Raw genomic sequence first — 72,089 nt, 5'->3', positions numbered from 1 at the left:
ATAATAGTATTAAAAAGGTAGAATAATACTATACGCCATTACGCCACGTATATAAGATTATTTCTTTAGAACTAAAGGGTGCTAGCGAAGAGCTTATCCTATAGATGGCTGTTAAGGCTATTAATAATACCACTAGCCCAGATAGGCTTATACCTATATTACTAGTCTTTAGCGCCTACCCTTAAATAACTAATAATTCTCTACTATCTCCCTCTATTATATAATAAGCTAAGGCGATTTATAAGGCAATAAAGAAGGTATAATGTCTCTACGCTACGCGCTAGGTCAATAATGTACTAGGAATAAGAAATGGCCCAAATACCTTAACTACGCTTAATCTGCCACTCTAATCTAAGGTATACGTATAGCGTAAAAAGGGAGGATAGTTAGGCCCACATAAACTTATTACAATTAATAGTTAGACTTATACTCTTTAGATGCCCTATAAACCTACTTAATTCTATTTAACTATTATTAAGCCTTACTATAAAGATAACAGTTCCGAGCCTTTATAGGATACCCTAAAAGATACCCTAAGAGATGCCCTAGAGGAGAACCACGATTAATATGCCCTAGAAGGCAACTACGACCCTAATATAACTATAGTAGATACGCCATAACTATGACGCGGTAAAGGTCGCCTAAAGGGATTACGAAACCGCTAATACCTTATTAATTTTAAAGAGTAACTTATTACCGCTATTAAGAATAGAGTTGAGCTGTTAATGGCCTTTATAACAGCTAAAGAGAAGGCTAACTTTAAGCTCGCAAAATAGCTCTAAAAGGAAGGCTATATTATAACTCTAGGAGCTCCTTTTTAAGCATCTAATAAGCAGGAGATTAACGGTCTTATTATAAGAGAAGTCTTTAAGTTTAAGAAGTATAACCCTACTAAGTTTAATAAGGTTCGTATATTTAGGTTAAGAATAGTTAATAAAATTAAAGGTAAAGCTACTAATACCCTATTTGAGAAGTCAAGGCTAGTTATTTAAGGTTATAACAACGACAGTAAGGAAGTAATTCTTACGCAATCCCCTATAATTTAACGAGCTAGTTAGTAAGTTATTATTACGCTAGCTCCCTCCTTAATAAAGAATAAAATAGTAGTTTATTTATAAGATATTACCTAAGCCTATACCCAATCAGAAACACGCCTTTAGCGCTTAATACTAGCATACCTTTTAAAGCAAATTCGCTACTAATATCCCAAAGATACGATTATAGTTATACTTAAGCCACTATATAGAATCGTAAAGGCAGAAACTTATTGGTGGGCTATTTATAGTAAGCACTATAAAGAGAAGCTTTTAATAACTACTTCTATATTTAATCCCTACTTCCTTATNANANCNANNGGAACTNNATTTAGAATTATTNGNATATAAANNGATAATATAATTATCTTAGGAGATAACCAATTCTTAGCTCTTAAAGAAGATAAGCTAGTAAAGGTAAACCTTATAGCAAAGCTAAAGAAAAGACTTAATTTAATAACACTATTACTCTTTAATAGATGTATTATTTCCCTAAATAAGGATTCCATTACCCTACGCCAGAAAGGTTAAGGTAAGAAGATTAACATTATTAATGTTAATTCTTTAAAGTAAGGATATGTAGAGCAACGCGCTTATAAAGCTTATATAGCTTCTATCTATTAACCTAAAGCTTCCTTTAATCTCTCTATTACCGCCTAATACTAGGAACCAACTAAGGATAATATTTTTAACCTAAATAAGCGTCTTTCCTGGCAAATAAACTATCTTAATTGGGGATTACTCTATATGCCTATTAATCTTCCTACCGCTAAGCTATTTATATTTATTAATAGATCATTTGTAAACAATAAAGATTTTAGCTCCTAGCTAGGATATAAGATTATTATAGCAAACGAATCTACCGGAGAGAATAACTTTACAATTTACGGCAATCTTATTTATTAGAGCTTAACTAAGAGTAAACGCGTTACTTAAAGCGTTCTAGCGTTAGAGATATATAGAATAGTTAGTAGAGTTAATATAGCAATTGCAATTAGAACTACCCTTAAGATAATTATAAATCGACTTAAACTTCCTATTATCCCTATAATCGTATACACCGACTTATATTCCCTCTTTAAGTATTTAATTAAGCTTAGTACCATAAAGGAGAAGCGCCTTATAATTAATATTATAGCACTTTAGTAGTCCTACGAGCGTTAAAAACTCTTTAAGATTTAATAGATTAATAGCTAAGATAACCTAGTAGATATAATAATAAAGGCAAACCTAAATAAGGCACTAGAGACGTTCGTTAATATAAATACTCTATATGTGCGAGTTAAAGGTTAGGTTAAGAGGGAAATTTAAAGAAGTTAAGATCTTATAGAACTTCGACCGCCGGTTAAAGTTATTTAATTAGTTAGATTCTTGCTAAAAGCGCCGCGCCTAATTAATTTAGGTAGTAGTATGGAGTTCTGCTAACGCTATTCGTTGAGCTAGCCAATTAGGATTTTCTATCCCTGGGATAGAAAATCGCCATTAGCTCGGCTAAGAGCGGTAAACGGAACTAACATCTTCGCACGAACCCGTACATCTACCTACGCTACCTCTTCCCCTTTATTTCTTCTTCTTCTTCTTCTTAGCTTTATATCTTTATATAGTAGCAATCTATAAGTGTATATAAATGGCAACTATAAAAGAAGAGTTGCCAGTATTGGGAATAAGGCAAGCGGTCGTTACGTGTCATTACGTATCGCCGCGGCACTAGCGTAGTGAGGAACCTTAGGTTCCTCACCTACCCCCTAATTCTAAACAATAAGCTTTATAACTAACATTCACTATATTTACTTAAGTAGCATTGGTGAGTTACCCTATAATACCAACAATAACTATTATATGCCACGATCTCTGGAAATAAGTTAATATATACTTAGTAGAAAGGCCTTATTACCTTATTAGTAGGCGCTCTTCTTACCACAATTTTATAAGCCTTACTAATAGTATAGGTCTTATAGTCGATTGTTATTAGTCCTTAAAGCTTTGCGCTATCTACCTTCTAGGGTAAATACTTAATCGCTTTAGGTACTATATAACCTAGTCTTTTATACTAAAGCCTTTCTACTACTTCCTAATTAGGAAGGGGGTCTTATAATTATATTGCGAATAAGGCCTTTAGCTTATTGTATTTAAGCGTGTTTTAGTTATAATATCGCCTATAATAGGTAAACGTTTTATAATCGTCTTTATAATATAATAGGTTCTTTTTATTATCCCACTATATATTCTTATTATTAAACCTATTTAGATACGCCAAATTTATATAGAACGCTAGTATATATACTACGTTAGCCAGTAGGATCCTTTTAGGTCCTATTAGTATCTAAATTATATCTATTACCGTCCCTATACCCTCTATAGGATTTAGGCCCGTTCTGGCGTATATAAAGTTATTACTTAGTTAAAGCTCGTTAACGAATCTCAATTAATTGTTAATAACGTATATCGTGGTTCTATTATTAAGAATAACGCTATTATATAGCTTATAGTTAAAACCTGCGTTATAAGCGCCTACTTAGTATACAGTAAAGATACCGTAGTTATCTTCCTTTTAACTTCCATCTAGGCTCTATATAGCTTTCTTTTATAGAGCCTCCTTACCTAAAGCCTCTTTCCTTATCTTCTTAATTTTTGACTTAGTCTAATTTAATGCGCTTATAATCCTTTTCTTAACTTTTATAGCTATGGCTCTATCCAATTTCTAGTCCTTTAATTAAACTAATATATTAATATAAGGACACTCTAGAAACTAGTAAATATCTCCGCAGTAGTATAATAGGGTATCTTTCTTCTATAACGTCCTAGATAGTATAATTCTAGGAGCCTTATCCTTAGGTACTTTAAAAGCTTTATTCTTATAAGCTCCGTTAATTAACTTGCCCTAAAAGCCTACTATATTAGCACTAAGCTAATCTCTTCTTTTTTAGGCAGTCTCTACCCGTTAATAGTTCCGATATATTTTAACTAGTTAATATACAGATATTATATAGTCACTAGCCTAGTCGTGTTTATTAAATTTAGCCCTCTACGTTAAGGGCTAGTTTGGTACTACTAGCTCTACCACTATTAAAAAATCTTTAATTACTTGGTCGCCGTATATATCTAGCAATTTAATCTTTTTATAGTCGTTCTATGTTTTCTCCTACTACTATAACTAGGCCTCGAAGTTCTAGTTCTTTATACCCTTTTTAACCTTTGTATATTAAGGAGATAGGTATAGCTTACGTGCTATATTAGTAGGGGTAACCCTCTTTTTAAGAGCTACTAGGGTGTTATATACCGAATTAATACCTAGTATATAGGTATTAAGGTTCCTAGCTACTACATCAGTAATATAGCTTTATAGAGAGGTTAAAGCTACCTTTTACTTCTTATATTCCTTCTTTACTATCTTATACCTCTTATAGAGAATTTAAAGCTCGTCCTTTTTATCCTTAGAGAGAGCTGCATATAAGGTTATTCTTAGCTTTATATCTTAAGGCCTGGAAAAGACTAGTTTAAGCAATTAGGGCAACTAATCCCGTTTAGTTAAGGGGTTAACGTATTCCTATATATTACCTATTCAAGCTTAAAGCCTAATAAGGTTAGTTTGGTAATATTACCGTTATAGTAATAGCTTAAGTAGGTTAAGAAGTTATATTAAGAGGTGCTTATAAAGACAAATAAAGTTTTTAATAAGGAGTACGATTAATTAAATTAATTAGTTAAATAGGTGTAATATAGCAAGTCACCTAGGCTTATAACTATCGATTAGTAGTCCGTAGATTAATAAGTAAGTAAAGAATAAGGACTCTATTTATTCAAACTATAAAGAAAAGAAGCTATTTATATATAAGGTAGGTGTCTAAAATAGGAAAGGGAGGGGGGGTATATAACTAAAATAGGAGTAGTGGTATAACCGGAATAGGAACAAGGATAGGATAATAGGCTAAATTTAACCTAAATTAAAAGATATAGTAACTGATCTAAGTGTTACGGCACTGGCAGAACTTAGCAGAACTTTGCGGTCACGTAACTAAAGGACTGCATAAAAGAACCCTTCTTCAACTAATGCTGCTCTCCTTCCCCTTTCCTTTCTCTAGCTTTAGATTCTCGTTTATAGACAATCCAATTATACAGGCTTGCGCGTCCCTCTTACCGTGCTTATGCCTCAATTAACTAAGTCGCTAATATTATCTAAAGCTCACTCTACTATTTCTTCCTAAGAAGGAACTTAAATATATCTACAAGAACACAAAATAGGACCCTAAGGACATTATCAGGACCATAAGGACAGGACCTAAAAGAAAAGAACAGAACCCTAAAAAAAGGATATATAAGACACGCACAAACCAGAACCCCTAAAGAAATTACCTAGAATTACCTAACACCCCTACCACCATGCCACAAACCATAGCAGCAGGTAAAGCAGCTGTAGGGCCCTTAAACACTTCAGACGAAGAAACAATTAACGTTTTAACACCCCAGGCGGAGCTTACGGCTGCTAATACCGAAATTAAACGACTACGAGAGCTACTTAAAGCTAGAGATACCCCTATATCTAATAATAAGTCATTATTAGATAACTAAAGACTTGCTATAGTCCTTTAGGCCCTATTCTAGCGCCTTAGTAGATCTACTAAAGCCCATATAGCACTAAGGCGGTTAGTAAAGGTCGTGGATTCCCTACTACTTACAAACGGAACTAACCCTATATTTAATAATTAGAAGCTTTAATTACGGGACAAGCTTAAAGTTAATATAGACTACTTCCCTAGCGCCCGAGCCAGAATAGCCTACGTCTTCGGCCGTACTAGCGGAGACGCCCAGACGCATTTACGCCCGCGATATACTAAAGACTTAGCAGACCCCTTTATCTCTAAAGAAGAAATAATTAAACACTTATCTTCTATTTATAAAGACCCTTTTAAAGTATAAAACGCCCGCCTTAGCTATAAAAGCCTAAATATAAAAATAATGGAGACCTTTTTAGCTTTCTAAACCCGCTTTCTATACCTAGCCAGACAGGCCTAGATCCCCTAAAAAGACCTACTACTAGACCTCTTTAACAAGCTTACCCTAGACCTATAGCGGGCCGTATTACTAGCTTATACTATAGTATAGACGTTAAAGGAACTTATAGACTATTACCTAGCTATTAATTAAGGCCTCCGTTAAATTAAGGCACGTGCTAATTGGCTAAAAACTAGAAACCTTATAAACCAGGCTATAAGTACTGCAAGTACGGCCTATAGTGCCCTAGCACAATCGGCAACTCCTATAGTTAACCCGGCAGTTAGCTGCGCAGCTACCCCTACTATAGGCCTAGTATATACCCGGCCTATATATAGCGACCCCTATATATAGGCCCTTAGTAATTAAGGAGCTTGCTTCTTATACGGTTAAATAGGCTACCCTATAAGGAACTGCCTAATAAAGGTAAAGACAAACGAGGTTCTATTAATTTAGAAGGATAGTGCGGAGCTAGAAAAAGAAAAACCCTAGAGAAAGACTCCTCTTTAGGGTTAAAAGGGATTAATATATTACATATCGATTTAGGTTAGCTAGTTAGTAAAAGAAGCTGCACTATCCCTTATACTTTATTTCGCAATAGATATTAAGTTTTAACCTCTACTTTAGCTAACTTAGGAGCAAATGCCTTTACCTTAATAGACACCCAATATGCCGTAAAGCTGGCTAACTTTTTTAATGCACCCCTTAAAGAACTGCTTAAGCTAATTCCTATTCGTGGGTATAACGGACAGATAGGGCCACCTATTAAGACTATCTTGCGGATTTACCTCCGCGTTAACGGACGAAGGTAATATAATGTCCCCTTTCTTATTACAGACTTAGGAAGCTACAATATAATCTTAAAAAGAAAATAGCTAGCCTATTAGGCTTACAGCTCGAAGTATAAAGTAGACGGCTTATCTAGCCCAAAACTCTACCCCCAACCCCTTCCTTTATAAAAGAAATCAGTATTATAATAGAAAACCTTATACGGCCCTAGATCAATACTATTTATTAGGCCAATACTATACGCAGAGACTAGGCCTTTAAGAAGGATATACAGCTTAACCCGCAACAAATCCGTATACTACACCGCCCTCAGACTACCTATATTACGCCACCCGCACTAAAGACCTAGAAAGTTAGTAGTAACCTAACTAAGTCCCCTATAGAGAACCCTATAAAGCCATAAAGGAAAGCTAAGGATATTAGACGCCACACTAAACTAATAGATAAAAAGGATAACTTATAGAAAATAGAATATAAGCTAAGGAAGACTATAAACCCTATACCGCAAACCACGGCCTAACGGACGCCAAAGAAACCTACAGACCTCCCACCAGTTAATATCTGCTATATTAGCGCTATAGGATTCTACTAGAACCTACTTTAGCCTAATACCGTTACCTTTATAACTAGCCTATATAAAATTAACCAAATAATTAAGGAAAAGGAAAGTAAGCTTAGTAAACAGGAAAGTAGGCTTATAAATAAAGAACTAGTAAAACAAAAACTGCCTAATTAACACTGGAAATTTAAGAACGTATTCTCTAAGGCAGCGTCTAATATGCTTCTACCCCACTAACTATACAACTATAAGATTAAGATCGAGCAAGATAAGGGAAGCACCCTTAGCTTTAGCCCTCTCTACCTATAGTTTATTGCCGAATTACAGGCTATAAAGCAGTACCTTATTAATAACCTAAATAAGGGCTTTATTAAGCCTAGCTAAGCCCCTTTTAACTTACCTATTCTCTTTATTAAAAAGCCAAATAGAGGACTACGCTTCTACATTAACTATTATAAGCTAAATAATATAACCCATAAGGACCGCTACCCGCTGCCCTTACTTAATAAGACTCTTACCCAAATAAGTAGAGCTAAGGTTTTTATAAAGCTCGATATCCGCCAGGCCTTTTACTGAATTAGGATAAACCCCAGGTCTAAGGATCTTACTATATTTTAGACCCGTTACGGAATATATAAATATAAGGTACTTCCTTTTAGACTAATTAACGGACTAGCTACATACTAGCGGTATATAAACGATGTACTCTTTAACTACCTTAATAACTTCTATACAGCCTATCTAGACGATATTATAATTTACTTAAAAAAACAAACTAGAACACGAAGAGCATGTCTATAAAGTCCTATAACGGCTCCGTAAAGCTAGCCTCTAGGCCAATATTAAGAAGTTAGAATTTAGTATTAAGCGTATAAAGTACCTAGGTTTTATTATTAGCACGGACGGAATTAAGGCCGACCTAGAGAAAACGGCCGTAATTAACTAGTAGACGTCCCCATGGACTGTAAAGGGGGTACAATTATTTTTAGGTTTCTATAACTTCTACTAACACTTTATTAAGAACTATAACAGAATTACCCGGCCTTTTAACCGCCTTACTAGGAAAAACCAGCCCTTTTACTTTAACGCTATATATATACAGGCCTTTAATAAGCTTAAAAAACGACTAGTATCAGCCCCCCTACTTGCCCACTTTAACCCAGAACGGCCCTTAATGCTAGAAACTAATACCTTAGATAGTATAATAGCTGGTGTTTTTTCCTAAAAGCAACCAGACAGAGAATAGCACCCTATTATATACTATTTAAAGACTATAATAGATGCTAAACTAAACTACTATATCCATAATAAAGAAATACTAGCTATTATCTTTAGCTTTTAGCACTAGCGTATACAGCTAGAGGGGACCCCTAAACCCATTAAGGTAGTATTAGATTATAAGGTCCTAGAATACTTTATAACAACTAAGGCCCTTACGGCCTAGTAGGCACGCTAGGCGGATATCCTATTTTAGTTTAACTTCTTAATTATATATAAACTAGGCGCTACGAACCGTGCGGATACTCTTACTAGGCGTAAATAAGACCTAGGTAACCATACGGCTATAAAGATCTTATTACGGACCTAGACGCTACTATAACTAAAGTACCTTAACCCCTAAATATAGGCAGAACTAAGTATAGACTCCTTAGGCGCTAAGATATATCCTATTAACCCTTTAGGACTTAACTTAATTAACAAATTGCTGCAGATAAACCGTACGGCCCCTTCTCTATAGAAGTACTATAAAAAGGCAAAGAACGTTTCTAGCCTATAGTCCCTTAAAAGTGGACTACTTAAGCACTATAAATAACTAGTAGTAGTAGGGAAACAGAACTTATAAACTCGGCTTATTACTAAAGCATATGCCTAGGTCTCTACGGCCTACTATAACGTGGCCCGCCTCCACGTCGCCATACGGCCAAAAAGACTGAGAGTGCTTGCGAACTTGTCGCAAGCGCGGCGGGACCTAATATATATACTCTTACAATTGCCCTCTCCTCTACGCGCTCGTCCCCAAGCGCTCATAGGGATTCCTCTATGCGCCCGTTTAGGCCTCTACAGGAATTAAACGCTAAGAGTATCACTATATTAGTTAGTCCCTAGTAACATAAGCGATCGGAATCTCCACTAACGCCTTATCGCACGGATGCGCGTTAGACTATACTAGTGAAGTAACCGATAGGGATCGCATCCACAACACCTGACCCTAGTAAGTTCGCAAGCACAATTGTAACGTGGCCCGCCTCCACGTCGCCATACGGCTAAAAAGACTGAGAGTGCTTGCGAACTTGTTGTAAGCGCGGCGGGACCTAATATATATACTCTTACACCTACCCTAGAAAAAATAAGACCCGTAGGATTATTAGCGACCGCTACTACTGGCCTAGAATAATTATAGATATTAACCGCTATATACGGAACTGCAATAACTACCATAGGTCTATAATTCCACGAGATAAAACCCTAGGACTATTAAAACCCCTCCTAATACCCGACCGCCCCTAGTAATATATCTCTATAGACTTTTATAAGCTACCTCTAGACCATAACGGATATAATATAGTTATAATTATAGTTAACCGCTTTAGTAAGCGCCCGTTCTTAATTCCCTATCACAAAAATATTAATGCTAAAGAGGCGGCCTAACTATATATCTACTATGTCTACCGAATTTACGGACTATTAAATACTATTATATCCGATTACGGGCCGTAGTTTATATTAGCCTTTTAGAATAAGTTTACCTAGATCCTAGGCATTAAGCTAAAGCTTTCTACGGTATATTACCCCCAGATAGACGGTTAAATAGAGATTGTAAATTAATACTTAGACTAAAGACTCCGGCCTTTTATTAACTACTTCTAAGATAACTAGGCCGAACTATTGCCCTTAATAGACTACGCCCAAGCGACCTTACCCTATAACTCTACCGGATTTGCCCCTATTTAACTAGAAATGGGTTACCTACCCCGTATAAGCTTTAACTGGGAAAGACTAAAAGGGCCCTAAACTATACGCGAAAAACTATCTTATAAGGAAGCCCGGCAGTACGCTAAGCGCTTAAAAGAAGCTTAGAAAGTAGCCTATATAAACCTAAAAAAGGCCTAGAAATTAATAGAATAGCAGGCGAATAATTATAGGCGCGAGCCTAACTTTACGGTAGGCGATATAGTCTAGGTTATAATAAAGAACTAAAAGACGGAACGGCCTAGCCGTAAGCTAAACTATAAAATAACAGGACCGTATAAGATTCTTAATAAAGTAGGCAACTCGTATAAGGTTAAACTCCCAGACTTAATTAAAGTTTACCCTATCTTCTTACCGGATAAGCTACGGAAAGCTATAAATAACCTACTACCTAGACAAAAGAATAAACCTCCCCTACTAATTTAAGTTAATGGCGATAATAAATAGGAAATTAAAGAAATACTAGCCTATAAACTTATAAAGGGAACGTTAAAGTATTATATTAGTTAGAAAGGATATAACCTAGACCTAACTTAGTACCCTATATAGAACTTTATAGGTAGTCCCTATAAGCTTTAGGAGTTTTATAGCCGTTACCCCAACGAACCTAAACCGCTAAAGTACCTAGGCGAGTAGATAGAATGCTAGCATAATAAAGACAATAAGCTACTAGAAGAATATAAGGACAAAAACGCCCTAGAAATTTCTTAGTCACGTAAGGTCTTAAGATATCCAGGAACTTCGACCGGCGGTCGAAGTTATCTAATTAGTTAGATTATCTTGCTAAGACTTTTAGCGATAAAGCCTAAGGGCAGGCTTTTTTGGAGGGGGGGTAATATTACGGCACTAGCAGAACTTGGTAGAACTTTGCGGTCACGTGACTAGAGGACTGCATAAAAGAACCCTTCTTCGACTGACGCTGCTCTTTTTCCCCTTTCCTTTCTCTAGCTTTAGATTCTCGTTTATAGACAATCCAATTGTACAGGCTTGCGCGTCCCTCTTACCGTGCTCATGCCTCGATTGACTAAGTCGCTAACACTAAGTGGGTGTAAAGTCATAATGGAGTCGAGGTAAGGTAAGGAGAGAAAGTAAAGGCTTTACGAGCGTTAGTAAGCTTAGGTTGCTTAAATAGCCTAGTTTAATCTAATATAATAGAAATCATTACTTCCTAATATAGCTACTTATAGGGCAGGACCGTAATAAAAGCATAATGAAAATATAATAGTATTAGTAGTAGAGAGGGTAAGGAAAAGAAAGTAAAAAGGGAGGGTAAGCTTTTATATAGAGCCTAGTAAGGCTAGGGTAAAGCAAATAGACTAAAAGGTAACGTAAGCACTAGCTATAGGGGTAGTAGAACTAGTAATAAGTACTTTAGGCCTAGTAATTATTTACGGCATTCTAAAAAAGTCGAGGCGATATAAAAGCTAGAAGGAGCTTTAGAAGACTTAATATAATAATGCGGGGCGATAGTAAGATACTCTAGCTTTATATATAGAGGAATAGCAAATATAGAAGGCTTAAAGCGTAATGCAAAACAACAAGACAGAAACGGTAGGGTAAACTGCATGATTCACCCTATTAAAGCTAGCCCTTACGCCTATACTTAAGAAAGTAATAAATGCATTTAACCTATCCAAAATCTAGATAACAAACCTCATTATCCTCACCTCTACCCTAATAGAAACTGCTTAGTTCTTCTACTATTCGCAAGCGAATCTCTCTAGTGCGTAGAAGTGAAGACGGTAGTTGCCTAGCTCTAACACCCTCGTAGGCCCACCTTTGACGAGTGCCTATTGACATCGACTTCTGCCAAACCATCAGATCTGTACGTAGGCAGTGTTTTTATCCATATTCAATATTGATTAGAAAATATTAAATATTAAATATTAATATAAAATGTGTTAATATTTAGTATATTAAATATTAAAGATTTTTAAAGGTAAAATGGTAACTAAAGCTTCGATTCCTTGGTAGATATAACTCTAGCCTTTAAGCAATATATACGCCTTCTTAATTTAGTAGATAGCCCTATATAAATTTAAAATATCTAACTATTAAATTAAGGCTTACCTATTATCGCGTACGGTATCTTTAAAATTTAAACTCCTGTATATACTTAAGATTTAAACAACGCCATGCCTCCCTTATCTCCTATTAATATTGATAATAATACTAAGGCCTTCTCTACCCTTTCTAAGCTTAATTCTAATTAGTTTACTTACTCTGCCGATAATAAAGCCTCTAGTAACTTTACTATAAGCTCCTTAAATATATCTACCTCCTAATTACCTTATAAAAAGCGAAAGCTTACTGCTACTTCTATATGGTCTCTCTCTCGCGATCCACTCCCTTATAAGCCTTCCCGCGATAGCAGGAATAAGATCTAGTATTGTTTAATCTACGAATAGGACTCTGCCTCTTTAACATCTGCTTACGCCTACTTTGGTAAAAGCATAGTATCTAAGTAGAAGCTGGAGAGGTTAGGGCCAAGCAACTTTAATAGGAGCGCCTTGTTACGGGAGTTACCCGCATACGTTCGTCCCGTGACACCTACGCACATACCACTACTACCCCTATATCTTCGACTACGTTTCCTAACCTATTCCTATTCTGCATCAAACGTCTTAAACCATCACGCGTCAATGTACTTAGCACGGTCAATAGCTAGCAATCAAGCTTATTCGTAACTGCTTTGTCGATTCCGTGACACGCCTTATAAATATAATTAATAAGTTAGAAGACTTAAAGTAGGTAGAGCATAAGGGGCAGGAAGAGAAGATCCTTTAAGAAGTTATTAATCGCGATACCTTTAATAAGGCTCTTATATAGCTTATTACTATTTAAAATCTACTATATAATACAGCTACCTAGCTAGAGCTTTATACGTTACTTATAATAGTTAATTATACTATAGAGGAAGTAGCAATTAATGCGGTTAGAACTATACTAAAGTTAATTAAGCAATCCTTCGTAATGCATCGCGAAATACTAAAATTAAAGCTTTAAACCTATCTCTTAAAAATCCACTTCTTAATTAATATATAGACGTTACTAAATTACCGAGCTTTTTAAGTAATAATTGCTTATTTTATAGACGCAGATACGCGGGAATTATAGAAGGCTCTACTTACTTTACTAAAGTTCCCCTTATATAGTAGTAAAGACTAAGCTACTGCCTTTCTTTAAATTGCTAAGTAATATAACATTTTGGGTAGGATTGGCTATATATGCGGTGATAATTACGGCTTAGATAATAAGATATATTGCCTTATATCTAAAGGCCTTAAGGCTAAAGAACTGCTATATTAGAATCCTACTTACTACTAAATTTAATATAGCGGCTATATTATTAATTTTGCCCTCTAGGCCTTTTTCTACCTTAAAGACAAAGACGCGATTAACAAAGCTATACGGTAGCTGGAAGTTAATAAGAACTTAATAATTAATAAGAAGCTTGCGTAATAAATAAAGGAGGTATAGGCTATAGGATAGAGAAAGATTGGTATACTAGGTAAAGTTTATAACCTTATTATATATATTTAAGCCCTAGAGGCTTGCTAGAATAGCTTTAAAGCTCTCTATAAAAGGTCTATTCTTTTAAATAATAATACTTAGTAGAACTTATAGTATATAATACTTAAAGCAATCCAAAATAATAAGGTTTAATTAGCAATTAACGCATATGCGATAAAGTGGTATAAGAAAGTTAAAGACGACTTCCTTACGCCTAAGGACTGGCTAATTATTAAGGACATGTACTCTTTTTTAAAGCCGTTTTATAAGATTACATTAATAAATTAAGGCGACTTCTTATTAATTAACTAAACTCTCTATACTATGGATATACTTATTAAGTACTATAAGCGATTAAAGGTAAGATTTCTAATTAAAATTAAGGCTTTACTAATTAGTAATGTTATAGGATTAATATTACCTAAATTAACGACTCCTTTTTAGCTATTATTACTAGCTAGTATGCCTTTAATAAATACTATAAGCTTACCGACGAGACTCCCGCGTACGCCGCGTCAATCCTCCTATATCCTTTACGTCGCAAAACCTATATTATAAGGCACTGGAACAAGAAGTGGCATAAGGCGTTATTTAATGCAGTGAGGAAGTTATCCCTTAACCCGTTAGAGTCCTACGCTAAGGTCGCTTAAGTCTACCACTAGATTTCATTGGGTGTCTTTCGCTAATATAAATGCTTTAATTGGCTGATAACCGTTGGACGAATTTTAACGGGTTAAGGGATAGCAGGGTGGGCGAAATCTAATCTTATCGCGATACGGATCGACGATCCACTATCGATACGATATCTCGTATCGTATCAAAGTATCGTGATATTCCTTGGCATTCCCCATTAAATTTTCCCTATTAAATTTACTACTTTTCTACTGTAATATCGTATGAAACATGGCTTTAGAAGCGGATTCATCTCTTCTTAAAAATACTCCTAGCTTAATTAAGAGCTCTAGCATATAATAGGCTTAGCTTTAATCTCTAGTCTATAAATTTACTCGCCTACTATATAAAAACGAGCTAATATATAATAAAAAGAACCGAAGGCTTATATACTATAACTAGTGCGAAAGCTACTTAGCACTATTAACTATAAATATAAAAAAAATACCTTGCGAAAGACTACGCAATCTCTATTAACCTAAAATAGCCTTATACTTATATAAAGGAGTAAGCGCTTAAAAAGCTTTAGGAACTTTAAGTATAAATAGTATTAGAATTTAGAATAGATAAAGTTAATTCTATAATCTTTATAAAGGTTTTAAATAAGGAAGTCATCTAGTAAGCTCTTATTAACTTAGTTATTATATAAAACCTTCTATTCCGGATTATAGAGTATAAAGAGTTTTTTATTTTTTATTAGGCTCTTAACCTAAAGTTATCTAATTTAATAATAATAACATATATAGAAATTTCTTAAATAATTACCTATTTCTTTTAGCTATAGAAAGATATTATATAAAGAATAGTTTAATTGGCGTTAATAAGTATTTATCTTTTTATTAATATTTAGACGTTTTTAAATAACTACCTTCTTCTTGTAGTCTGCGCCTACTTTATTAATAGCCAGGAAAACTAGATAAAAGCTCTTTTTACCCTTTATATGGTACCTAGTTATAATAAAGCCAAATAATAAAATACTCTTTTCTTAGTTCTAAAGGAGTATAGGATTATATAAAAGCTTAGAGCTATTATTATAGATAATTCTATAATAAATGATACTCTTTATTATATAATCTATAAGTATCTTACCAATAATAAGGATATTACTTAGGATCCTATCTAATAATATATTCGCTACTAGGGGTATACTATTAATCTCGCCGTTTAGGCCTTCCTCTTAAAGATACTCTTAAACTTAAGGCTATAGAGTTATATAAAAGAAATAATATAAGCGGAAAGGAGTAAAGTTATAAGGAAGAGATTAAGTAGAAATAGGCCTTCTAAGTAATGGGCCCACTTAGTAAGCTTTATAATGTTATAATACACTTTTATACCTTAGTAAGTCGTATAAAGGAGTTTAAAACTTTAGTTAGAAAACGAGTTCTACTTAATAATTGTATAAGATAAAATAGCTAGTATTAAATACTAAGCGTTTTACTTAAGCACAAGTTAGGAATTAATAACTATATTAAAAGCAACTTTAATACGCTTAAGGAGGATTATATCTTGCCGTAAGACTAGTAGCTTCTTTATATAATTTATACCTTTCTAAAGCTATTCTACTGTGTAATATTAGAGATATAAGGAGATTATATAATACTTAATTAAGTACTCTTTATAATAGATGTACTTATTAAATATATAGAGAACTCTCTTATATATCTCTTCTTTTAGTTACTTTATTTAAGCTAAAGCTAATATTATATAATAGGCACTCTTTAAACTAAATAAAGCTCTTTTACTTTAAGTAAAGAATGTATAGGTAAAGTTTAATAAGTACTACCAGAGAATAGATAACTCCCCTCTTTATGCCGCTATATTTATTCTTTACCCAAATTGTTATATAAAGTATTTTAAAACATTTTAAAAAAAGGAGTAGTAGAAAATAATACTTTTAAAGGTCTAACGGCTCTAGGAAATATACTAAGAATTAGAGAAGCCTATTACTTTTCCTTAAACGGTATTATATAACAAGCTATTATAAGATAAGTTTAAGGAACTTAATAAGTACGATTAAATTATAAATAAATTAAATAAAAAGGTTACTTGACTAGTAAGCTAGGATAAGTACAATAACTACTGCTCTAAAGTACCGTACGAAATTAAAGTTTCTCTACTTTAATAGTGGTTTTAAAAACAACAAATAAAGCGCTAGCTGCGACTTTTACTCTTTATAAGAGAGGTACTTTTAATTTTAGCTATAAGTAATAAACCAGAGAGAGTATTTTTAAAAGGGCGTTATATAGTATTATAGGAGAGAATACAGCTTAGATTATAGAACCTTAAGAAGACGGAGTATATAAAGAGCTAGCACCGGAATAGAATTTTAAAAGGAATATAGTAGTTATATAAAGAAAGGTATATAAGAGATATATTATATAACACTAAGGGTAGGGGTATAAGATATATAAATAAAATAATTTTAGGTAAAAGGTAACCACTAAAGGTATATAGGTGGCATAGGTAAATATATACTAACTTTAAACTTAATAGATTATAAGTTTAAATCCCACTAACGTCGTCCTTTATTAAGAATTAGGAAATATAATTATCTAGTATACTTCCCGTCCTACTGTATAAGAGATTTTTTAGTAATATTGCTATACTATAAGTAAACTCTCCTCTCTGTACGATATACCTATATAACTAACTACTCTTAGGATAAGTAGAAGAGGGTAGAAGCTTTACTAGCGATTAATATAGAGGCTTAGGTAGGAGGGGTATTAAAGAAGTAGGTATAGATAGTGTAAGCTTTGCAGTATGTGGGATTGAACGAGCAACTTAATTATAAAGCTATGGAAATCAAGTGGTATAAATACATGAAAGTAGGCCCCAAACTCCGAAGCCTATAACTCATTTCCAACGTATCTAAGACATACGAGGGTAGTGCTGACGCAGGTGAAACAGGGTAATATGCAAGGTCCGGTAGTCGGTTACAGATAGGGAGGCCTTTATATATAAATGCAATTCTAATTTAGAGCCGTAGATCTCTAAATATGATTATAAGTAACCTATATTACTTATACGAGGTAGAGAGCTAATTAACGCTAGCCCTATAAGGCCTATACGGCGACTCCGCGTCGTCTAGTAAGCCCTTGCCCCTTTACTAAGTGTTAGAGTCTCCTAGGGTTCTATAGTGGGTGCTATAGAAATTGCAAGTGGCGGGATTATAAAGCTCGATGTTCGTCGTATAATAAAAATTCTTAGCCTATAGTGGCGGCAGCGGGAGTACTAGAGGGTGAGGATTAGATTATAGAACTGGAGGATACTAAGGAATAGATAAAAGTTACTAATTTTAATCTTCTCTCTTTTTTACTAATTTTATTTTATTTTATAGTATCTCGTATAAAGAAAAGTATAAATAGAGGGTAGAAAGGAGATACCTAATTAGTAGGGAAGGTAGATTACTCGCTTATTTAGTAGCGGATCAAAAAAATCAATCGATATGATATGATATGATATGATCTCGCGTATCGTATCGATCTTATCGATACGGGATTTCGCCCACCCTGTGAATCGCGATACATATATTTATTCTCCTATAACAGTTATAGGAGGATAAATATATGTATCGCGAAATTAAACCAAGGCTTACCTCTACTAATTGCTTTACAGAGCCTTCTGAAACGGAGCTCTATATGCGCATGCTTAACATCACTAGTAGCAATAGTATATCCACAGGTACATTTGTATAGCTGAATCAGCGGCTGAGTCACGATTACGCGGGCGAGGAGGTCCGTGCGTTCAGCGACTGTGGATGTTACCCCATATCCATAGTCGATTTTTGATCGCCAGCAACGCCATACTCTTAACACCCGTCAAGCGCTATGCGTAGAGCCTGCTGAGCGCTTTCTACTTGCACTAGAATGGTAAGAATCGGCTGTGGGTTAATAAAGATATTCGTGTTTTAAGTTGCGCGCCACTACCCTAAAGCACCCTATTAAACTTATACGGCACTAAAATGAGCCCCTAGGGGGCTATAGACGAAGGTTTTAATAGAGGACCTCTTAGTATTTTATTAGAAGTTATATATATAACTATTTTAAAGCCTTTTTACCCGCTTAAAGCCGTTTATAAAGCTAATCTAGTAAGTACTGTATCTGCTCCTGCCGTAGATTAACCTGCTATATAGCCGCTTCCTTACTAACCTTCTAGACCTACGCGACCCGCTTAATCTCCTTAATAACCTTAAGCCGTAGGGAGTACTATTAAACCTCCTTTTGCTGGCCGGCCCGCTATTTACTGCCCTATTTAGAATTTAGCGCTACTATAAAAGGATTACCTTCTAGCCCTTTAGTCCACTTACGCTAAAGGGCCTATACGGAGTTTACCGCGCGGCTTATATAGTATATAGGTAGAGACCTAGACCCGGGCTCTAGCTGCAGCTACGGCTATAGCTGTTATAGTAGCGGCGGTGGCGAAGCTATATAGGAAGGAGAGCCTATAGCGCTTGCCTAGGCAGACGTATATCTGCTAGATCCCGTAATAGATAAAGCTAAAGGGGCTGCTTCTATAGGCGGATACGGGGGGTTAGTAGACTGGCCCTAAGGCTATGCCGCAGCTACTACCGCAGCTATAGCTAAAGGGGCTTCTAGTTAAAATATAAGGCCTTCGGACGTTAGTAATTAAAGCTATAAAGACTAAGCTTACTAGGACTTATCTAGATAGTCTAATAAGCCCTTAACCTCGCTAGCTGTCTACTTATATTCGGCGCGTAGAGCCTTTAGTTAGTTAGTAAGAAGTGGCATAGCCTAGTAGAGAATTAATAGCTGATTTAGGCTCCCCTCTTCCTATAGGTAGGGCTCTAGATCCTATATAAAGGCCTTATACGCCTTATACTGGAAGATAGGGTGGCTCTATACTAAATAGCTTAGGAACATCTTGTGGAGGGCTACTAAGTCTTATAAAATAACCTCGCGGAGGTAAAAGAGAAGGTTCGTAACCCCCGTAGCGGCAAGGTTATTAATCTAGTATAGCTACGGGCTAAAACGGCCCTTCTATTTATCCAGTTTGGGCTATATTATTAATAGCAGTATATTAGGCGGTATAATACCTATACGGCGGATTTCGAAGCAGCCTATCTATAAGGGGTGCCCTACTATTAACCTTATAAACTCTTATGGGAGAGAGTTTAAGTAATAGCCTACTATCTACTCTTAGTTCTACCTCCTAGCGCGCCAAATCTGGTCCTCGCTAACCCCCTTTAGCTCCGCCGTCTTGGCGCTAGCGCTCCGCCCAATATGCGTCTTCTTTTCTAAGAAGACGCTAATATACTAAAAGGCCTTTACGACCTAATCTCGCTGCGAGTTATATAAGAGGGCTGCCTTACGGTCCCTACCGCCCTTAATTAGGCGTATATTATACCATACTAAGTACCTACTAAAGTCCGGAAACGGCTCCGTACTAAGATCCTAGCGGTATAAAAGATAGAAAGCTAGCCCGCTAAGTATATAAATAAGCAGCTTCCTATTCCGTAGGGCCCTAATAGTCTTAAGGCGGCCGTACTAGTTCTACTTACCTACGCGTATAGTAAATATTAAGGGTATATAGCGCGTAGGGCCTTTACCCTTAAACTTAAAGGTAAATAGATCTAAGATCTCGGCGGAGCATTTATTGCTACTACGGGTAAGTATATAGTGGCCTAGTAGGATATTAATAAGCGTATAGAAGTAGCACTCTAGGGATAAGGCGGCGCCCCTAGCCTAGAGCTTACGGCAGACGCTCTGGAACTCGTCCTCGGTATAGCCGTTAAGGAGGGTATCTCTACCCTTATCGGCAAACTNCTCTTTCTTACGCTACGCGTCCCTCCGCTATAACGTCTTTAGGTACTCCCTAACGCTGTCCTCCCGCGGAAACGGGTGGCTATTTATTTCTATAGCTTTCTACATCTAATAGAGGTCCATTAGAGTAGTAATATAGCCGTAAACTAACCGCCACGAGAGCCGCGTTTCCTCTTAGGGTACGTTAATATTGGCTTTATAGCTCTTCCCTTTTAAGGGCCAGCTTGCAACCTCCTTAATAAGGAAGAGAAGTAGCTTATCCTCCGTAACGGTATTGCTGTTATAGTACTGCTTCCGTTTATAAAAGGCCTAGAGCCGGATAACGCGTTAGCTACGGGCCGCGATACTTTTAGAAGGGGGGGGGATATTACCTTAAACTCCTTCTGCTTTGGATTGTACGTTAAAGACGTATTCTTAGGCCTTGCGGCATACGTAAGGGCGAGAACATACTGCGCGTTAGCGCGTAATTCGGCATTATTGGCGATATTAATCTCTACGCGGTTAGTCAGCGCCATCTTATATAGTAGGTATAATAGCAGATATGCTGCCGCGATTAAGGATAGGCAGGGAGGACTTTTTTATATACACTTAGGGCCTCAATGGCCCTAATTACCCTACGGTCGGCGTTGATCAGCGGCTCAATCAGCAGGTGGCCCTGGATACGCGAATCTCCTCAGCTTAGCGCTGGTGGCGCTAAGGAGATCCTCGAATCTGACCCAGGTGGCTGGCTGAACACGTAATTTTTCGGCTGACCGAGGATCAGCCGGGCAGTCAATACCAGTGAGATATCGGTCGAATTTTAAAGCTCCGCAGAGCCCGATTATCATAAGAACACCATGCGAAGGCTCTATATATAGAAATTAATATTTAATATTTAATAATCTATTAATATGAGTGAGTGATTCAATATTAATATCAATACGGCCTTATATTGATATTGAATATGGATAAAAACACTGCACGTAGGCACTTCTAGGACGTTGGGCCTACGACATCTCCAGCTCTGCACTATCATTGAGAGTACACAAGGCTTTAGTCTGCCCTTTTGCCCCCTGTCGTCCCTGCGTTGTGCCCCAGACTCTTGCAGACTTAAAAACCACGAGGACCACAGCTTTCAAAAGTTATATAGAAATGGATTTCTTCAGTAAGAGGGTTTGGATGTTCTCATCGAGGAAGACGGGGAAGCTGAACCCTTACAGGTAAGACTCGTCCAGCCTCTTGCCAGTCTCATCACCCCCCCCTTCCATCATAGATTGCGGCTTGAATCTATATGATAGAATACATTACATTACGGCTAGTTATGGACGCAGTTCCAGAAAATGTCGTGCGATGTCAGGTTTACCGCCGTAACTCTATTTTCAATACATTCGCCTCCACCTTTGGAAGGTTACTGTCGTATTAAACTGATCCTGCACCCTCAGGATGGGGAGAGAATTGTGAAAGGCGGGTAGATATCCATTCTGTACGAGGCTCTACCGATAAAATATTTGCCCTCGCTTGCGGCGTTCTAACAGGTTAGCTTTGTTCAGGTAATAAGGGCTCGTACTCAGTTACCTTCGTGCTGGTGTCCACGGGATTCCTCAGCCCGCGTGTCTCCACTCAATATCGGATAAAGTGCTTGCTGTGGGTCTTCGGCCGGTTACTCTCCATCTGTGCCGCATTAATTTTACTTGTGGGGCTGCAACGTACATTTCAATTATCTGTCCTTCTTTCGATTACCTCGCAGGACCCTTTCACAACCCAACTCAGATTCTTCATTATTCATTATGATCGGTTCAATCCCAGAGAGAAAGCGAAAAGAGTTGGGGCCAACGGATGACCAGTATGAAGGCGAGAACCGGTCCAAAACTTCGCCATCACCCAAACGACTAAGACATCCTCGACGGCAAGGCAATGAGCTCTGTGAGAGATGCGCGAAGATTGACCTCGACGAGGCTCTATCGAGGGAGCATCTTACCGTTCGTGGTCAATTAGTAAAGAGTCTGGGTCCAGTAAAGAAGTGGGCGATCGATTCCTGCTCTTTGTGCGGCTTGCTGGCTACTTCACTACCTCCGGAGTGTAGGAGCTCTGACTCTACCTACTATCTGCGATCCTTTTCCAGTAAAAGGGATCCTCGGTTGGGCTGGAAATCAATTGACACGAATATGATAGGTTTTGATGGATGCGCATTCTTTGTTCCTCAACATCACGACGCAACGCCCGTTCGCTCCTTAAAGCCCGACTCAATAGACTTCGAAATTCTAAAGAGCTGGCTCCATCAGTGTCAAGAGATGCACACCAAAACTTGTACAGCTAGAACATCTTCCACCTCTGTGCCTTTCATGAAATTAATTGACTGTGAGACTCGGAAAATTGTTCCGGCATCGAACCACGTATATGTGTCCCTGAGCTACATGTGGGGAGCAAATTCAGGAATCGTCGAATACTCCGAGTCACTACCGGAAGGATTGCCTCCCACAATTGAGGATGCTATCACAGCAACACGTAAACTCGGTTTTCGGTTCCTTTGGGTCGACCGGTACTGTATTAATCAGCAATCCGCCGAAGAAAAGTCCGCGCAGGTCCACAAAATGGATCTGATCTACCGGAATTCTGAGATCACTATCATCGCGGTTGCAGGGCAAGATCCAACGTACGGTCTGCCAGGCGTGGGACAGCGAAATCGGAGCGAGCAAGGTTGCGCACGTATCGGGAAACACTTTCTTATTTCAGCGCTGGGCGATCCGCGGGATCTGGTCAAGAAGTCTGCGTGGATAACCAGAGGGTGGACATATCAAGAAGGATTGCTATCCCGAAGGCGGCTAGTTTTCACCGACCAGCAAGTTTACTATGAGTGCTACGGCATGTATTGCTGCGAGGCATTGAATTTCCCTCTTCACGAAATGCACCTTAAATCCGGACAATCTCTTCAAAAATCTTTTTGCGAGGGTGAGAACATAGGAATTTTTCCGAGAGAGGTTGGTGCTAGTCCCTGGGAGATCCTCGAACGCGTTGAAGAGTACTCGCAGAAATCCCTCTCGCATGCTTCGGATATCCTCAATGGCATCCTAGGTGTACTGCGAGCTTTTGAAAGTGTCCACCAAGTTGGTCACTGTTCTGGTATTCCTATCTTACCGCCACCAAAAACTCGAGCGCGTCTTGCAACCGATACTGCTGAATTATCCCCGTGGAACGCTTGCACTGGATTCTTCATTGGCCTCTGTTGGGATTTAGAAGGGACATCAAACAGGCGACCGGGTTTCCCTAGCTGGTCCTGGGCTGGTTGGTTTGGACGTATTTCTTGGGAATTTAATGAAGTGAAGTATCTTCGGACCGACCCCGGCATTAAATTGAGGTTGGAACTCCAAGATGGTCAAATCGCGGACTTAGATACAGCTCAGGAATCATTACAAAAGCTCAACGCGAGTTCAGCTCTCTCTAATATCATTCGCATCTCAGCGTGGACGACGCCTATTCAGTACAGGCGAAGCTACAGTAGAATCAACGGGGAAGTTGAATGCGAGACTAGAGTTGAGCTCGAAGATGGCGGGTATTTGCATTGGCGGTTCCACCCTACGACAAGCATGCAATTGTCAACCGATCAAGCGTACATCGGCATTCATTTAGCTCGCGAGCCCCCAAGTCCGGAAGGCTTCGCCGGCCCAACTGGCCCCGCACTCATGGTTGTTTGTGATGTTGGTGATAGGATGGAAAGGGTCGGGTTTGGTTGGATTCGTCCTATAGATTACCAGATGTACGGGGCGGACGGTGTCGGGGAGTATGATGATGATGAAGATGGCCCGCCCTTGATGGTGAATTCGTTCTATGCGCGCCGTCCAGTATTGGTGAAGTCATGGCAGGAAATTCGGTTAGGATAAGTACGTTTCGGAGCAGACCGATGGTAGCAGTCTATGGCAAGTAGTGGTCGGCTTGGCATGCCATAAATAGAGGAAATTGAAAGAAGCAGGAAGAAAGCAGCAAAGGATGTGTCGTTTTTGAGAAGCTGAGAAATTGAAAATAAAAGAGCGGGGAAAGCAGAAACACGTAGAGTGGGGACACTCAATTGGAGAACGAGCTGGCAACACACACTACCTTCCCAGGTAATGGCGCGGCAGCGCGGGTCCAGTTGCTATAACTTTCTCAATGGGGATATTTATGTCCATATTTTGTGAATGAGGTATCTTTTGATTTGTGTATCATACGGTTTCAATTTCTAGGAAATGTTCAATGTGGTAGATGAGACTCAAAGGCAAAGGGTGAAGTAGAAGGCTGTGATTCCTTCACTGCAGATTATCCCACTGCCTTAGAACGTCCGGACTGACCAGCAAAGATATTCTTCTGGTTCCCTGGTTGTCCGTTCATTCGCTTATCCCCTGGACGTCTTGATTTTCTCGAGTATCCGAATCACTTTGCGGATGTCCGTCTTGAGACTCCTTTATCGATGATCAACTCCTAGGGGCATGATTAATAGCAGAAGGCGGCTCGTGGACGATACTTGCTGCTATTGTTTCCTAGGCATAGAACTGAAAGCCTCTGTGTTCAACTGAATATGTGAAGGCCCCGGCCCCCGGCGGATCCGTCGTAGGGACGATAAATATTGATTGCTTGTTTTCTGCTACTGCTGTGCGGTCTTGTGGAGCATACATTGGGTTACTCGAAAGGAGGTCCTGGTGAGGCCCCGGTCAAACCTGTTGGCATTGCTATGATATATAAGCGGAGTCAACGAGCGAAATTACGATCTACGCGTAATACTACACTTTTTAGCTTGTTTGACCATATTGCCGAAGAGACACGGTCCTTCCTGTTAGACAGTCTTCAGCAACTTTAAATGGACGCCAGGTAATATCACAAGGGCCTATTTGTAGTGGATCTCAGTCTTGGGCATTGATCGGACTGTTTAAGGGAGACGTTCATGTTCGGATATCCTCAGAGCACCGGGCTTGAGAGATTCCGATACTAGGGTGTTTTGTAGATGGTAGAGAGCAACTTCGCAAACAGATTCTCTACTTCTGTTCTATAAACGTGGTCAAAAAACTCCTCAACAGAAGCTACTCTCACGGTGTAGTAATAGCCTGAAGACTTCACTCAGCAAATTCTTGGATGACCATGTCATCAGCTCTTTACTTCGTTAGCTACAAGGGAGTAGCCTCGTTTGTGAACGGTTTACCAGGAGCTTTCCTAGGCCGTTGTGTATACATAATACATGAAGATATTCAAGCGAACGTGGTTGTGTGATGAACGTTAAGCTGCAGCCCTATAGAAGCGGTGAGAAGACTCTTGAAATGTATGTGGTTCGTTGAACGATCCCCGCACTCGCGTGCCATTGTCGGGATCCCTCTTTCGTCACACATTCTCGATCCAACATGCGCTTCAAAGCTTCTATTCAGAACATATCGACATTTACGAGTATGAATATCATCCATCTCCTACTTTACACAGCTCTGACACGTTTTATCCAGAGTTCACGGCATCGCTGAACTCTCTTGGGCCTCTCGCGTGGGTTAAGCTCAGCAAAGACCAAGTCTGCTTTACAATAATACCGGAGCAGGGCACGCAAGTCTGGGCGTAAGTCTAAAATAGATGGCACTCTTGACACCTAGCTAATTGTCTTTCGCCACAGCGTCTTGTCGATCGTAAGCGTGGCGCTGCTTCGTATCTTCGCATCGTTCCTGAGATGTCACTCGTTGACCTGTACGCGAACGCTTAGGACACTATTTTCGAGAATTACACGATCCAATCCGCAGCCCAGAACGTCATAAACCTCGAAGTGCCTCTGACCTCGCTCCACCGCGCACTCAAGTCTGCCCTGCAAGCCACCTCCGCCTCGATTCGCCTGACGAAGAAGGACAACGTGCCTCTTCTCGCTCTCACGATCGTCACGACCTCGACCAGCGCTCCGCACGGCGCATTGCCGGCAGGGGGCGCCAGCAACAATGACGAAGGGTTTGGCAACGGGTCCGGCTTCGACGGCGGCACGAGCAGCTTCGATTCCGCCTTTTCGCGCGAGCGCGAAACCGTCGTGACGCAGGAAGTCCCCGTGCGGGTCCTCAGCCCCGAGACAGTCTCCGGACTGCACGAGCCGCGGTGTCGCGAGCCGGACGTCCACATCCTCCTGCCCCCGCTGCTGCAGCTCAAGGGCATAAGCGACCGTTTTACGAAGTTGGCGCTCGTTGGGGCAAAGTCCGGCGCTGTTGGCGGCGCGGCTGCTGCTGCTGCTGCCACGACACATAGGACGAGGTTGGAGATGGCGGCTAATATGCATGGTTGCCTCAGGCTGAGTACCAGGACCGATGCGATGAGTATCAGCAGCGTGTGGACGGGCTTGAGCAACCCGGAGCTCGATCCGGGCCAGGTTGTGGGCGGCGAGGAGGGCATTCGGGATCATCCGAGCACGAAGATGAAGGAACTCGGGAGCGCAGACGGGCGCAGTGAGGAAGGCTGGGCAACTGTCCGAATTGATGCTAGAGATTGGGGCAAGGTCATGTCAGTAGGGCGGTTGGGCGGGAGGGTTATCGCGTGTGAGCAGCGTCTTTGCCGCCGGCCGCATCGAAGGCCGGAAATGGAACATCGTGGTCCAATGATACTAATAAAACTACAGGTTTCTGTCATGAGCATGCATTGATACTGTATGTCTATCTTCCAAATGACAACGGATTGGACGAGTCAGTCTTGACAGTAAGTGGCTTTGCTCCGTGCACTATTTCGAATACTCCTTAGCCGGAACCGGCGTATCTGACCCCCATGCATATAGTACTACGTCAGCTCCTACAGCGCTTAAGTATAGATACGTCGTGGGGTGTCTATAGATGGATTGACCCGTATTTTCTGAAACGAAATACTTGATGACCTATTTATGAGTATATGTATAGAAAAGTGATGGGCTACGTCGATCCACCTATTCTCCATACCACTAATAGAAGTTCGCCGTTTCATATACCCTTGCACGTTTGGAACCTCATGCCCTAACTCCGTTTACGGACCCCGATCAGGCCCTCCACCCCACCCTCTGGCGTAGCCCCCACAGTCTGCCTTGAGGGGGGGAATAAGGAACTCTTTGCGGGTAGCTGTCCTACCTGTCATCCGAGACAGATGTAACCATACTAATGGGGTAAATAAATCTACGAGCCACGGCCGCGCCACTTCTCGTGTGATGTTCACATATTTGTGGCATAGCACGAACCACACCGGTCGTCTAATCTGGCGCACCTGAAGGATTTAGGCGTTCGGTAGGTATGACGCCACACTTTGATTTTACATACCCTGTCAAGATCGTGTGACGTGCTTATTATGGGTTGGAAATGGCCTCGCAGGCTGAAGGATTCGGTTCCCCTTGCACCTGCTTTGCCTTTCTTCCAACGCAGGCCTCGGGCTCGTTTCATAGGGCTGAGCATGGTATCCGCGCCATATGCACTGATCCAGAGAGGCAACGGACCGAGCCGCGGATTTGCCTTGGCGCTAATGTTGGAGGGAAAAGATGCCTTACGGGCGGTTGGGTAAATGGCTTGTTTGATCTCCCTCCTACGTAGTGCATTCTAGATTCGGATTTGTGTGGCTTGCGCTGTGTCTGCGCCATATTAATTTTCTATATTCCGGACGATGTGATTCTAAGCCTCTGCGGTCACTGGAGGCACCCGGTCACCTAGATACCACCATCCATCTAGCAAGCGCTCATCTCCGGTGAGAAATCTCATATCTATTTCGAATACTTGAACATCGGCTTGCAACACGCTTTGACATAGAAAGGAGAATCCAGCTGGGTGGTGGGCTAGGGCATCCAACTCGCTGACTCCAGCCCGCCGACTCCTACTGTATCACCCCCGGATCGCCGCTTATCGTGACTCCAAGCCTCCGGCGACACAAGGCATCATACTCCATGTTTCTCACAAGGATCGTTCATCACTTTTGTCCGTGATGCTAACAAAGCGGTCCGCAATTGCGGCCTGAAAGCGGCGTAATAGAGCACTAGGCCTGGCCGAACACGGCATATCACAGGTTGTCATAGCATGCTGCTACCACTTGGCACCTTCATCCTCGTTCGATACGAACTCCCGAGGAACCTCCGGTCTGCAATGAGCCGCAGCGTTGAGACAATCGGCTATGTACTGGATTCAATAAATGTCGTGTCACGGAAGGAGTGGAAGGCAGTTCGTGCGACGGAGGGGTGTGACAAAAGAGGCTCGAGAGTGATGGTAAAGATGCAAGATTAGTTATCGGTCAAGCGTAGAGCCTCAGCCGTATCGATTGCAGTGTAAGTCAGCAGAGCTGAGGGTAAGTCATCACAAGCTTGGCTGCAGTCTCCTCCTGCAGAAAAATACAGTACCTGTTGCACGGCCTGAGTAATGGCCCCAAAATAGCCCCCATCAGGAGATTCCAGGAGGCAAATGATCACCAGCCACGCAAAATGACCCCGATCTAGACTAGAGGCCTGTTTGAAATCAACCTCTGCCTAAAAAAGAATAGTGAAATAATATTGCCACCACTCCCGTCCAATCACAGCTCGTCGGACCTCGTGAAATTTATCTCAAACGGCCGCAGACCCTTGTCATATTCCAGATTGGGGTTGGCACAGCCTTTCCGTCAGCCCTATGTTTGAGCTGGCCCGTGCAATGCCACACCACCGCGCAAACGGCGACCAATGCCAGCTGGCCGCGCGCGGGGAGCTTATTTTTGCAGCACCACCATGCACAGCAGGCTGGGTACCTGCAGCGGTTCACACGATTTTGCGGTGGTGTAGTGGGAGTCCAGTGGAGAGGGTGAGATCTTCTGAGCCCGACGATGAGGCACGAACGGGCGAAACGAAACAACATTTCCTGACCTGCGGTTTTTCTCGACGACGAGTCCTTGCTGGATGCCCGTTTTGCAGAAAAAAATGCCTAATTCCAAATACACACACACTTCCGGGACAAAGGTCTCGGCCCCCAACTTTAGGAACGCGGCCGCACAGGAAAACGCAATGTGCCTGCGAGTCTGCTCGTTGGTTACGCGACGAGAGCCACGAGGGCGGCCGACCCAACGGCCCAGCCAAGCTTATCACCAGCCCAGCCCAGCCCCAGATAACTTAGAGCAGACCCGAACGGCAGGCCGCAGCACCCCCGAAGCGGATCCAACAGACGAATTCCGACAGGCGGACTCGCTTCCGCTTTCCGCGGGTACCTTGAAAAGCGGAGGACGGGGGGGGGGGAGTGGGGGGAGAGATATTTTGGGAATTCTGGGTTGAGACGGAACAACGCAGCGAGTTGATTTGCACTATGCGAAAAATGCAGCTGGGAAAGGGAGGGCGCCGTAGCTGGGTTGGACTAATCGGACTAGAAATCGCACGTATTGGCAGCCGCACCAGCAAATCCGAGCACGAGAACGTACCCGGCAATCGTATGCTCCGGTAGTAATACTTGACGGTGGTTTGTACGCACGTACGGCGAGGATGCCAAGTTGTGCATGCCTAGAACATAGCGCAGACTCCACTACACGGAGGCAGCTGAGAGAAGGCGGCCTCAACGCTCTGCGCCCTCCGCTTCAGCACATGAGTTGTTGCGGATAGGCGAACATTAAGGGTGGCAGGTTCTCGGAGAGCCGGGATACGCAATGCGACTGGTCCATGGTGGACTTTTCGCTTTCGCAAATGCAAATGCACGTATGACAGAACCGATGAGTGGATGAGTCTGTTCCCCAGAATGCATCCCTATAGGGCGATGAAAGTGCGCATGTGCTACAGGGATGGCGTAAGGCATATTTGTCAATTATATCACTTGCAAGGAAAAAACGCAGGGTAGAATAATAGTATCAAAGGTCCGCCCGTATTCTTTGCTAAACAAGAATGTGCAAGAGTATGCAAAATAAGTGCGGTCGGTGTCACGAATCCGTGCAGAAGGCTGTACCCGCGGCGTTGGATACGGCGATCAAACAGCCATGGCCGCGCTGTTGCACCACCAAACGTGCATCCCAGATCTCATTGCTCATCGCTCCCACTCCAACGGGATCAATCCTTGGTGGAAGGGACGAGATGATACTGTATGATGGGCTATGACTGTGCTGCGCATGTTTTCAGCGACATACTGGCAATCCCTACTCCGAAGGCATGCTCTCGCTCGCTCGCTCGTTCGCTGTTCACTGCTTTCCCTCGCCGTCCGTCGCCTCGTGGGGCATGCAGTGCAGCGCAGGTGCAGCAACATCGCATCGCATCGCATCGCATCCATCCCAGGCACCGACATCCCCCGTTCGCTGCATCACCGAGAAAAACCCTGGCCATATGTCGTGCAAGTCGGCGTGCCGTGCAGACGGGCGATGGGGTTGCACGCCCTTATTCGCGGTCAAAATTTAGCTTCCCACATCTCATGCTCACCTCAGTCGCGCCTCGCAGCTCTCCCCTGCACTCTGCAAGGCCCCGGCGAAGAGGGCTGAACAAGGGTTCAGCGCACTGACGGCGCAGCGCGGGAGTGGCTGTCGTGGCTATGGGAGGGTAATATCTTTCTCTTTCGCTTGTCTGAGCCAACGGCCAGCCAGCGAACATCCCAAACGCGGCGCATCTGCCAATCCACGCCGCAGATTCGCTGCTGAGAGGGAGGCTTGGCCCCGAGCCAAAGACGACAATCCGGGCGTGCGCTATGACTGAACACCTTGCCTTGTCGTCTATCGATGCCTGGCTTACCACCCAGTGGCTAGGGCGCCGCTGGCTGGCGAAGGGGGTGACCTGCCTGCGGTTGCGGTCGCCTGGACAGACTGATATAAAGGTAAGCGTTGCGGCCTGGAGTCATGATCATACAACAACCAGTACAGCTCTTCCATTCTTGTCTTCGCTTTTCCTCTTATTTGTTACATTCAAGTCCTTTGAGTCAAGTCGAGTCAGTCGCTCAGTAGTTCCGCGCTTTTTTTTTGTCCTGCAACAGTCCAAACTGCCGCGTTTCCCTACTTCAAGTCCTCTGATTCTGTCCTTCGCCATTTTCTGACTCTCTCCTGCAAATCTCAAACCAAACTTCTCTACCAAACTTCTACACTCTCAATCGACTTCCAAGTCGTCACTTCAAGCCTCTCAATCTCAATCTCAAGTCAAATCAACCTCACATTATTCCTCATGGGTCGCGGCGGCTATAACTAGACGCTATCTCACATCATTTGAAACCCGCGAACCACCTCCCACTAGGTTCTCGCCCACACACATCCACCTCCGGTTTTCCAACCCGAGCACCAACAAAGCCCACATAGCCAAAGAGGCGCCCTACTCCACCCAGATACCATTAGCCATCACAATGGGTCGCGGAGGATACAACTAAAAAGCGCGGCCTCGAACCCCGAGCCGTGACTTCACCATCACCACCACCACTACAACCACAACCGCGCTGAAAGCGGTATCCAGCACAGATCTCACGATGCTGTTATAACACGCATCCTTTCCAACCCTGCCTTGTACATATGACGGCGCATCAAAAAATATACATATCCCATCACCGACAGCGAGACGGCCTCCCAGGCGAGGGACGCTGAGGGGAGCGGGGAGGGTAGGGGGAGGAGTAAGAGGTCGTTCGCTCCGTTTTCTGTATTACTACTCGCTTCGCATTTCCGTTTCAGTTTCGTGTAGCGTTCTTGTTCGCGTTCGGTATGTGACATTGAGCAGTTCATTTCTGGGTTTGCGTTTCCGTTCGGGCTCATGTTCAGGTTTGGCTTTGGGTTCGGGTTCGGGTTCAGGTCTGGGTTCGGGTGTCATTCATTTCAGCGAGCATTGCGACGGAGCTCATAGGGTTGGGATTCGGGATTGCCTTCTGCATTCTGTGTTTTATCTACTGCGTTCGAATCTGCATTTTTACGTCCTTACTCTGCGTTTCATGCGTTGTCGCCATCGTTGTCGTTGCTATCTGCCGTTCTCTCTATGCCTGTCTGCTTCTTCTGCCTCTCCTTCTCCTCCTTCTGCTTCTGCTTCTGCTTTCCTTCCGCGCCTTCTCTGTATCTCCTACTCCAACAAAATCGAAAACGGCCCCCGTTACTTCCCCACGCAAAACCTGTCCTCGCGAATCCTTGATCAGTACAATGCCCCCCAGACTGAAACATGAAACAAAACGGCACGGGAAGGATTTGAGGGCGGCCAAGCCCGCGCAGGAGGCGGCTGCGGCGCAAGCAAACGGGTGTTGACTCAAACGACAAAGGGAACGAGAGGGGTGGGGGTATGGGTATGGGTACGGGCATGGGTATAGTGTGGCAAATGACTCATCAGCAACCCACTCACTTTTCAAACACAACGCCGAGGACCTCCTCGACATCGCCGGCGTCGCCGCGCCCCATGATCCTCGCCACGCACTCCGCGGCAGCGCGCAGCGACTCGGCCGCGACGACGACATCGACGTCCGCTTCGCCCATTGCCCCGTCTGTGTCCGCTCCGCTGGGCTCCTGCCGTTGTGCCGTTCCGTCGCTTCCGTGGACGCAGGCGAGGAAGGCGTCGAGGTGCTCGATGCACTCGTCGAGCAGCACGCGCTGGCGCTCCGTCGCTCCGAGGGACTCTTGCCAGACGGACGGGTCGGGAGGGGTTACGTCGTCGTCGGCGTCGGCGCCGGGCAGATCAGGAACCAGCGCCGCCGTCATGGACTCGAACGTCGCGATCAGGCCGCGCAGGAAAGCTTGGATGTGCCCCGGGTCGGGGTTCTGGGCGTCGGCGGCAGGCGCGTCGGCGTCCTTGCACGAGATGAAGAAGATGCGGTCGCGCGGGACGCCGAGGGCAGAGTGGACGGTTCGTTGCCAGCGCTGCGTGGAGGTTGCGAGGGAGGAGGGGGGGGAGTGAGGTAGTTGATCTGCCTTGTTGATAGCAACGACGACGTTGATGCCCTGCTCCACGCATTGCTTTGCTGTGACCGTGACTTCGGGGTCGAGGGGCGCGCTGGCGTCGGCCACGACGATCACGACGTCTGATGACAGCGCTCGCTGCTTCGCGCGCTTGATCCCTTCCTGCTCGACTGCCCCGACTGCATCCGCGCTCTGTCTCTCTCCCTCTTTCTCAGCATCATCGCCACCACTAACACCCTCCCCAGCAGCAGCACCACCTCCACCACCAACCACCCCCGCCCTCCTCAGCCCAGCCATATCCCCCACCCTAACCAACCACCCCCCAAGATCCACCCCCACCTCAACCACATCCCGCGTCGTCCCCGCCTCACACGACACAATCGCCGCCTCGCGTCCCACAATCCGATTCAGCAAGCTACTCTTCCCCGCATTCGGCGCCCCCAACAACGCAACCCCAATGCCCCCCCTCAGCAACTCCCCCCTAACCGCATTCACCGCCACAGCCCGCATCGCCGCTCTCAGCCGCCCCACCTGCGCCGCGACGGAGCCGCACAGCGAGCGCGGAGACTCGTCCAAGTGCTGGTCTTCAGCGAAGTCGAGCAGGGCTTCGAGCTCGGCGCGGGCGTGGAGGAGCGCGGCGCGCCAGGTTTCGTAGCGGGCCGTCAGGGCGGAGCCGGAGGTTGTTCGTAGGGAGAGGAGGCGCTGCTGCTCGGTGGTTGCGGTGAGGCTGTCGCGCAGGGCTTCGATTTGCGGGAGGGAGAGGCGCGCGTTGGTGAAGGCGCGGCGGGTGAATTCGCCGGGGGCGGCGGGGCGGATGGGGTGGGGGTTGGGGGAGGGGTTGGGAGAGGATTGGCAGGGGAGCGGCGCAGGTGGGGATGGCGGCCAGGGCGGCGCGCACGATGGCTGGCGCCGTGGACGTGTAGCTCGAGGACGTCCTCGCCGGTGACGGTGTTGGGGCCAGGGAAGAACAGGATTAGAGCGCCCGAGTCGAGGAGGGTGGGGGGGGGGAGGTGCGGGGTGTAGAGGCGGCGGAGGGTCGCGTGGCGCGGCTTGGGGAGCGGTTTGGAGGGGCAGAGGCATCGGTATATCTGGTGGTAGAATTGAGTTGGTATGGGTTTCGGAGATATGGCAGTGGGTGGGTGCGAGAACGAACCTGGGTGCATGCCGGACCTGATATGCGTATCACGGCGATGGCGGCCCTTCCGGGGGCGGTGGAGAGGGCGTAGATGGTCGTATCTTCGCCGTGGGTTCCATTGGGAATGCCAGAATGATAGAGCCGTCTCTCACGCAGGCTCAGGAGCCTCGATATAGGCGGTGTGAACGCATTGCTGCAGATTGTGCCCGCGGTGCGTCCAATTCCCAACTGAACGATCCCGAGAGGAGCTTGGAGGTTGATACGAGATGGGATTCGTAGTAGATGGTTTGGTGGACGAAGGAGAACTCTCATACCGAGAGCAATGAAGTGTTATGGAGACATGGTGGCGATGAAGTGCGAGTCGTCTTTGTTCGGAACGTGGTGTGCCGAGAATGGACCGCGCAAAAACATTGACACCGCGACCCGGAGGATGCCAAGATTTCGCGAAAATAATTCTCAACTCAAATTCGACCGCCACATTTAATCGACATCAGCTACGAATATCAAGACCGTCGATTGAATCAAGCTAGCGACAATCTCACAATGGCCTCCGATGAGATTGTCTGGAATGTAGTCGGGCATAACTTTTGCTCCTACAAGCTCAAGTATGGCATTTTCACACTTGTTTTCTCACATCCTCAAACTAACGGCTGTTTCCCAGAACCACAAAAAACCAGACGTTCTGCCGGAACGAATACAATGTCACTGGCTTCTGCAACCGGCAATCCTGCCCCCTCGCCAACTCACGCTACGCCACCATTCGTGCCCACCCGGAAACCGGCACCTTGTACCTCTACATCAAGACCATCGAGCGCGCACACCTGCCCAGCAAGTGGTGGGAGCGGATCAAGCTGTCGTCCAACTACGCAAAAGCCCTCGAACAGGTCGATGGGCAGTTAAAATACTGGCCGAAGTTCCTCGTGCACAAGTGCAAGCAGCGTTTAACCCGTCTCACGCAGGTTGGTATCCGGACGAGACGGCTGGCGAAGGAGGAGGACAGGCTCGGTGAAAAGTTGGTGCCGCGTCTGGCGCCGAAGGTGCGGAGGAGGGAAGATGGAAGGGAGAGGAAGGCGGAAGCGGCGGCGAAGGTCGAGCGCGCAATTGAGAGGGTCCTAATTGATAGGCTGAGGAGCGGTGCTTATGGAGATCGACCGCTGAATGTGGAGGAAAATGTGTGGAAGAAGGTTCTGAAGGGACTAGAGAGAGGAGGCGAGGGTACGAGGGATGAAGACCTGGATGAAGGCATTGAAGATGAGGAAGAGGAGGTTGAAGGAGAATTTGAGAGGGAGAGAGAGGAAGGTGTGGGTGAAGTCGAGTACGTTAGTGATGTCGAGGGCCAATCGGATGATGACCTGCAAGATTTCGAAGACTGGATGGGTGGGGAAAGCCCCGACGAGGAATCCGGTGGTGAAGAAGACGAAGAAGACAGCGGGGGTAGTGATGGGAGCGAAGAAGAGGATGAAGACGACAACGAGGCCCTAAAGAAAGTGCTTGGGAATCTTAAAAGGAAACGTCCTGCGGGACCTCCACCAAAGCCAAAGAAGAAGGGCGCGAAGGGACCGCGTCGGGAAATAGAGTACGAAATCGAGAAAGAGCCTTCGGCGCGGGAGGTTGCCTATGTTTGAAAGGTTCTTGTTGGAGCCGGTGCTGTCTTATTTTACCTACATCTCTCTTGACTTGGCGTAGGGAGTGTTTCTAATGTCGTCTGGCTGGAACTCGATTTACAATGTCAATGCATGGACGAGATCAATGCTGGGTTGAGCAATAACGCATGGTGGATCTGAAAGGATATAACTGGCCTAGCGTCTCTAAATCTACTTCTTACTAGAATGGCAAGAAACTCCTCTTTGGTTACCGTAATACTTATTCTAACTTGCACTTCTAGCCTCGCATCGATCGGAGCCCATGACCAAAAACCTTCCGCTGCAGCCTCAGCTTTTCAACATGAAAACCAATTCATCCTTTTTAGCTCGGATGAACGCCTAACCCAGTGATCACGGCCGCGGAAGGAAGGAAAGGTATAGATGCGGCAGGAAGGTAAGTCAACACCATGCCAAGACTCGTGATAGGCTTATCCCTTGCACCGATGGGTGCCTCAATTCGGTGGCCCGTGCGAGCAATCACTAAAATCGTCCTCGTCGTCGAATGAGGCTCCGGAAGGGCTTTTTCCTTCTCCTTTTGGCCGTTAAGGATATTGAGTCGGTGGAACAAAATCCTCATCATTAGAAGCGTTCTTTTGTACTATAATTAGTGATATTATTGACCCGAGGTACGAGTGGTCTATATATTCGGGTTGGGGGTCCTGGATTTCAAACTTCCGCCAAGCCAACTTCTGATTGGTTAGAAATCTCGCTTCTAATTGGTTAAAAAAAACTTGCGCGCGGTAAGTTATGGCAGAATCCACGTGACGAATATTAAAATATTATGAACATTAAAATATCCTAATATACCTCTATTAATACCACTATATATATTAAAATATAGCAGACCCTACTATAATTAAGTGCAGCAAGTGCTATATCTATAAGCCCCGCCTTAACTTTATTAAGAACGGCCCTTTAAAGAAGATTTTAAAGCTATGCTAGTTGTGTCGGTTAAAGGCGCGTCTTCCCTATATATTACTTTTACTTCTGCTTACTTTTCTAGGCCTCTAAATATAATTTAAATAAGCGGAGAGCTCTTATAGAGTTAGGTTCTACTACTAAGAATTATCCTATAAGGTGCTAGCGAACTACTCTACCTAAAAACGATACCGAGAACGCCTTCCTGCCTCGCGGCTAGAATAGTTAAGATACCCCTAAAATGGCTTAACGGTGGAAGATAATTAGGGTAATATAACGGGAGCACCGCATTCTTAATTGGCGTGGTAAAGCTTACTCGCCTACTCCTCTGCTATATACTATAGATAAAGCTCTATACAGTAGAAGAGGTACTCTAGATGGCCTAAATGCGTTCTTGCTGGAACTAGCTTCTATACCTACTCTACTGCTAATACCTACTCTACCTCTAATACCTATTCTACCACTAATACCACCTTTTTTGCGGCAAGCTCCCTTATGGCAAGCTCCCTCACGGTAAGCTCCCTCGCAGTAAACTCCCTTGTGGTAAACTCCTTTATAGCAAGCTCCCTTACGGCAAGCTCCCTTATAGTAAGCTCCCTTATAGCAAGCTCCGACTACGGCCACACTACTACCTATTTTGGCTGTTGATTGGGAGCGAATTAAGAAGTTTAAGAGTATACTATAGGCTAAATGTATAGAGACGTGCAGTTGTTATAAGGAGCGGTGGTTTTAAATGGGCCTAGCTACGGAGGGTAATAATATAGGTATATGTAAAGCCTGCATTAAGGACGCTAATAGCCTTAAAGATCTAACCCTTTTTCCCCTGTTTGGTAAAAGCAACGGGCTTAATCTGGGGCCTATTCCTGGCTTCCTATTTATACTTACTGTAGTGGAGGAGCTTCTAATTACGCGCGTATACGTTTACCTATAAGTTGTGCGTATACGCGGCTAGTAATATCGCTATACTGGCTATATTTACTACTTTAGCCAGAACATATTAAAGACTTAGAGGCAGCTACTATGGCTACCTACTAAACTTAATATACTGGTCGTAAGGCCTACGGTAGTAGAGGGTGGCTAATATCTAAGTTAGTGGTTTACTAAGCGGTATGCTATAAGGCGCTCTGCTATAATATAGTAGCTTTACTTTCTAAAGGTTAATTATCCTAATTATTATAATGTTAAAATATATAGCATTTAGCTTACTAGCCTACCCAAAAATAGTTTTATATTAGATTAGCTACCTTATATTAATAAGTTAAAGTCTAATTCTAGTGGCCTAATGGCTTACCCTACTGCTCCTATACAACATCCTTCTACTATTAATTCTCTACCTACCAAGCTTAGCAGTAATATACTAGACGGCGAATTTAATAACAATATACTGGATACTTTAGTTCCTAATCTAGTACCTAACCTTAATAAATTAAAGCTTTTAGGTTGTAAGGTTTAATACTAATAAGACCTACGAGCGGGCCTAGAGGTTCTTACTATGTAATAGACACCTCTCTCTAAGCGATTAGCTAGTTTTATTATGCGCGGCGCCTTTCCTACTCTATTTCCTTATGGTAAAGCCGATTTTAATATGCTATAAAGCCGTATAGTTACCCTGGCTGCGTACGCCAAGCATATGCTTAAGTATTAGGACGGTCGGTTTAGCCGCTACCCCTTATTTCGCTACTATATGTTTAATTAGATTATAAGAGAGCAAGCCCTTAGCGCCACCTACTTCCTTTACGGTTAATTAAATAAGAATAGTCTATCTTTAGATAAGCTTAGTAATCTTATAAATAGTAATAGGGGTAGCTAGTTACTAAATAAGATTTTACAGCATGTATAAAACCTTAAGGGCACTAGACCTTACTGGAGGTAGAAGAGAAATAAGCTTATAGCTTATACTAAAAATATTAAAAGCGGGTCTCTATTCTTTATACTTAGCGCTACTAATCTATATTAGTATAATCTACACTTTTATATACCTTTATTTAATAAATATACGGCTGCTAATAAGGCTTAGCGCTACTGGATTACTTCTTAAAATCTTAATAATAATCCGCATATTGCTGCTTACTAGCTATATCGCCGCTTTAATCTGTTTAGGAAGCACGTACTTATAGGCCTATTTAATGGCACTGACTTTTAGTCCTAATATAAGTGGTAGGTATAAGGTAGCGGCTATATATATAGCTTCTTATAGAGTTTAACAGCCCTAAGGCTAGATCCGTTAGCTAATAAGTTAAGGGCGGCTTTTACTAAGTATTAGACTACTTTTATATCTATAATTAATCTTAATTAATCTAGGCCTCCTGATCTTTAATATCCTTCTGCTCTTAGCTATAAAGAATAGCTTAATACTAGTAAGCTTCTTACTGCCTACCTTAATTGATTTTAACAGCACCATAATTGCACTAAATTTTACTGCTTAAGATTAAAGAAAGGCTCTATTAGAGTAAAGGAGTACCGCTTTTATTTTCTACGCTCTCTCTATAATAAGGCCGCTGTATTAAAGGATTAAAATCTATATTACTAAACGTTCTATCTATAGCGTAATAATAAGCTTCTTAATGGTTACAACGTAGCTATAATATTGGCGTGGATGGTGAATATTAATACGTTACCCGCTATAAGTATATTAGTAATAGTTAACTATATAGGTAAATATTACAGTAAGGAAGAGAAGAAGTTAACCTCCTACTAGGAGCTACTCTAATTAGTATAGCCGCACGCTAATAGCCTTTATGCCTTTAGTTTGGTAGTGGCTAGGTTTATAAATAAGCTTATTACTAAACGCGATTAGTTAGCGCAGGAGGTATACTATCTGCTTCTTAACATTCCCCTTTATAAAGGCTCTAGGAATGTAGTAACCTTAAACTACTACTAGGAGGATAATTAGAGTGCTATATATAAGCTTAAGGATAGGTAACTAAGAGGGCACGGACTGTCTAACTATAAGAAATATAAGCGCCGCCTAGATGGGGTAGAGGATATTACTTTCCTTAATTTTCTACTCTATTTTAATTACTCTACTTATAAGCGTCGGCTAAGAGTAAGGCCTTAAGTTATATTATACTTTCCGCGATATAAAGGCGATCCTTCCTATCTATAGTATCCTAAGTTCTGCTATATAAAGCTTATTCTTTATCACCCGTAAAGGGAGTATAAGGAAGTAGCTACTTATACTAATAGATTTAGGGCCCCTAATTATATAGTTTCCTATTAGGCTTACGTTAACTCTTATTAGCACCCGCCTAACTACTTTTATAATTGGAAACTAGAGGAAGGTTATAAAACTGCTAATATTAATAAGTTTAAGGGTAATTTCGTAGATGACTTAGAGCTATACCAGTTCTTTAAGGCCCTATATACCCGCGTTTAAAATACTAACAGAGTTAAAATTAAAGATCATAATAGGCTTGGTAATAGGGAGCTTAATTATAACTACAACTAGAGTACGTATTAGGGTACGTACCCGCAGCTTAATAAGAGGACTTATTAGTAAAAAGTATGGCTATAGCCTCTACCGTAGAGCCGCCTATCCTAAATAGCAACTCCGTCCTCTTTATAACTAGGTTAGCGTTATATCTATAATATTATAGTTAATTACTATAGGCAGATCCAAGTGGGCCTTAGCCCCCCCCCTACTTCGGATTAACGTTAATAGAGAGGTAGGAACCGGTAAATCGCATTTTATTACTATCCTCTCTACTACGCTTTGTGATATAGTAAGGGCTAATAGTAAGCCGTTACCATTAGCTTAAGCTGCCCCTACTAGGGTAGCTGCCTTTAATATTAACGGCAGAACTATATATAATCTATTAAGGTTACCAGTAAATCGTCCGTTTAAGAAATTGCCTACTGCTAGTCTTACGCCTCTATAATAAGCTTTTAAGGATATTTACTATCTTATCCTTAATAAGAAATCTATAATCGGGTAAGTACATCTAGCCTAGATTAATTACCACCTCTGTTAGATTTACCCTACGCGTAACAACAACTACTTTAGAGGCTTAAACATCTTGCTAGTAGGCGATTTCCATTAGCTTCCCCCTATAGGTTAGGCGGCCTTATATAGCAATCTACCCACTAGGCCGTTAGAGCTCGCTAGCTATAAAAAGGGAGCCTATAAGGCGATTAACTAAACAGCTGTCCTAGATTAAGTTATACGGCAGGGCGGTAATAACACTAAAAGCTTTATATTTAGGACCGCCCTTACAGAGCTACGTAGTAATTTTATAAGTAATTCGATCTGGAAGCTTCTTTTAACTAGGTATAAGTAGGGCCTATCCACCAATAAGGTTATAGGCTTTAATAACGCAATTCGGCTATATAGCATACGCGCTATTATAGGTAAGTATAACGCTATTTAGCTTCGCAACCTTTTATAGCCAGTAGTGGCTATTAAGTCAGTTAATACTAGTGTAGGTATACGGAAAGTTACTCCTAATTAGTGCGATACTATAGAGAATCTAGCCCTATATATTAGCGTAAAAGTAATACTAATATAGAATATCTAGGTTGAACTAGGCTTAGTAAATAGTACTACTAGTATAGTTAAAGATATTATATAGAAGGGACACGCGGATATTAAAAAGGATTAGCCTTAGTCACTACTAATTATAGTAAATGGGTATAACGGACCTGCCCTATTCACTCAGCAGGATAGTAAGAAAGTTATCCCTATATTTTCCGTGCTTTATAAGTAGGAGGGTATAAAAGGCTCTTGCTTATAGCGTTAATTTTTAATTACTCTGGCTTTTGCTCTTATTATATATAAAAGCTAGGGCCTAATACTTAACCGGGTAGACAGTTAAATTTCTCTAGCACTCTCTTTCCTCCTATGGCTAGTAAGCGGCGCTGCTTTACTTAGGTGCTAATCACCCTCAGCTCACCTACCCCTTAGGCTGCTCACTCGCTGCTTAGTTACGTTGCCCTGCGCTCCCCCTAACAGCCAATTATACTCATTTATAAGTCGGACATACCCTTACGAATTTGTTAAGTCTAGACGAGAGAGATGCTTGGAGGCAGGTTTTGGGCTCTAGGGCGCGTTTTGGAAGGGGGACGGAATTGTTCCCTAAGGACTGGGGACAAAATAGGCCCCCTCGCCATGCGCCCCCTAGTGTCCCACGACGCCAACGCCGTCTCTCCTTAGCAAGATAGCTTGTGCTATACCTTTGCACTATAAAGGAACGGTCGTGCTACTGGGTCAAACCTACTTAACTACCCCAGCCATTATTGCAACGCTGCCGTCTTCTTGGCAGCATCACTATCAGTTTTTAAACTTCGTGCTATTTCTTATTCTATTTCTTACACCGTAGCTTCTTATACCGTACCAGTAATAACGCAGCCATAGAGAAGAAGAAAGATGTTATTAATAGAAAATAGGTTCTAAAAGAACTTTAGCTAAAGACAAAGAAAAACTACGCGCGCGCGTTAGCGCTATAGGATTAGTAAGTCTACGATAGTATCTCCGAGCCTAGCACACTTCACTAATATAAACTTTTAATACTAGATATAAGAAGTTAAATCTAGGAGTAAGTCTAAATAATATTAAGATATTTAAGGACTACGTTATATCTATTGCGCTTGGAATTAAGGGTAAGTATAGTAATAAAAAGCCAGGCTTATAGACTGTAGTCCAGTACTATAAAGACTTTACTACTAGCTAAAGGCAAGCTAGGATAGAGGAGGAATAGGAAAATAAGGAGAAGAATAAAGAGGGGGAGAATAAGGAGCTGGTAAAGGTAATAAGCCCAAACGTGACGCTGTCCACCTTAAATGTGAGTTTACTGCGGCTAGCTAGGCGTTTTATAGCATTAGTACTAATTATATAGGATAGTTTATTAAGTACGAGCTGTACAATATCCTTAAGCTACCCTTTAGAAAGAGACTGCGGCGATATAGCTTATAAATTCATTTTCTTCACCTAAGAATATAGTAGTGGAAGAACAATTAGTTCGTGCTTCTAAAGCCACGGCATAGAGTTAAGATATAGGCTCTTATTATGGCCTATGTTTTTAGCACTTTAAGAATTAGCGAATATATAGAATCTATATATCGCCTTAAATCTAGTAGGGGCTTACGTTTTTAGGTAAGTCCGTCTTAAAGTAGCCTATATAAAACTAACAGCGACGGGTTAGGACATAATCTTTGCTATCTTTCGCAATAAGTACGGTAACATAGAATTTGCTATACAACTCCAGCAAGACGTAAAGTGTATAACGTTTACTCTAGATAAGAGGTAAAATTAATCCTTATTACGTATATACCTAACGCTAATTGCGAAATAGACTAGAGCACGCGTTATATAAAGGTGTTAAAACTTACCCGCTATTTTATAATCTAATACTTATAATAGTTGCTATGTATATAGCAAGAAATATATTTAGAGATTACAAGTTAATAAACAAGGTTCTAGCATTAGAACCTCCAGAAAATAAGTAAATAATTTAACTCTACTAAAACCTAAGCGTTTAGGACCTGCCGTTCTTTAAGGGAAGTAATAGGAAGATAGAGACCGTAAGCGCATTCGGCTAATATCTTTAAAAATAGGGCTTTTATACCGGCTATAACGAACCCCTAATAGTATATAATTTTAGAGTGGAGGGTTTAATCCTTACCGGTACGTATACTGTTCTATAGTACTCTATATACCTAACTTATACTATATACAGATAGAAATTATTTATAGGATATAAGAATAAAATAGGGCGGATAGCGTAAACTAGTGGTATATCGTAATTATTACGCAGCTAATAATGCCGGAGTAGATAGTTAGGCAACCTTCTTCTATAATAAAGACTATTATACGGATATTACGGACTTTTTCCGTTCCTTGCTTATTACTTAAAACCCAAAGCTATAGTAATTACTACCAGTAGAAAAGCGGTATAAGCTTAAGTAGAGCGCTAAGTTTAAAGACATTAAAGCAAAACTTAGGGATCTTTCTTTAGATAATATACTATTAAAGAATAAACGTAAGGAGTTATAGGCCTGGAAATAAAAGCTAATTTTAAAAGCGCTTTATAGGTATTAGGGAGAATAGCCTACTTAACCTATAAGTAAAGTTAACGCCTATATAAAAGAATATACTAGCTGTTACAGAACTATATTCTAATAAGCGCGTAAACTTATACTAGTGCGCGACCGTCTAGCGTCCAGTATATTTATTAAGGCCACTATATGTAGCGATATAGGTAAGGCGGTCCTCTAAGATCTAATTAAGCTCTATTTATAAAAAGAGGAAGTAGTATTTTAACCGGGTCTTAAGCTAAATAAATACCACTATTTAAAAACAGGCTTTACGTAAAAGATTAATAGATACGCAACCCTACCTATTATTTATAATATGGCGTCTAATTAAAGAATTTTTAATAGTTAGCTAGCTGCTATATAGTGGAAATATATATACAGTTGCTATCGGAAGTGGCTTAAGAAAAGTTATAAGTTTATAGAGTTTTGCTTCCTTTATAGTAGATAATTTATTAACTAAGAGAAATAGAATATTTATTACTAAACCTATTTAAATAAGCCCGAAATAATCCCTATATAGTATAACCTACTAATCTATAAAGGAACGCTTACTGCTCTAGGGTTCTGTCCCAACTATTTAGGCAATAAGTCCCTATCCCCTAAAATATAAATGCGGTAGTTTCCTAAGACGGCTAAATAGAAAGACTATATCTATAATTAGTATTCCGAAGATTTTAAGTTACTAGTATGCCCTCCACATAAGCTCTATTATAGAGAGTTATTTATATTATTACGAGAGCTCCAGTTTCATCTTAAAGACGTCCATTATATTAATTTTAGGAGTACTCTTAAAAGGTCTAGGTTAGTAGGTAAAGGGAGAGCTAAACTAGCCAAGCAGACATATATTAGTAGGAGGTAGTTATTAAAACAGAAAATGGAAGATCTAAAATATAAATTTATTAATAAAAGTAATACATTTTAGAACTAAGGGAAGAGGTTAATATCCCGTCCTACTCTAGTTAAAGCCCCGTCTTTTACTAACTTAGGCTCCTTACTAGTCCCGGAAATTATATTAGATTAAAATAAAAGTAAAAATAATACGCTACTGTCCTTATAGTGTGGCGAATTAAAGAATAGTTTTAATAATAAAGATGCTCTTAGTAACAGAGCTAATAATAAAAATTAGGAATATATTAGTAAGATTAACTATCTAGAAAGTAATTACCTATAAACTCTAACAGATAAATAGACGATATTACATTTTTGGAAACTAGAGAAGCTAAGGTAAATAAGTAAAATAATAATTTCTAGAGCATAAACTTTTATAAGGAGTTATAGCCTAAACTTTAGCATAAGAGCGCTCTAGTGGCGCGCCCCTAGTCTAACCCGGCTCTTTCCACCTAAGGGAATAAAGAAGATAAATATAAGGTTAAGCAAGTTCTAGGGGCCCGTATCTTTAGGAGAAAGCTTAAATATCGCGTAAAATGGCTTAGCTATAATAATAATCCAAAATAGTATAACATAGCTAACTTTAAAAATAGCCTATATAAGCTCTATAACTTCTATAAAGTTAATCTAACCTAACCTAGACCTCTATAAAGGCTAGATTACTAAATATAGTGCTAAAAGGAGGATAGGGACGCTAATAACTATCTAGATAATAATAAGCCGATAAATAGGTTAGTTAGGTAGCATAGAAAACTTCGCTAAAGAGAAGAATTAGAAGTTAGGTATTAGTGAAATATTTTACTTAAATTATAAAAATAAGGTAGGCGTAGGCAGAAGGTTTTCGCAGATTTAAATAGCCTTAGCGTACGGTTAACGTTAAGGGCAGGTAATATAGAAATTGCGTTAAAGCCTTAGTATTGCTGCTAATTAATATATAAATACTAGTTTAACCTATAAGGTCTTAGCTAAACTTATTACTAGCTTTAACTTAAACTTCCTAAATTATATAGAGGTGCTTAGGCCGGTGTTAAATAAATAGAGAATAGGGCAATAGTATTATTACGTTATCTACTAAGATAGCATTCTCCTCTATATCGCCCTTATCTAATATACGTCGTTTTTACTACGCTAAGCTTACCTAGTTAGGGGCCATTATTCCATATTATCCTTCCGCCATAGTAAGCGACGGTTTATATTCGTAGGCCAGAGCGGTTAACATCGCTTAGGTTATAGTGCCTATTGGGAAGGGCTATAGGCGCGTTTTTAGGACAAACAGGGCGAGGTGAGCGGGTCGGCAAGCCATTCGCGGATAACAGCGGAGCTAAACGTTGGGGGAATGCGCGGGTACTGGATGCTTCTAGAGTCGCAGCTAGGTAAGGTGCTGGGCATATGGACCGAGAGTAAGTTAGAGGGATAGGTAAGGACTTGATTGTTTATTATTCGAGAAGGATGCCAACTGGCGGATCTAGCCGCCGCTAAGGTAGCTAGCGTAGAGTATATAGCGACAACGGTTTGGAGCGGCTTAGTGTTACGGACGCTTTAAGTACAATGTTATGATTACTTGGAGAAGAGACGGAAGAAGCTAGTTGGTTAATTTAGGCACGGTCCGGAATGGAGCCGATAGAACTATGTAACGAGGAATGGTAACTAAGGTCATATAATGTGCTACGTATTAAATAAGAGGAATAAAAGGAACTTACGTACCTTATATATAAGACATACATCACGTATAAGAAGGATTTTATAGGAGTACGGTTGTGTATTTAAGGACCCTTAGTCCCTACCTAAATAGTTCCTTCTTTATAGTAATTCTTAGAATACAATTAGAGTTAATCTATTAGGCAACCACTCCACCAATTATTATTACGTTGTTGACTTTTATACTTGCATTTCCTACACACCTAGCCTAATAATAAGCCTACCGTAGTTCTTGCTATAAGGTTCCGTTATACAATTACTACCTAGTTACGGTATTAATATAAGAAGTCGAACAACATGCCACCAAAAGCAGCCACCACAACGCCATCAACGGCAGCAACTACTTTAAGGACAGGAGGTAACACCAATATGGCGGATACTAACTTATAGCAACCTATAACGGTTAGATAGCTATAGGAAATAGTTAACTAGCTAATAGCTAATAATATAATATTAGAAGAAAGACTTAACGGGATAGGAGCAGCAAAGATTAAGCTACTATTAATTAAGAGATTTATAGGAGAGAGGTTAAAGCTTAAAGGATTCCTTACGTAGATACACTTTAAGGTCTCATAGGAGGGAGTAAAGTTACCTATACCTGTGGATCGGATAGCCTATATAGGACTATTCTTATNAGGNAAAGNACTTAAGTAGTTTAAANCTTACCTTACNGAGATANAGGTAAACNGAATAANNACCACTAACTAAGACGTGCGATTTATATTCTTAAGTTAGGAAGGATTCATAGAACGACTTACGTAGATATTTAGAGACCCAGAAGAAATAACTATAGTAAAAAGAAAACTCCAAAACCTCGTGTAATAAACTTTAGCAATTAAGTATATAATATAGTTCTAGATACTAGCAATATAAGTAAAGTGGAATAATAGGGCGCTTATAGTATAGTATAAATAGGGACTTAAGGCTAAAGTCCAGAACGCGATTATCCTAATGGAAGATGCGGATACCCTAAGGGAACTAATAGATTAGGCAATTAAGATTAATAATTAGATCTACTAAAGGGAATAGGCTAAGAGAGGCTAGGATAGAGTTCTATAATTATATAAGGCGCAGAGTACGCAATAACAAAAGCTAAGTTAGAAATTATGGTATAGCGCAGAGCTAATAGACCTAAGTAGTACTAAAGAAGCCTATAAGAGATGGAGCAAACTATAGAAACCTAGAGGATAAGGATTAAGTAATTAAAGGTCTAAGGAGCAGAGGCCGAATTAGGGATCTTAATAGTAGAAGATATTTAGGCGGACTCTATAACAAGAGAAATGGTTTAAAGAAGGAGCTTATATAAATTGCGGAAAATAGGGTCATTACATTAGAGACTATAGAAGTGGGTAGAGTTACTATATAGTAAAAGGCATAAGACTAGTAGACGATATATACGTATAAAGGGACGATAATATACTGCGAGGAACAAAAGAGTATTTAATTAGAAGTTTTGCGTTTTATTATAATAACGTATACCAAATTTATAAGGACGCTAAGTATGGTGTAAGCTATTAGCTATAAGAGCTAGCACCTATAGAATATAGAGGAACTAATAAACTAGTTCACAGATCGGATATTAAGGACGATAAATTTGACCTAGGCGAAATATTCCGTAACGATAAGGTAATAAGGGCCGCTTACTAGGAGCAAGCAGACCTTAGAGATGTTATACTAAAGGTAGAGAATAATTCCACTATAGAATAGGGAACATTAGTAGGGATTAAAACCCTATTAGATACAATGTCTATCGCTTTACAAGACATAAAAGAAGTAGGATAGCGAACCACTTCGGCACTTAATAAAGGCAAAAGGCCAAAGGCTTAAGATTCTTATAGCGAGATAAGAGATAACTAAGATTCTTAAAACGAGATAAGGTAAGCTTAAGGACCTATAACGGACGATAACCAATGGAGCAGAGCAGCAGCTTAGTTTAAAAACATACGAATAAGCTTAGGACAGAAGTTCCTATAGGTACAAGATTCTTAAGACAAGATAAGTAAGATTTAAGACTCTTAAGATGAGATAAGAATACTAAGTAAGCCTAGTTAGACTAAGGCTAGAGCTAAGCTTAGGTTAGAAGCAAGCTCGGGATTAAAGAACCTAAGGGGTTAAGAATTTGGAGTGCAAATTAGGACACCTACAGATAAGAGGCAAGAGGCTTCTTTATAGATTAGAGAATCTGCGGCATAAATAGTAATTAAACTAGGAGATAAATATATGGACCTAGAGGATTTACTAGTTAAACGAAGTGTTTGGACTAAAGATTGAAAAGCTAATATTAGGATTAAGAAGTAAGATGACTTTAAGAATTAGAGCGCAGGCACAAACTAAAAGAAACCATGGAAGAATTTAGGTAAAGAATTATCGCGTAGTAAGAATAGAAACTAGACAAAAGATCTAGTATATTGGGACGTTAAAGGACAGAGTACTAGTATAAAGAATTACTAATAGGCTAAGAGTAGGCACACTAAGAGCCAAGTAGCTTACTAAACTGGAAGATAAAGAGGATCTAGGGATTCCTACTAGGTTTAAGGAACGATATACTAAAGGCTGTTATAACGCAGCAATAAAGAGATATTTCCTTACAAATAGACCGTATATACTCTAGCAGCTATACTAAAAGTGGTATAGGCAAAGGCACAATAATAAGTGGGAAGATTTCTATATATGGTTAGATAAAAAAGTTATCTAAAACTACCTAATTATAGAGAAGGCCATAACGCATATTAAAGGAGCCTTAATTATAACGTTAAAGGATTTAGAGGAATGTTTAGAGGACTAGAGAAGCGAGAGACATATCTTAGTACCTGCGAATAAAGTCGTAACGTTTAGATTAGCACGATAAAGGTTTAAACTTAGGGACGAAGACGAGCTAAGAGTTAACCTAAAGCACCTAGCACACTATACGATATTATAGATTGCGTATATAGACGATATATATAAAATACATAAGAATCCAAAAGAGAAGAATTGGAAATATTTTATAAGGATGTACTAGATAACGGATAAGCAATAGTATAGGAATGCTAAATATATATATAAATAGCATCTAATAGAGAGCTAAGAGGAAGGAAGCTTAGTACTTTAACTAGGAAGATTTCTTACGGAAGAATACTTAGACGGACGATAGTGGTAGGAATGCCTAAAGAACACGTATTTATAGCATATTAAAGATAAAAAGCGAACTAGGTATTAGCTAAAGAGCGAGCTAAGTATACTAGGATTAAGCAGCCAACAGTTAGGAAAAGTAAAGGCCTATAGGACCAGAGGGAGCCAGTAGTAGAGCCTTAGACCCTTAAAGGAATTTAAGGACAATATCTAAATTTATAAGTTAATTAGTAAGATTAGCAGTTCGAAGCGCTAATAGATAGTGGAGCAACGCGAAACTATATCTTACTAGCAGTAGTTAAGAGAATGGGGCTACCTTATAGATAAAAGGAGTAACCTTACCTATTAGTTATAATTTTAGGAGATCTAATAACCTATAGAGGAGGGATCATCAATCTTAAAACAGGACCTATTTAGATAACTATTAAAGGAAGACAAATCGAGATGTTTTTTAATATCCTACCATTAGGACGGGATAAGGCAGTATTAGGTATGCCTTAGTTATAGGAATACAATCTAAGGATTAATTGGATTATAGGTTAGGTCGATATCAGAGATACTTAACGCCGTAAGATGCGATAATAAGCTAAGTTGGTATGGTACTAAGTAGGAGCAACCTACGAAGAAATAGAAAAAGGACTAAGCTATATACTAAAAAGATACCATAAGTATAGTAAGAAACTATGGTTACCGGAAAGTGAAAAGCTGTTAGAATATATAGTATGGGATTATAAAATAGAGTTGGAACTAGGAATAAGTCCAAAGTTCTTTCCAATCTATAAGCTTACTAAAGAAGAGGGTAGAGCGTTAAAAGAGTTTATCTAGGAAAATCTACGAAAGGGATATATTAGACCATCGTAGTTATTAGCAGGTTATCTAGTACTGTTCGTACTAAAGAAGAATAGCAAACTAAGGCTGTATATCGACTATAGATAGTTAAACAGCATTACTAGGAAGGATAGGTATCCTTTACCCTTAATTAGCGAAATCTAAGACAGGATAGGCAATGCGCAAATTTTTACAAAGATAGATCTAAGATGGGCGTACCATCAGATTAGGATTAAGGAAGGTAACAAATAAAAGGCAGCCTTTAGGTTAAAGGAAGAACTATATAAACTATTAGTTATATAATTTAGGCTTATAAACGCACTAGTAACGTTTCAGAAGCGTATTAATAATATATTAGGAGAATACTTAGATAAATTTATTATAGTATATCTCAACGATATTATTATCTACTTAATAACTAAGGAAGAACACGGGGAACACGTTAAATAGGTTTTAAAGAGACTACAAAAAGAATAGATGCTAGTAGTAATTAAGAAATGCGAGTTCTTTACTAGAAAGACCAATTTTATTAGATTTATTATCAAACTAGGCTAACTTAGCATAGATCTAAAAAAGATCGAGGCTATAGTAAATTGGTAGGAACTAGAGAACATTATACAGTTAAGATCGTTCTTAGGGTTTTGCAATTACTATAGAAGGTTTATAGCGCAGTAGTTAAAGGATATTAAGCCATTTACGCGGTTAACAAAGAAAGAAGAACTATAGGCATAGGGGGAAGAGTAAAGAGAACTCTTTAAAAAAGTTAAAGAGTTATTCACCTAGGAGCCAGTTCTTAAGATCTATTAACTAGGACTAGAAACGGTTATAGAAATAAATGCATTAGACTATATACTAGGGGCGTGCTTTATATAAAGGCATTAAGATAGATAGCACCTAGTGGCATACTATAGTCGGAAGATAACACCACTAGAGTTAAACTATAACATCTATAATAAGGAGTTATTAGGTATAGTTATAGTATTAAAGGAATAGAGAGCATTCTTACAAGGTATAGAGAAACTATTTATAGTTAAGACAGATTATAAGAACCTAATAGGATTCCTAATAACAAAGGAACTTAACTAAAAACAGGTTAGATGGGCAGAGATGCTTACGGAATACTATTTTAAGATTTAGTATACTAAAGGTACAGATAATATACGGGTAGATACTCTAAGCCGCAAAGCTAAACTATAAAATAAGGAAAAGCTATTAGGGGCTTTATTACAAAAAGATATAGACGGATTAATTAGGTATAATCATCCGAAAATTACAGTAACTTAAGAAGATAACGAACTAGAGAAAGTCTACGAGATACTAGAAAGCTTTTAGGCACAAAGAATTCTAGAAGCATAGCTAAAAGATTTATAGACGGATATATACGAAAATTAAGAAGTAAAGTATATCCTAAGAAGTATAGTAGAGTAGTTTGTAGAGGACTTTTATAAGGGACTAACCTAAGGACATAATGGAGCTACGGGCTTAGTGTTAAGACTCTAAGAGGAGTACGTTATTAATAGAATCTAGAGAATGGCTAGAAAGGTTATAAAGGAATATCTAGATTACTAAAGGAATAAACCGACAAGGCATAAGCCATATAGAGGGCTATAACCTGTTAAAATACTAGAGAGACTATAGGAGGTTATATTATGGGACTTTATTATTAAGTTATTAAAATTAAAAGACCCTATTACCGGATAAGATTACAACGCGATCTTAGTAATAGTAGATAAGCTTATAAAGTGGGGATACTTCATAGCATACACAGAAGAAATCTTAGTAGAAGATGTCGCTAGAATTTACGTTAAAGAAGTATTTATAAGATATAGAGCACTAAGCAAAATTATATCGGATAGAGATCTAAGATTTATAGCAGCATTCTAGGAAGTATTCTTAGCGGAGTAAGGAGTTCAAGTAGTAACTTCTACTATATATTATCCGCAGACAGACGGTTAAACGGAAAGGTTAAATTAGACGTTAGAGCAGTACCTAAGGCATTATATTAACTATATACAGAATAATTAGGTATCGCTATTACTAGTTACACAGTTCGCATACAATGCAACACCTTAAGAAGGGATAGGTATATTACTATTTAAGGCAAATTATAGGTACGAGCTAAGGACATCGTTGTTACCACGGTAAGTAAAAAAAATAAATAGTACAGCTAAAGAAAGAATAAAGATATTAATGAATCTTTATATAGACCTTATAGAATTAGCAAAGAAAGTACAAGAGAGAATAAAAAAGTACTATAATACTAAGAGATCTAAGGGACCAGATCTTAAGGAGGGAGATAAAGTATAGCTACTATATAAAAATTTCAAGAGTCGACAACTAAGCAAGAAATTAGACTATGTTAGACTAGGACCTTTCAAAATTATATAAAGGATTTCACCGGTTATATTTAAGTTAAACCTACTAGCTAAAATAAAAATCTACCCTATATAGTATATTATAATGCTAGAGCTAGTATATAGGAATATTAAGCCACCAGTCTATAAAGCAGACACGTATAGAGGATAAGAAGAAGACGAATAGTAAGTATTAAAGATCGTTAATTATAAGGACATCAACAACAAAACATGGTACAAAGTTAAGTAGATAGGCTATACTAAGACTACCTAGGAGCTACTAGAGAATTTAAAGAACGCTATAGGAAAGGTACGGGAGTATTAGAAGAGATTAAGTTAGGCAGTATTAATAAAGAAAGATCGCTAAAGAATAAGTCACCTAAAGGGGACCTAAGAAGAGCAGTTGCCGAACTACTTAGATCTGTTTCCTTCTCTATTAGAGGAGAATCTGTTCTTTTATTACCTAGTTCCTATAGACCTTATTCTATAAGTTTCTACTCCTTAAAACGAACCTTCTTATAAACCTTCTTAAGACGAAGTAGATAAGTAGACGCCGTAATTCGAGTATCTAGGGCCTTCTATTCCGTATTATAGGAACGTTCTAACTTAGCGAGGGCTTATAACAGTTTACTATTTAGCCGCGCAGCAGTAGATTAAACATAAGACCTTAAGACAAATTAATTAGGGAACCAGACGACTATTAAGAGTAATAGGTCGCGTATATTTAGCATTAGAAGTAAAGCGAACGTTATAGGACGAATAAATATTCGCTTTAGTACACTCCGTATAAGAGAACGGTTATCGCGAAGATGGGTTCGCCAACGCAATATAAACTAACCCCTCTTTCAAACAACGAGAATATGGAGACGGTATAATCTTACTAAGAGATAGTATTGCAGCAACAGTGCGGGCACGACGTTGGGCGTATAAAGAAGAAATTGCTTTAGGTATAATAAGTAATAATATTAATTAAATTAATTAAACGGACATTATATCTCTAGTAAACGACTTAGAGATATTTCAAATCTTTAAGGACGAAGATAAAGAGGAGGGAGATGGTGTTATGGACGCTTTAAGTACGATATTATAACTACTTAGAGAAGAGACGAAAGAAGCTAGTTAGTTAATTTAGGCACGGTCCGGAATGGAGCCAATAAAACTATATAACGAGAAATGGTAACCGAGGTCATATAATGTGCTATATATTAAACGAGAGGAACAAGAGGAACTTACGTACCTTATATATAAGACGTATATTACGTATAAGAAGGATTTTATAGGAGTATGGTTATGTATTTAAGGACCCTTAGTCCCTACCTAGATAGTTCCTTCTTTATAGTAATTCTTAGAATATAATTAGAGTTAATCTGTTAGGCAACCACTCCACCAGTTGTTATTACGTTGTTGACTTTTATACTTGCATTTCCTACACACCTAGCCTAATAACGAGCCTATCGTAGTTCTTGCTACAAGGTTCCGTTACACTTAGCCAAGTCAGTTTTCGACCCCAATATTAAGAGACCACTAGTTAACAACACTAACAGATACTTAATAAAGTGACATTAATATCTTTAATAACGTTACCAATTTACATCTAACCTCCCCCTAGCGTAATAACGTCTATTTATGCGTGGCGGAAATCCTAGTGTAGTGGAAAACCGTCAGCGCCATCTAATATAATAACGTTAAGAATAACTAATAGGCGAAGATATTCTCGGAATCTATTTATTAGAGTCTAAACTTAATATTCCGCGTAGATAAAGTCTACTAGCCTTATAGCACTACGTTTTACTATATTCGCTAGGTCTATCTACGTATATATTACACTACTACTAAAGTATAATTCGCCTAGGTAGCAAGATATTAAGCTTAGCTTATACCCTTTTAATGTTTACCTATAGCTTACAAGAGTTTAGGCGCGGCGTATTAGGTTTTCACTTAATTTAAAACTGTCTAAGGTAAAGCTAAAGGATGCTTGCTTCGCGAATTATAGTATTATAGGCTAAGTAGAAACTGAATTTTAAAGATATAATGTAAAGATATATATTTAGGGTATATAGTATTTATTTTGAGAATTTCTAAGGCTCCCAATCGTTATGGAGTTTATTGTAATAGAAAGTATAGTAGGCTTTCCACTACACTAGGATTTCCACCACGTATAAATAGACGTTAAAAGCCCTTATTTTCTAAAACAGGTTTAAGATACTTTAACCTTTAAGCGATTTAGAATCTATATATATATTAATATATTTATAGAAGCTTACGAAATCGGTTTCTACTTTTTCCTATATATACCTAGTTTAAAGTTGTATAGCCCTTACAGCATTTAGCGCGGGCTAAGCTAGTTTATCTTTAGTATAGATAGGGGTGTAACTAAAAAATATAATAAATAAAACCGCTCGGCGCCTAAGTCACTAATTAATACCAGCCCTAATCTTACTGCCTTACTTTAAAATATCGCGTACGTTCCTAAGCTAAACTGTTTAGGAGTAACATTACAGCCGCTTTTAAAATCGGCTTCTCCTTAGTCGGTTCCCTTATCGCATGGAGAGGCGCTTAAGCTATACTTACCCACTACATTACGTATATCGGAAGCTCTTTGAATTTTAGGACTATAAAATAGAAATTCTACTCTAGAAAGGTTATCGCGTCCAGATTTAACAATACTTAACCCTTAGTAACTAGTATTTCGGGAGTTCCGCCCAAAGGGAGCAAGTATATCCGCCCTTTGTCAAGATATAATCTTTCCAATTCCGCTTATATTGTGGTTAAAAAGAACCCCATCTTCTTTTAGCAAGGAAGCGTAAGAAAGCCATCCGTCTTATATACTTTTGTTAACAATATAGACATGGTGGTTTTGGGAAGGAAAATAGCTAAATATTGCGCAAACTTATTATCGCCTAAAAGGCGAGTACTTCTAATATAAATGCAGCAACAATCCAGGGGGCTTATATAGGCATCTTAACCGTAAAGGATACCTTTTTAAAAGTGAGATTATATACTAACGACAAGATCCTAGCCAAATATAATAGCTAGACATACCACTTCTAGTTTATTTTATAGAGCGATGGTTTACTAAACACTATTTCTAGAGTTCTAGAAGGGGTTTTAAATAAAGTATAGGTAAAGCTAAAGTGCGAGGCTAGTATAAATAAAGAATAGCATTAAAGCAAGCTAAATATAGTCTTAAAGAGCTTTTTGCGTTAATAGACAGCGTGCACTAGGTATACTATAACTTGTACTTTTAATATAAAAGTTCTATAGCTATATCTTTTTATACATCTAACTCCCTACCTATAATACGACGTTAAAGTATGCCCGCATGTTCTAACGCCAATAGGTAATATACGCTAGGCTAAATATGGGACGCAATATCTATCTAAAGAGTGTATTTTCTTATGCTATGTCTATAGCGCGAATACATCTTACCCCTAAAGTCTAGTGTTGTTTCTCTAACGCGGCTAGTACGCCCCGTAGCTAGTATACCCTATAGCTAGTATGCCCTATAGCTAGTATACCCTACAGCTAATATGCCCTATAGCTAGTATACCCCACAGCTAGTATGCCCCGCAGCTAGTATACATTATACATCCTGTAGAATGTATAATATAGCAATCTTAATAACGTAAGCACAATTCTATAAAGTATATATGCACTGTAACGGAACCTTGTAGTAGGAACTACGATGGGTCCTGTTAATGGGCTAGGTGTGTAGGTGATGCAGAAAGTTAATAACGTAATAATAACTAGTGGAGTAGTTGCCTAATAGATTAACTCTAATTATATTCTAAGAATCACTATAAGGAAGGAACTATCTAGGTAGGGACTAAAGGTCCTTAAATACACAACTATACTCCTATGAAAGTCGTTGCTCTATCTGCTTTATCTGCTCTGTTTGCTCTATAGTAGATCTTATAGATTACCCAGATTACACAGATTATATCACGTGACCTTGCTTACCATTCCTCGTTATATAGTTCTATCGGCTCCATCCTAGACCGTACTTATATTAACCAACTAGCTTCTTCCGACTCTTCTCTAAGTAGTTATAACATCGTACTTAAAGCGTTCGTAATACCATCTCCCTCCTCCTTATCTTCGTCCTTAAAGATACCTAGTATCTCTAAGTTGTTTACTAAAGGTATAATATCCGTTTAATTAATTTGGTTAATATTGTTACTTATTATACCTAAAGCATCTCCTTCTTTATCTATAGCTCGTTGGTCTTATACCGTTGCTATAATATTGTCTCTTGGTAAGATAATATCTTCTCTATATTCTCGTTATATAAAAAAAGGGTTAGTTTACGTTACGCTGGCGAGTCCTTTATCTTAGCAACCCTTTTTATATTCGGAGTGCACTAAAGCGAATATTTAATTGTCTTGCGATATTTGCTTAGTCTCTAATGCTAAGTATACGTGTCCTATTACTCTAAATAGTCTTTAAGTGCCCTTATTGATTGCTGCTAGGGTCTTAGGTTTAATCTACTGCTATAAAACTTGACGATAAGCTTTCGGTAGCGCTTGCTAAACTTTATTATTTCCGTAACGCTAAAAAAGAGGCTGCTAATACTTAATAACATGCTCTAAATTCTTATCTTGCTGCGTCTACTCAGTTAATCCGTCTTAAGAAGGTTTGTAAGAAGGTTCGTTCTAAGGAGTGGAAACTTATAGAATAAGGTTTATAGGAACTTGGCGATAAAAAAACGGATTCTCTTCTAATAGAGAAGGAAATAATTCTAAGTACCTCAGTAACTGGTCCTCCTAAGTCCCCCTTAGGTGGCTTATTCTTTAGCGATTCTTCTTTATTAATACTACCTAACCTTTTCTCTTCTAATACTCCTATACCTTTCCTATAGCATTCTTTAAATTTTCTAGTAGTTCCTAGGTAGTTTCTTTATAGCCTATCCACTTTACTTTATACTATATTTTGTTGTTTATGTCCTTATAACTAACGATCTTTAAAACTTACTATTTGTCTTCCTCTTATCCTCTATACGTGTCTGCCTTATAGACCGGTGGCTTAATATTCCTATATACTAGCTCTAGCATTACAATATGCTGTATAGGGTAGATCTTTATTTTGGCTAGTAGGTTTAATTTAAATATAACTGGTGAAATCTTCTTTATAATTTCAAAAGGTCCTAGTCTAACGTAGTCTAACTTCTTACTTAGTCGTTAACTCTTGAAATTTTTATATAGTAGCTATACTTTATCCCCCTCCTTAAGATCTAGTCCCTTAGATCTCCTAGCGTCGTAGTACTTTTTCATTCTTTATTATACCACCTCTGCTGTTTTTATAAGGTTTGTATAAAGATTTATTAATATCTCCATTCTTTACTTAGCGTAGCAATAATAATGTCCTTAGTTCGTATCTATAATTTGCCTTAAATAGTAATGTTCCCATTCCTTCTTATAGTGTTGCATTATATACGAACTATATAACTAGTAACAATAATACCCAATTATTCTGTATATAATTAATATAATATCTTAGATACTGTTCTAGTATCTAATTTAGTCTCTCTATTTAACCGTCTATTTGCGGATAATATATAGTAAAAGTTGCTACTTAAACCCCCTGTTCCGCCAAGAATACCTCCTAGAATACTGCTATAAATCTTAGATCCCTATCCGATATAATCTTATTTAGTGCTCCATATTTTATAAATACTTCTTTAATATAGATTCTAGCGATATCTTCCGCTAAGATTTCTTCCGTACATACTATAAAGTATCCCTACTTTATTAGCTTATCTACTATTACTAAAATCGCGTTATAATCTTATCCGGTAATAGGATCTTTTAACTTTAGTAACTTTATAATAAAGTCCTATAATATAACTTCCTATAGTCTTTCTAGTATTTTAATAGGTTATAGCTCTCCATATAGCTTATACCTCGTTAGTTTATTTCTTTAGCAATCTAAATATTCTTTAGTAACTTATCTTACTAGTCCCCAGATTTCATTAATAATGTATTTCTCTTAAAGTCTTAATACTAAGCCTGTAGCTCTATTATGTTCTTAAGTTAGTCCCTTATAGAATAACTTAATAAACTCTTTTACAATATATCTTAGCACGTATATTACTTCTCAGTTTTTATACTACTCTAAGTTCGGATCCTCTGCCTATGCGTCTTAGATCTTTTATAACCAGTTACTCTCTAGTAATTTATAGGTCTGACTAATTTCTCTTATTACTATAATTTTTGGATAATTATACCTAATTAATCCGTCTATATTTTTTCGCAGTAAAGCCCCTAATAGCTTTTTATCGTTTTATAGTTTAGCTTTTCTACTTAGAGCGTTTGCTCGTATATTATCTATACCCTTGGTATACTAAATCTTAAAATAGTATTTTATAGGCATTTCTGCCTATCTAACTTATCTTTAATTAAGTTCTTTTATCATTAGGAACCCCGTTAGGTTTTTATAATCCGTCTTAACTATAAATAGTTTTTCTATGCCTTATAAGAATGCTCTCTATTTTTATAACGCTATAACTATACCTAATAACTCCTTATTATAGATGTTATAGTTTAGTTCTAGTAGTGTTATTTTTTAACTATAGTATACTACTAGGTGCTATCTATCTTTATGTTTCTATAGGAAGTATACCCCTAGTGTAAAGTCTAATACATCCGTCTTAACCACTGTCTCTAGCTTTAGTTAGTAGATTTTAAGGATTAGGTCCTAAGTAAACAACTCCTTAACCTCCTTAAATAGTTTCCTTTACTCTTCTCCCTATACCTAAGGTTTTTCTTTTTTTATTAACCTTATAAATGGCTTAATGTCCTTTAACTATTAAGCTATAAACCTTCTGCAGTAATTACAAAACCCTAGAAACAATCTTAACTATATAACGTTCTCTAGTTTTTACCAATTCACTATAGCCTTAATCTTCTTTAGATCTATGCTAAGTTAGCCTAGTTTAATAATAAATTTAATGAAATCTATCTTCCTAGTAAAGAACTTATATTTCTCAATTACTACTAGCATTTGTTCTTCGTGTAGTCTCTTTAAGACCCATTTAACGTGTTCTCCGTGCTCTTCCTTACTTATTAAGTAGATAATAATATCATTAAGGTATACTATAATAAATTTATCCAAGTATTCTCTTAATATATTATTAATACATTTCTGGAACGTTGCTGGTATATTTATAAGTCCGAATTGTATTACTAATGGCTTATATAGTCCTTCCTTTAACCTAAAGGCTGCCTTCTATTTATTACCTTCCTTAATTCTAATCTAATAGTACGCCTATCTTAGATCTATCTTTATAAAGATTTACGCATTACCGATCCTATCTTAGATTTCGCTAATTAAGGGTAAAGGATACCTATCCTTCCTAGTAATATTATTTAACTATCTATAGTTAATGTATAGTCTAAGTTTCCCGTTTTTCTTTAGTACGAACAGTACTAGATAACCTACTAATAATTGCGATAGTCTAATATATCCCTTTTATAAGTTCTCTTAGATAAACTCTTTTAGTGCTCTCCCTTCTTCTTCGGTAAGCTTATAGATTAAAAAGAACCTTAAACTCGTTCCTAGTTCCAATTCTATCTTATAGTCCTATGCTATATACTCTAACAGCTTTTTACTTTCTAGTAACTATAATTTTTTGCTATACTTGTGGTATCTTTTTAGTATATAGCTTAGTCCTTTTTCTATTTCTTTGTAGGTCGCCCCTACTTAGTACCATACTATCTTAGCTTGTTATTGCATCTTACGGCGTTAAGTATCTCTAATATTAACCTAACCTATAACCTAATTAATCTTTAGATTATATTCCTATAACTAAGGTATTCCTAATACTACCTTATTATTTCCTAATGGTAATATATTAAAAGATATTCCGATTTATCTCCCTTTAATAGTTATCTAAATAGGTCCTATTTTAAGATTAATAATGCCCCCTCTATAGGCTATTAGATCTCCTAAAATTGTGACTAATAGATAAGGGTGTTTTTTTTATCTGTGTAGTAGCCCTATCCGTTTTACTACTGCTGGTAAGATATAGTTTCTTATTGCTCCACTATCTACCAATGCTTTAAACTATTAATTTTGCCATTTAATTTATAAATTTAGGTATTATCCTTAAATTCCTTTAAGGGTCTAAGGCTCTACCACTAGCTCCCTTTAGTCCTATAGGCATCTACTTTTCCTAACTATTAGCTGCTAAATCCTAATGCACTTAGCTTACTCTTTAGCTAATACCTTATTCGTTTCTTATCCTTAATATACTATAGACACGTGTTCTCTAGGTATTCCCACCACTATTATCTATCTAAGCATTCTTCCGTAAGGAATCTTCTTAGTTAAAGTATTAAGTCTCCTAACTCTTAAACTTCTATTAGATGCCAGCTATATATATACTTAGCATTTCTATACTATCGCTTATCTAGCGCCTAATATATCCTTACAGGGTATTTCCAATTCTTTCCTTTTAGGTTTTTATACATCTTATATATGTTATCTATATATGCAATCCATAATAGCGTGTAGTGCGCTAGGTGCTTTAGATTAACTCTTAGCTTATCTTTATTTTTAAGTTTAAACCTTTATCGCACTAATCTAAATATTATAACCTTATTTATAGGTACCAAAATATGTCTCTTGCTTCTCTAGTCCTCTAATTATTTCTTTAGATCCTTTAATATTATTATTAAGGCTCCCTTAATATGGTTTATTGCTTTTTCCGTAATTAGGTAATCCTAGATAACTTTCTTATCTAACCATATATAGAAGTCTTCCCACTTATTATTATATCTCTACCTATACTACTTTTAGTACAGCTATTAAAGTATATATAGTTTATCCGTAAGGAAGTATCTTCTTATTACTGTATTATAATAGCCCTTTATATATTATTCTTTAAATCTAGTTAAGATCCCTAGATCCTCTTCATTTTCCAATTTAGTAAGCCACTTAGCTCTCAGTATGCCTGTTTTTGGCCTATTAGTAATTCTTTATACGGGTGCTCTGTCCCTCATACGACCTAGTATACTAGCTCTTATATTTAGTTTCTTTTCTTGCTATATAAGGATTCTTGCTCTAAACTTATCTATAGTTTCTTATAGTTTGCGTCTTATAACTAGATCCTTAAAGTTTTCTTACTTCTTAATTATAGTATTAACTTTTCAATCTTTAGTCCGAACACTATATTCTACTAGTAAATCTTCTAGGTCTATGTATCTGTCTCCTAGTCTAATTGCTATTTATGCTGTAGATTCTCTAAGCTTTATAAAAGCCTCTTGCTTTCTATCTATAGGTGCCCTTATTTGTACTCCAAATTCTTAGTCCCTTAAATTCTTTAATCCTAAGCTCGCTTCTTTCTTAAGCTGCGCTTTAGCCTTAGTCTAACTAGGCTTTGCTAGTATTCTTATTTTATCTTAAGAATCTTAAATCTTACTTATCTCGTCTTGAGAGTTTTATGCCTTTAGGAAACTTCGTCCTAAGCTTATTCGTATATTGCTAAACTAAGCTATTACTGTGCTCTATTGGTTATCATCCGTTATAGGTCCCTAAGCATGCCTTATTTTATCTTAAGAATCTTAGTCGTCTTTTATCTTATCTTAAGAATCTTAAGCCTTTGGCCTTTTGCCTTTATTAAGTGGTAAGCTAGCACTAGCAGTCGTCTGCTTACTTAATCGTCTCTAAATATTACTCCTTCCGTCTTATAAAGCAATGGATGTTGTATCTAACGGTGTTATAATACCCGTTACTAAACCTTGCTCTATGGCGGTTTTAGTCTCTACTTCTATTGCGTTATTAAGGTTTAGATACCCCTAGTTAGTTCCCTTTTTGTCCTCATTGCTGTTAATTAATAAGTACTCTGCCTTTATTATTATTGTTACTAATCCTTATCCGTATATTACTATATTATCTTAATTTAGCTTATAGAGTTAATCTTATTCTTTATCTAACTCTTTAGTTCCTTTAAGTCCTTTTAACTCTAGCTTTTATAGCTAATAGCTTATACTATACTTAGCGTCTTTATAAATTTAGCATGCGTTATTATAATAAAACGCAAAACTTCTAATTAAATATTCTTTTATTCCTCGCAGTATACTATTATCCCTTTATACGTATATATTACATACTATTAGTCTAGTTCCCTTTACTATATAGTAATTCTAACTACTTCTATAGTCTTTAGTAAAATAACCCTATTTTCCGTAATTTATATAAGCTCCGTCTTTAAACTATTGCTTTTGCTATAGAGTCCGCTTAAACATCTTCTGCTACTAAGATCCTTGGTTTAGCCTATGCTCCTTAGTCTTATAATCACTTAATCCTTAACTTTCAGGTTTCTATAGTTATTTTCCCTATCTTTTACGGGTTTCTTTAGTACTACTTAGGTCTATTAGCTCTGCGCCATACTATAGTTTCTAATTTAGCTTTAGTTATTGCGTACTCTGCGTCTTATATAACTATAGAACTCTATCCTAGCCCCTCTTAGCCTGTTCCCTTTGGAAGATCCTATTATTAATCTTAATTGCCTAATCTATTAATTCCCTAAGGGTATCCGCATCTTTTATCAGAATAATTACGTCCTAGACTTTAGCTTTAAGTCCCTGTTTATACTATGCCATAAGCGCCCTATTATTCTATTCAACCTATATAGTAAGCGTTTAAAATTATGTCGTATACTTAATTGCTAAAGTTCGCTGTGTTAGGTCCTAAAGCTTCCTTTTTGCTGTTATTATTGCTTCCGGGTCCCTAAATATCTATATTAATTATTCCGCGAATCCTACCTAGCTAGAAAACACAAATTGTACCTCTTAATTAGTAGTAGTCATTCTATTAGTCTGTATTTCCGTTAAGTAGGGTTTAAACCATTTAAGCGCCCTTTCTATTAAGAATAGTCCTGCGTAGGCTATCTAATCCATTAACGTGGCTAACTTGGCCCCCTCTTGCATAACTTTAAAATGCATTTACATAAGAAATCCTTTAAGCTTCAATCTCTCCCCTAAGAATCGTTTAATTAAAGGTAACTTAACCTTTACTACTCCGATTCCATTAAGTCTTTCTTTAAGTATTTAGTTATTTTCGTTTAACCTATTAACGATTTCCTATAACTACCCAACCGTAACTGGTTGTGAGTTAGTATCTTATATACTTGTATCTCCACTTAACCTTAAAGTAGTTGCTGCCGTTAACGGCGTCATAGTGGCTACTTTTAGTGGTATATTGTTTAACTTCTAAGACTATAACTAGGTAGTAATTGTGTAACGGAACCTTATAGTAGGAACTATAATAGGTCCTATTAATAGGCTAGGTATATAGGTAATATAGGAAGTTAATAACGTAATAATAACTAGTAGAGTAGTTGCCTAATAGATTAACTCTAATTATATTCTAAGAATTACTATAAGGAAGGAACTATCTAGGTAGGGACTAAAGGTCCTTAAATACATAACCGTACTCCTATGAAAGTTATTACTCTATCTGCTCTATCTACTCTATTTACTCTATAGCAAATCTCACAGATCACCCAGATTACACAGATCACATCACGTGACCTTGCTTACCATTCCTCGTCATATGGTTCTATCGGCTCCATCCTAGACCGTACTTGTATTAACCAACTAGCTTCTTCCAACTCTTCTCCAAGTAGTCGTAACATCGTACTTAAAGCGTTTGTAATATGCACCCTTATCTTAAATAGGCTATTATATTCCTTAAAGGAATTAATAAGCTGCCCTGCTGCGAAGCTTTCTTACTACCGCTCTTAATACTAAATATCTTTCAGTATGGACCTACCTTTAGCATTAGTATTAGTTATTTTAGACATAATGTTTCTCTTTATCGTCATATTTAGAATCGTCTTACTCCTATTTATACGGGACAAAAAAAGACGAAAATTCGTCTACCGCCTGCTTGTTGCAGTTGCGTAGAAGGTTTCCACAGAAAGTGAAGGGAGGAATTATGTGAGCTCGCCATGGAAGAAGTGGGCGCCCATTAGATTTGGACGAGATTGCCGGCTTGAACAAGCCACGCGACAAGCCGGAGGAGCAGTGGGACCTTAACATGATCCAAGTTATCCAGGCCTTCATGGCGAACGAGGCCCACGAGGTCCGCCAGGTGCGCCAGGTCGGGACGGTCAGGACGGATTGCTAGGTCCTCCAGGTCCGCTAGGCGATCAAAGTCGGCCAAGTACGTCAGGTGCGCCAGGTTGGGACGGACCGCCAGGTCCTCCAGGTCCATCGGGTTATCACGATATCCAATTCGTCAGCCCTTTCGATGTGGAAAATGAACCGAACCCTGTATTTTATTAACTTTCGGCTTTTGCACCCCTGATTAACCAAATCAGCCAGGAATCCCAATACACAGTTAACGCTAGCTATTGCACAGTTGTTTCTAACACGACAGTTGAAGAACATGCGAATTTCTCCAATAAGGATCAATTGAAGACTTAGAATTTCCCCTCTAAGATAGATACCAATTTCGACTAGCCCAGTGTTGACAATATCGTACTGCCGTCTAGTCTTAGACCGTCTACTTCTCTATCCTTTTTATCGCAAGAGAGCATAAGAGTAAATGCCGAGCCGCCCATTGGAAAGATGAACAAAAAGTTTAAATGCATATACTGTCAAAACTCGTTCGATCTAGCGGGCCAATTAAGGTATACTATCTCTTATCACGTTTTAACTAGGAGGCCACTGACTTTAAATAAGGAAATATTTTCATCGTACATATAAAAAAAGATATAGGTATGGAGAGTGCGACAAAGCTTTTGGCCTTCAAAGTGATTTAAACTGGCACAGAAACTCTATGTATAAAGCGGTAGTTAGATTACCTAAGTTTATATACAATGTTAAAGGTTGCCCCTCTGTAGGGAAGAAATGGCTTAAAAAGGATTATTTTATTAAGCATATCTAAAGATATAAAGTTCGTAAACAGAAGTCTGTGGAAGTTATAAGAGCAGTAAAGGAATAAGCTGTTTAAAGTCATATAATAATCTTATACAGAGTATTCTAGATTTTTATAAATGCCTAATTTATTAACCTTCGACTTCGCAAAGGGCTTATTTGCAATGTAGCAATCTAAAAACCAATATAGGTCTTGCACTGTATATAGTAATTAATAGTGAAAATATATAGAAGAAAGTAAGGCATAAAGCAATGGATTTATAATAAAGTTTGGTTTGATTATTTAATTAAAGTTATATATTATTCTGTATAGGAGGGACGGAGTAAGTTCGCCCTATAAGTTATTAAGTAAGGTAATAAGATTAGGGCTAGTATTAATTAGTAACTTAGGCGCCAAGCGGTTTTATTTATTATATTTTTTAGTTATACCCCTATCTATACTAAAGCCAAACTAGCTTAGCCCACGCTAAATGCTATAAGGGCTATATAGCTTTAAACTAGGTATATATAGAAAAAAGCGGAAACTAATTCTATAAGCTTCTGTAACAATTACCAAACTTACTCTATACTATTACATCAACTTAGCTAGGATAATTATTATATTACTAAGTTTATAGCCCCTAGCAGTCTAACCTCTCTTAAGTTACTATCTCTATTTTATAAAGGCTTTTATAAGCTATCTAGCTTACACTATACACCTCTTTAAGTGCTCTTTATATTGTAGTTACAATTTAGCTAAGTAGCGAAAATATAGTCACTAGTAATAAATATAGAACTAGATAAATAAACAAAAGTATATAGTTTTAAATATCTATTACTTAGAGGTAGTGATTAAAACTAGTCCCACTCTATATATAGGCATTTTATAGCTAGTTATAGCTGAGCGCTTAAAATATTCCTAATAATAGCGAGAGGCTATTTCGGCACCCTAAACAACTATAGAAACACGACGCGGATTTTAAGGAGGAAATCGCGTAAATCGTCTCTATAGGAATCCAAATTCCCCATTAATCTATAGCTTTAATGCGCGTAAGCAATTTAGAACGACGAGAGTAGAGGACAAAGTGCCGTAAGGAACTATTAACATATATATATAATACAAACCAGCTCCTATATTTAGGGAAGCTAATAAGTCCTAAAAAGTAAGCTTGGTATTATTATAGAGCTAACTTAAGTTTGTCTCCTTCCTAGCCCAGACAATCTATACGCTTAAAGATTTCTTTTTAAGAAAAAACACTTATTCTTAAAAAACATAAGCGATTATTTTATTAGCGTATATAAGGACCTATATAATGGCGTTAAAAAGACTTTTAAGGCTATTCTAGCTAAATAAGAAAATTCTACCAACTCCTTAGGTATGTTAGACGGCGTTATAGCATCGACTATTAGCAAAACAGAGATTAGTTTTAGTGCTCTAATCGATCGGCTATAAGAAGAGAACGCCCTATTAAGTCACGCAATAGAGGAAATAAGAATATAGGTATCGGCCGAACTAGAACGCCGATAGTATATAAAAGGGAACTAAAGCGTTTAAAAGAAGTAAACTAAAAACTCTAAGAGCAATCTAAGGAGAATTTATCTATTGCTATGCGTTTAAAAGGAGTCTTTAACGCTCAATCCTAAGGATTAAAATCCGCTGTATAAGAGCTACAAGCGCTATAAGAGGGGCTCTTTATAGAAACTTAGCTTATAGAATAGTTTCCTAGTAATTCTAAGATATATAACTATACTAGGTATAATAGCGAGTCCTAATAGTTCCTTTTACGGCTTTATATATTTATAGAAGTTAAGTTAAGCAGATTCTAACACAGGCTAAGTTTTTTAATATAATCGAGACCGAGGATGCGAGAAGATAACTTAACCTATCTACTCTTAATCTAGGCGAGGCAGAGTAGAAACTAAAACCGGTTAAGCATAGCTTAAAACAAAAACGCGTTACCTAACTACTATATAAATATCCTTCCGATCTTATATAAGGAAAGCTTAAATACTAAATTAACTTAATTAAGGCTTTAATCGATCTCTGCCGCGTTTTAGGCGCCCTAGTCAAATATAAGCTAGTATAGAATCGCGATTAGGGTATCCTACTAACGCTAGAACCTATACTAGAACCTATAGCGCAACCTACTATCAAGCTAGAAAGTAAATAAATACGTTAAGAAGTAGTATCTTAGGTGGTTTAAACCGGACGACTTAATCCCTTACCCGGATAAGTATTGTAGGCGATTAAATATAGTTCTTTTTAGTCATCTATACTTTAAAAACTATGTAGCCACAGTGTATAGGACTTTACTTTTGCTATATTCTCTACAATAATTATAATATATCTTAAATATTGAATTTTAAAACGTAGAATTTACTATTTATTTATTTTAAAGTTTATCGTCTACATATTAAAGCTGCTGTAGCGAATTTTCCGGCAATATAGCGTAATCTTTCGCGTCTTTATTAGAATTAAAAGCGTTATAGTAATACATAAGGACCCAAAAGTCTTTCTTATCACCTAACATAATCTGTGCGATTTTCCATTCCCTATATCCGGCGCTCTTTATGTATTGAGGAAGGTTAACGATATACCCCTCAATAATAGAACGAGCGTTCCGTAAATCCTGCCCACTAGGCATAGGATATTAAATGATTGTATTATTATCCGTTTGGATAAGTAGAGGGTGTCCCTTTTTAAGCATTTTCGCGAGGTCAAGGAAATGCTACTTAATAGTCGCTTCCGTTATATTCGTGTGATAATCTTAATAAAAAGCCATAGCTATAAGTTAATTAATGTAAGCAGTATAATAGCGATAAGAGTAATATAACTGTCGGAACGTTATTATCTCAGCATACTTAGACCACATAGGGAGGCCGGATAAATCCGGCCCGATGGCACTAAACTAGTTTAGGCCATTTGTCCCTGTATAGTCTGAGCTACTTTAGCCGACGTTTATAATACACGTGAGTATATCCGCATAGCTAATATTATAGATATTTACTTCTTACTCTTACGACGAGTTTAGGCAGCTTAAAAAATTTATTAATTATACACTAAGCTCTAGTGAATTAAATGGTTTACGTAAAAAGTCTCCCCACCTTCCCATTCCTAATATTAATTTTAAAATAGCCGTAATGTGGTTTGCTAAAGTAAATAATCAGCAATATCTGCACTAATAACGCGTTAATCTTAACCACCTACTCTCTATCTATTATATCTATAATCTAATAATTAAAACCCATTAAGATCTATCTATTATAATATATTTAAGTCCTCCCTACCTTTATCTAACCCTCTACTCTCCCTTTACTACTTTTAAGCGCTATTTACTAATGCCTCTATTAAAGTAAATAAGGTAAAGAGGTTATAAACTACAAGCCAGTTAAGCAGATTAATAAGCTAGCAGTATACAATAGGCTAGGGATTATATTAAAATAGATCCCTAGCGGTCTTTATAGCTATATAGCCTACAGAGGAAGCTACCTTAGCTTATAAGCAGCTTTTATAAGCTTTAAATAAGCAAGCTAAATAAAGCTATTACGGAGATATATCTATACCGCGGTTATACGGAGCAGCTTAAGGCCCTAAGGGTGCTAATATTTAAGTAGTAAGATCTTATACTTGTAGCTAAGATGTCTTTTAACAAGAGTATAATAATATAAGCACTACCATATCTTATACCTAATACAGTTATTATTATTGTTCTTCTACTTAACGCAATTAGGTTAGAGTAAGTAAAAAAGATTATAAAGCTACCTTATATTCGACCTGTCTATATATAGGGGAAAACAATATCCGCTAAGCTAATTAAGGATATCCGTATGGGCAGCTATATATATATCCTTATCTCCCTAGAGCTTTTAGTTAGTAATAAGCTATATAAGGTTCTAATAGACCCAATATTTCGTTCTTATATTACCCTTATAGTGGTTAATAAAGTACACCTACTTACTAATTAAGGAGAGACTTTCCGTATAGCGTACGCACAACTCTTTAAAGTACGTTTAATCTTAGTTAATAAGCCTTAGTTTATATATACCGCAACACTAAACCCCTCTATATTTTAGACCGTATATAAGCTAGCTAGGTTTAAACCTAATATACAAGTTATTAAAACCCTAATTAATTGGCTAGAGCTAAAGATTATATAGAGGGTTATAACTACGCTAGAGAAGAAGGACTTTTAAGCTCTTTACTTTATTATTACTGCTACTCTAGTGTATTTATATACTGCTAGTAATAGTAACTAAGAAAAGGGCGAGTAATTAAAAAGCTGCTTAATATCCGTATAGCAAATATACCGCTAATAGTTTAATTAACTTTAGCTAATTCTAAAGACGATTATTTTCTTTAATTTTAAGGAGTAGATAGCTGCCTATTGTAATACTATTTGCAACTAGTTAATCTATCGCGGCTATAATACTACTATTGCTAGAGAAGCGGTATAGAGCTACTATATAACGCTTGCGGATATTAATAAAGACCGTTTATACGCCGAATACGCGCGCCCAATATCTTAAATTTGAATTTTTGTTATATTAGATATAGTAGCATACGGTGTAAATATCCTAGATATCTACCGTTTAATTCAATATAGAATGCCTCGCTATAAATCCTGTAATATACTAACACAGCGGTTTAGCTAGGTAGGCCAAGGAGAAGGCCTCTTAGGCGAAGCAATCTTTATAGTTAAGAGCCGCTAGTAAAGTCCTTGCAATAAATTAGGTGGTTCTAAGTATACATAGCCTTAGTATATAGGCGATCTTCGCGTAAGCGCGCTATATAATAATATCCGCGGGCAATAAAACGTAGAGACTGCGGATATTACGGGTAATGCTTTATCTATAGCGTTAGTTAGTACTAAGTAGTTAGTAGATATAAAAACCGGGCGTAGGTTAAGCCCTAGTAGTTCTATAATACGCCTACCTAAAGAGCTTATTATATCGACCCTACGCCTAAAGAAGTGGTTAACTAATATACAGTTACGTAGTAAACTACTATTTACCCTATAGCGGCTAGTTAATGAGGATTAGGTATTGTCGGAACGTTAATCACGTGACGTGGTCATAGGACTACGAGGCGAGACTAGCTAATCTGACTTGGAGCAACCCCTTACTTCTAGACATTAAAAAAATAACTACTAACTTCAACACCGCATACGTACCACTATAAGTGATATTTATGCACGTTAATAAAGCGAGTATACCGACACTAATTAGTAGACGTATAGATTAGGAAATACGCAATAGCAAAGCTTGAAACCACGCATTAGCTTAACTGCTAACGCGTTAGATTGTAGAGCTATCGCCCTATTTCAGTTAAAGGAGAAAGCTACGTTACACTCGAAGCTTAAGACCACGTATTAGCTTACTAACGCGTAAAATCGCCTAGAGAATCGTATCTTTACTTAGAGAGAGCTACGTTACCCCTTAAAGCTTAAGACCACGCATTAACTTAACTGTTAACGCGTTAGATCGCCTAGAGGACCTTAAAGCTTAAGACCACGTATTAACTTAACTGCTAACGCGTAAGATCGCCTAGAGGACCGTATCTTTGCTAAGAATCGTCTTCAGTCTTTAGTCTTTAAAAACTGTAGATTTGTTAAGGGGACACGCATATACCCTTACACTCTCACCTTTACACCCCCGACCTTAACCTCGACCTTAACCTCAACCTTAACCTTAACCTTAACCTTAACCTTAACCTTAACCTTAACCTTAACCTTAACCTTAACCTTAACTTCTAAACGACGACTACCCTTATATATAAAGACACGATAATATGGAAATTAACTAGAAGGAAAGAATTGCTAAATACGGCTATAGAATTAACTTAGAGACGGCTACGGATAATAATCTAGCGAAGTATATAGAGACCAAGATGCACCTATATACACGGCATAACCTTATAGACTTTTTACTATAGACAGTATATTAAGAAGACTTTAAAGACTTTACGCTAGAGCTCTTTAAATAAGTACAATCTAAAACTAGAGTGGGAATTTATAACTACCTAGTTAAGAGAGGAGTATACGTTATTAAGTAAGATAAGAGGTACACTTTTAGCAAGGTGCTAATAGATGTTACTAATAAAGAAGAGTTTTATAAATGGACGGATAAGGAGCTTATCGCGGCCCTTGCAGAGGTAAAGCTAATGATTATAATAACTCTACAAGACCAACTTAATTTAACCTTAGACAAGCTTACTACACCTCCAGCCCCACTACTAGCTACTCTACTAACTCCACCAGCTATTCCAGCTGCTATATCACCAGCTACTCCGGTTAATGCACCGCTAACTACTCCAGCTGCTATACCACCAGCTACTCCAATTACTACCCCTGCTACCCCTACTACCCCTCCCGGTTTTCAATCCTTTAATTACGACCAAATCCACGCTTTTATTAACCAACTACTATGGCTAAGAGAGCAGCAACTATAGCAGCTACAGCAACCGCAGTAGCCACACATATATACACTACCTAAACTAGCCGTACCTAGTATAGAGCAAGGACCTAGGCAAGGACCTAAATATAGTAAAGAGGTAGCTATAATTGTAAAGATCT

General features: G+C 38.9%; 5 protein-coding genes across 5 annotated transcripts; 4 read left to right on the top strand and 1 right to left on the bottom strand.

The window, feature by feature from the left end:
- Positions 1-22,075: 22,075 nt before the first annotated feature.
- K441DRAFT_543136 (HET-domain-containing protein) lies at positions 22,076-24,166 on the top strand (the record flags this gene model as incomplete). The annotated part of the gene is made up of 1 exon (XM_067642721.1): positions 22,076-24,166. One exon carries the CDS (start codon positions 22,076-22,078, stop codon positions 24,164-24,166), a length of 2,091 nt encoding a protein of 696 aa, XP_067508040.1.
- A 1,453-nt stretch (positions 24,167-25,619) lies between these two features.
- K441DRAFT_628637 (Hus1-like protein) lies at positions 25,620-27,216 on the top strand. The gene is made up of 6 exons (XM_067646205.1): positions 25,620-25,694; positions 25,748-25,853; positions 25,909-25,921; positions 25,996-26,806; positions 26,887-26,963; positions 27,040-27,216. The coding sequence occupies exons 1-6, from the start codon at positions 25,652-25,654 to the stop codon at positions 27,064-27,066; spliced, it is 1,077 nt and encodes a 358-aa protein (XP_067508039.1). The 5' UTR covers positions 25,620-25,651; the 3' UTR covers positions 27,067-27,216.
- Positions 27,217-32,498: 5,282 nt separating this feature from the next.
- Positions 32,499-34,500, bottom strand: K441DRAFT_684627 (uncharacterized protein; the record flags this gene model as incomplete). Its single annotated transcript, XM_067651800.1, has 3 exons — positions 32,499-33,793; positions 33,952-34,102; positions 34,207-34,500. 3 exons carry the CDS (start codon positions 34,498-34,500, stop codon positions 32,499-32,501), a joined length of 1,740 nt encoding a protein of 579 aa, XP_067508038.1.
- A 231-nt stretch (positions 34,501-34,731) lies between these two features.
- Positions 34,732-35,813, top strand: K441DRAFT_542736 (Mak16 protein; the record flags this gene model as incomplete). The annotated part of the gene is made up of 2 exons (XM_067642706.1): positions 34,732-34,793; positions 34,850-35,813. 2 exons carry the CDS (start codon positions 34,732-34,734, stop codon positions 35,811-35,813), a joined length of 1,026 nt encoding a protein of 341 aa, XP_067508037.1.
- Positions 35,814-42,741: 6,928 nt separating this feature from the next.
- Positions 42,742-43,190, top strand: K441DRAFT_542445 (uncharacterized protein; the record flags this gene model as incomplete). Its single annotated transcript, XM_067642693.1, is given in 4 exon segments — positions 42,742-42,829; positions 42,843-42,853; positions 42,887-42,987; positions 43,037-43,190. Coding segments are annotated over 4 exon segments (354 nt in total), but the record flags the coding sequence as incomplete, so codon positions are not given.
- Positions 43,191-72,089: the final 28,899 nt, after the last annotated feature.

This window comes from Cenococcum geophilum (assembly GCF_001692895.1).
Source record: "Cenococcum geophilum 1.58 unplaced genomic scaffold K441scaffold_6, whole genome shotgun sequence".
In the NCBI taxonomy this organism is placed as follows: domain Eukaryota; kingdom Fungi; phylum Ascomycota; class Dothideomycetes; order Gloniales; family Gloniaceae; genus Cenococcum; species Cenococcum geophilum.
The sequence above is the reverse complement of the archived record's forward strand: the minus strand, read 5'-3'. Positions and strand labels throughout refer to the sequence as shown.

Bases quoted from the DNA above. Each gene is read 5' to 3' on its own strand.
- K441DRAFT_628637 (XM_067646205.1), top strand. From the start codon at position 25,652: ATGCGCTTCAAAGCTTCTATTCAGAACATATCGACATTTACGA. The intron at 25,695-25,747 runs GTATGAATATCA...CGTTTTATCCAG, and splicing joins GAACATATCGACATTTACGA to AGTTCACGGCATCGCTGAAC. The intron at 26,964-27,039 runs GTAAGTGGCTTT...CCATGCATATAG, and splicing joins TGGACGAGTCAGTCTTGACA to TACTACGTCAGCTCCTACAG.